The sequence below is a fragment of the Arachis stenosperma genome, chromosome 4 (genome assembly GCF_014773155.1).
Source record: "Arachis stenosperma cultivar V10309 chromosome 4, arast.V10309.gnm1.PFL2, whole genome shotgun sequence".
Taxonomy (NCBI): Eukaryota; Viridiplantae; Streptophyta; class Magnoliopsida; order Fabales; family Fabaceae; genus Arachis; species Arachis stenosperma.
This window is the reverse complement of record NC_080380.1, coordinates 94,347,717-94,419,805: the sequence shown is the minus strand read 5'-3', so window position 1 is coordinate 94,419,805 and position 72,089 is coordinate 94,347,717. Positions and strand designations below refer to the sequence as shown.

At 40.1% G+C, this 72,089-nt stretch overlaps 2 non-coding genes across 2 annotated transcripts; one reads left to right on the top strand and one right to left on the bottom strand.

Annotated features, from left to right (window-relative positions):
* Window positions 1-48,675: 48,675 nt before the first annotated feature.
* On the top strand, window positions 48,676-48,783 carry LOC130978157 (small nucleolar RNA R71). Its single transcript, XR_009085815.1, has one exon. It is a non-coding gene; the product is annotated as a small nucleolar RNA R71 (small nucleolar RNA).
* Window positions 48,784-61,534: 12,751 nt separating this feature from the next.
* On the bottom strand, window positions 61,535-61,642 carry LOC130977455 (small nucleolar RNA R71). Its single transcript, XR_009085145.1, has one exon. It is a non-coding gene; the product is annotated as a small nucleolar RNA R71 (small nucleolar RNA).
* Window positions 61,643-72,089: the final 10,447 nt, after the last annotated feature.

The following is a 72,089-nucleotide window of genomic DNA, read 5'->3' as shown; positions in this document are numbered from 1 at the left end:
AAGGCGTTATCTAAGGCAACGTGACAAGCAAAATTGGAGGCTAGAGATGAGCCCTGGAGGGAGCACGGGCACGTTGCCAACGTGCTAGCAAGGAAGCGTGCTTGGTGACAACGCCAGCCTCATGTCTCTGCTTTGGGAGGCTAGGCACGTTGCCAACTTGGGAGGATAGGTGTGTTTTTGGCAACAACTTGGCAGCTTGACCTTACCTTCTTTGAGGAAGCATAACTTGAGCTAGGAAAGTCCAATTGAGGTGATTCCAGTGGCATTGGAAAATAGACATCAAGAGCTTTCCAATTATGTATGATAGTCCATATTGAAGCAGAAGGTTGATACTCAAATTCTGGGCTACATTTAGCATGAAAGTAGAGCAAAGAAGAGGAAAAGCAAGTTGTTAGCAACAACTTGGGCTAGCAACGCCCAAGTCTGAAAGTTCACTCCCAGGAAAACACCATGCACGTTGCCAACGTGCATTAAGCCTAGAGTTATTGCCAATAACGCCCCTCAATGGGCCAGAATTGTTGCCAACTTGCTCTGCTTCCTCTATTCCTCACAAAGGCCAGCAACTTCTTCAATTGAACCAGAAATTCAACAAAGAGAAAGCCCACATAGCTAGCCCAATTGAAGATCTTTGAAGGAGTTTTAGGACTAATATAAATAGAGATTGAGTTTGTACTTTAGGGAGACTTTTTGACACTTAGAACTTTTTGATACTTTTAGCACTTTTACTTGAGAGTTCTCTAGTACTTCCGGGAGTATACCCGGAGAGCTAATTTTAGTTTTTCTTTTGGAACTTTTCTTCTTGAGTTTTAAGTTTAAAGCATTTTCATTATTCTTCTTCTTCTTTCTTTACACTTAGTTTAATTTTTGTTTATGGCAATTATGGTTGAAATTGGAGCTATGATTCACTAAACCCCACCTTCATTAGGGGGAAGAGCTCTGCTTGTTTGAATGCATTGATGAACTCCTCTTTTCCTCCTCAATTCTAGTGGTTAATCCAAAGAGGAAACTCTTGTTCTTCAAAGATTCAACCACCATCGAGAGAGGGGTTAATCTATGTGAATTGTGTGGTGAATTTGAGGAATGAGCCACATAATTCAGTTTAGAGTTCATCCTTTCATGATTTCCTTAATCAATACACCTTGGTTGGTATGTGAGATGTAACTTTCCTTGGTTGAGATTATGGGAATTGTGTGGCTGGATTAGAATTGAGCTTCATCTCTTCTCATGAACAACTAGATCACGAGAGTGGCAATTGATTATGTTGAGAGAAATTGAATCACCAAGAGATTGGGATTCAATTAACCACTTGCCATGGATCTATACCCATGATTGAGAAGGATTTGACTAACATCAATTCATGAAAACCTTCATCTCTGATCCCTAATGATCCTCTCTATCATTACTTCTTATTTCTTTTGCTTCTAGTTGTTTGATCACCCATAACCCAATTCCCTTTTACATTCTGTCAATTTATTATTCTTGTCATTTACATTTTTGTTCCTTTAATTCTTGCTATTTACTCTTATGTTCTTTAAATTTCTGCACCCTTTAATTCCTTGCCATTTATCTTTGATGTCATTTAAGTTTCTTGCAATTTAAGTTTCAGTTATTTACTTTCATTTTATTTCTATATTCCTGTTCTTAAACTCCTTGCCATTTAAATTCTTGCAATTATGTTCAAAAGTCACATTGCTCATAAAATCAAAATTATGTTCGCTTGACTAAACTTACCATTTAACTAAAGTTGCTTAATCTACCAATCCTCGTGGGATCGACCTCACTCCTAGTGAGTCTTATTACTTGATACGATCCGGTATACTTGCCGGTTGTACGTGAAATCTAATTTTTACGTATCAAGTTTTTGGCGCCGTTGCCGGGGATTGGAAAAGATTGACAATGATTAAGTGAAAGGTGGTTTAGAATAAGCATTTTTTTTAGTGTTTTTGTTAAGCCCACTAACTGTTTGATACTTTGTTTCACTAACCCCAATTCCACTCTAGTTTTAGAGTGTCTCACTTGTGATTTTAGTTTTGTTTGTGTATGTCAGGAACTAATAGACGTGATATTGAGGACGAGAGAACACTCCGAAGGATAAGGAGAGCAGAAAGAGGAAAGGGAATAGTTGGTGAAGAGGAGTCAGAGGGAGAAGATCAAGCCATGGAGGATGAGATGCAAAATCCTCCTGGAGGGGTCAACAACAATGATGGACCACCTAGAAGGGTGTTATCTTCATATACTATCCCTGATCCAAGACATTGTGGGAGCAGTATTGCTACACCAAATGTCCATGCTCATAACTTTGAGTTGAAACCTCAGCTTATCACTTTGGTACAGAACAACTGCTCTTATGGGGGGGACCTCTTGAAGACCCAAATCAACATCTATCTGTCTTTCTGAGGATATGCAATACAGTGAAGACAAATGGAGTGCATCCAGATGTCTACAAACTGCTACTATTTCCATTCTCTTTGAGGGACAAGGCCACTCAATGGCTAGAGTCATTCCCCAAGGAAAGCCTCAACAATTGGAATGATGTGATGGGCAGATTTCTAGCAAAGTTTTACCCACCTCAAAGAATCATCAAGTTGAAGACAGAGGTACAAACTTTCAGGCAAATGGAAGGGGAGTCATTGTATGAAGCCTGGGAAAGATATAAGGCACTCATGAGAAGATGTCCACCTGACATGTTTAGTGACTGGGTCAAACTTCAAAACTTCTATGAAGGTCTAAGCTTAGAAGCAAGGAAAGGACTAGACTACTCATCAGGAGGATCACTCAACATGATGAAAACTGCTGAGGAAGCTCAAGACCTCATTGAGATTGTGGCAAACAATCAGTATTATTACTCATCAGAGAGGCAACACAACCCGACTCCAAAGAAAGGTGTAATGGAGCTTGAAGGTGTTGACGCTATCTTGGCACAAAACAAGTTAATGCACCAACAAATCCAACAACAAATGGAGATGATAACAAAGAGAATGGATGGTTTCCAGCTAGCATCAGTGAACACAACAAATCAACCATCACTTGAATGGAGCCAAGGTGAAGGGACCACTGTTGAACAGCCACAAGAACAAGTTCAATACATGCAAAATACTTCAAATTCTCAGGACGAATTTCATGGTGATACATACAACTCCTCTTGGAAAAATCATCCCAATCTAAGGTGGGGTGAAAACCATTGGCAAAAGAATAACAACCACAATCACACCCGTAACACAAATAACCAAAATCACCATGCCAACAACACTAACCAATATAGAAAAACACAAAACACATATCAACCACCTCATAATAACTCACAAACTCACCAAAGCAACTTTCCTGCACCAACATCCAACGCACAGAATTACCACACTAATCCACCCAACAACTTTCAATAACAATCAACCCCCATCATATCCCCAATTGACCATCATGAGACTAGAATTTCAAGTCTTGAAGCAACCTTGCAAGCACTTGCTCAAACCACTCAAGCCTTAGCTAAGGGACAAAAGGAACATGAGGTCACCATGAAGAATATTGAGAGACAAGTGGGACAACTAGCCAAACAAGCCGAGCGACCAACCAATGTTCTCCCAAGTGATACAATACCCAACCCAAGAGAAGAATGTAAAGCTCTGCAGTTAAGGAGTGGCAAGGTAGTTGGTGAAAGTTCGAATAAAGAAGCAACAAAACCCAAAAAGCGAGACACAGTGGAGATACAAGTGGAAAGGCAGGATGAAGAAAAGGATTCAACATCTAACAAAGGCAAAGAGGTTGTCAAGCCACAAGGCAAACCACCCACTCAAGGAAGTAACCATGATAGCAAGGAGAGTGTGAATCCACAACAAGAAAACAAAAATGAAGGAGTAAAAGCCTATGTACCCAAGCTTCCATACCCAACTAGGGTACATAAAGGAGCAAAGGACCAACAATTCCCAAGGTTCTTAGAAATCTTCAAGAAACTTGAAATCAACATCCCATTGGCAGAAGCTCTGGAACAGATGCCATTATATGCAAAGTTTCTTAAGGAATTGATCACCAAGAAGAGAAGTTGGCAAGAAAAAGAAACGGTGGTTCTCAATCAAGAGTGTAGTGCCATCATTCAAAAAGGGCTACCTCCAAAACTCAAAGATCCTGGCAGCTTCCTCATACCCTGCACGATTGGGAGCATGGCCGTTGACAAATCACTTTGTGACCTGGGAGCAAGCATTAACCTAATGCCCCTTACCATGATGAAGAAAATGATGATTGAAGAGCTTAAACCCACAAGGATGTCACTCCAACTTGCTGACAGATCCATCAAAATACCAAATGGAGTAGTTGAGAACCTCTTGGTGAAGGTGGGAAACTTCATATTCCCAGCTAATTTTGTGGTCCTAGACATGGATGAAGAGGGAAACAATTCAGTCATTCTTGGTAGACCCTTTTTGGCTACAGCTAGAACAATCATTGATGTGGAAAAGGGAGAGATGATTTTCAGAGTGCATGATGAGCAAATGACCATAAATGTCTTCAAAGCAATGCAACACCCTGTTGAGAAAGAAAGTTGCATGAGGATTGATGTAGTGGATTCGTTGGTTGAAGAGGTACTTGATACAAACCATCAAGTGAAACAGGAGGAAGTCCAGAATGTTAAAGGACAAGAAGAGAACAAATTGGAAGCATCAGAGGAACCAAGTGAAGCTATGAAAGAAGAGGCACCACAACAAGAGTTGAAACCACTACCCCCTCATCTTAAATATGCATTCCTTGGTGAGAAGGACAGCTTCCCAGTGATCATCAATTCCACATTGAGTGCAGAGGAAGAAGAAAAGCTCCTTGTGGTTTTGAAAGCTCACAAAGAGGCGTTGGGATGGACCATTGATGACTTGAAAGGCATAAGCCCTGCCGTATGCATGCACAAGATACTTTTAGAGGAGAATTCCAAACCAGTGGTACAACCCCAAAGAAGATTGAATCCCACAATGAAGGAGGTTGTTCAAAAAGAAGTCCTGAAGTTGTGTAAAGCTGGGATCATCTACCCTATATCTGACAGCCCGTGGGTCAGTCCAGTGCAAGTAGTACCTAAGAAAGGGGGGATGACCGTCATTGTTAATGAGAAGAATGAGCTTATTCCAACACGAACAGTGACAGGGTGGAGAATGTGCATAGACTATAGGAGGCTGAATGATGCCACACGAAAAGATCACTTTCCTCTCCCTTTCATTGACCAGATGCTTGAAAGGTTGGCTGGCCATGCCTATTACTGTTTTCTTGATGGATATTCTGGGTATAACCAGATAGTAGTTGACCCCATGGATCAAGAGAAGACTTCCTTTACTTGTCCCTTTGGAGTCTTTGCATACAGGAGAATGCCATTTGGACTGTGTAATGCCCCAGCTACCTTTCAAAGATGCATGCTATCAATCTTCTCAGACATGGTAGAAAAATTTATTGAAGTATTTATGGATGATTTCTCTGTTTTTGGTGATTCTTTCAATACTTGCTTGCACCATCTTACCTTAGTTTTGAAAAGGTGCCAAGAAACCAATTTAGTCTTGAATTGGGAGAAATGCCATTTCATGGTACCCGAAGGCATTGTTCTTGGTCACAAAATCTCAAGAAAGGGTATAGAGGTTGACAAGGCAAAAGTAGAAATTATAGAAAAACTTCCTTTGCCAACTAATGTGAAAGCCGTTAGAAATTTCTTAGGGCATGCTGGATTCTATAGGAGAATTCATCAAAGATTTTTCCAAAATAGCAAAGCCACTAAGCAATTTGCTGGTGGTAGACAATCCTTTTATCTTTGATGATGAATGCAAACATGCTTTTGAAACTCTAAAGGCTAAGCTCACCACAGCACCAATCATCACACCCCCAAGTTGGGGACTACCTTTTGAACTCATGTGTGATGCAAGTAACCTTGCAATTGGTGCCGTGTTGGGGCAGAGGAAGGAAAAGAAGCTTCATGTTATCTACTATGCAAGTAAGGTATTGAATGAAGCTCAAAAAAACTACACCACAACAGAGAAAGAGCTACTAGCTGTGGTATATGCTTTTGATAAGTTTAGACAATATTTGATTGGATCTAAAGTCTTAGTGTATACTGACCATGCTGCTCTTAAGTATCTTATGTCAAAACAGGATGCCAAACCAAGGCTAATCAGATGGGTGCTACTCCTACAAGAGTTTGACATTGAGATAAAAGATAGAAAGGGCAATGAAAATCAAGTTGCTGACCACTTATCAAGGCTACCACAAGATACATGCCAAGACAACCTTCCATCAATAAATGAAGAATTTCCAGATGAGCACCTCTTGCAAATTCAACATGTCCCTTGGTTTGCAGACATGGCCAACTACAAGGCGGGAAGAATCATTCCACAAGAGTACACAAAACAACAAGTTAAGAAGCTGTTGCATGAGGCTAGGTTCTTCTTCTGGGATGAACCATTCTTGTTCAAAAGATGCCCAGATGGAATGATAAGAAGATGTGTGTCAGAGGGTGAGATGAAGAACATACTATGGCATTGTCACAACTCTAGTTATGGTGGTCATTTTGGAGCTGAAAGAACGGCTGCAAAAGTCCTTCAAAGTGGTTTCTACTGGCCCTCAATCTTCAAGGATGCTAGAGAGTTCGTGAGCCATTGCAATGAATGTCAAAGAACAGGGGGTTTGTCAAAGAAAAATGAGATGCCTCAGAAGTTCATTTTAGAAGTGGAACTCTTTGATCTGTGGGGAATAGATTTCATGGGACCTTTTCCTCCATCTTACACATTCAAATACATCTTGGTAGCAGTAGAGTATGTCTCCAAATGGGTAGAAGCAATAGCCACCACCACATGTGATACCAACGTGGTCTTGCAATTCCTCAAGAAGAACATCTTCACTAGATTTGGAGTGCCCAAAGGACTTATAAGTGTGGGAAGCCACTTCTGCAACAAGCAACTAAACTCTTTACTCCACAAATATGGTGTCACTCACAAAGTAGCTACCCCATATCACCCACAAACCAATGGGCAAGCTGAACTTGCTAACAGAGAGCTAAAAAGGATTTTGGAGAAAACTGTGGGAACAACAAGAAAGGATTGGGTTAGGAAGCTGGATGATGCACTTTGGGCATATAGGACAGCCTTCAAGACACCCATAGGAAAATCTCCATTTCAGCTGGTGTATGGAAAGGCATGCCACCTCCCTGTGGAGCTTGAACATAAGGCCTTTTGGGCCACCAAACTTCTGAATTTAGATGCTCAAGCAGCAGGAGAGAAGAGGTTGCTACAACTCAATGAACTTGAGGAGTTCAGATTGGAGGCATATGAAAATGCCAAAATATACAAAGAGAGAGCAAAGAGATGGCATGATAAGAGGATCTCTCAAAGAACATTCGAACCAGGCCAAAGGGTGTTGTTATTCAATTCAAGACTGAAGATTTTCCCTGGGAAGCTGAGGTCTAGATGGACTGGCCCATACACCATCATCAAAGTATCACCTCATGGCTATGTCGAATTACTAGATGAAGCCTCAAAACAAACCTTCACAGCTAATGGACATAGGGTGAAGCATTATTTTGGTGGCCCCTGGAGCATGGAAGAAAGTGTGCAACTCTTAGCATGAGCAAAGAAGCTGCAGTGTCAAGCTAAGGACAATAAACAAGCGCTTCATGGGAGGCAACCCATGCACAGGGAGTCTTTTATTCTCATACTTTAGTAATCAATAATGAGAGGTTGCATCATATACATCTAAGAGAAAAAAAATAGACTAGTACATAGTGTATGCAAGGCACTAAGTTTGGTGTGGCCAATCTTGAAGTAATGGCAAAAGTTTGTACTACAACACTTAGCCACAAACTAAGTTTGGTGTCCATACATACACGAAAATGCTAGACTATGAAAGTACAGTCATCTAATTTAGTTATATGAAAGCAACTATTATTAAAAAAAAAAAAAAAAAACCGAGAAAAGAGATTGAAATAGCATACAAGGTAGGTAAGATACTAAGTTTGGTGTGGCCATCTTTGGAGTTAACTCCATAGAACACTTAGTCACAAACTAAGTTTGGTGTCTTTAATTCATAAATTTTAATTTTGCTTAGTCAATTTTGCATAGGAATATCATCATAAGTTGTTAGCTAGTAATGTCACTTTAAGAATCTCAAGCTTTTGGAATTTTGTTGCAGGAAAGAAAAAAAGAAGTGATGGGGAATCTTGGAAGGAGGTCACGGATGCACAAGGAAGAGAAAGTCACATGAGTCTTGAACTTTGTGCATTGGAAAAAACAACTCAACATGCATTGGGCACAAGGAAGCATGCTCCCCATGCTATGACCGAACCCCTAGAACCATACATCTCACCACGGAAATTACTAGAACCATGCATCCTCACCAAAACTCACTTTAAATACTTCAACCATATTCATCAAACCTCACTTTTCCTCACTCATCCTTCTACTCCTCCATAACCCCATTTCATCACCCGAACTCACACTCAACCTCCAACTTATTCCGTGTTTCACAAATTCTAGCCTTGAACCTCATCTTTACCCAACAAAACTCTTGAAGCATTACATCTCTCCACATAACCGAAACACTCCACCCCCTTCACCATCATTTTCTATCTTCTCTAAGTCACCTTGCTCGTCATATACCTCTCCCTTTCACAATTATCTTCTTTATGCTTGAGGACAAGCATTCACCTAAGTTTGGTGTTGGGGAGATTCAACCCTTGCAAGTGAATCTCAATGGCCTCATCATCAAGGGATAGGAGAGAAGATGAAGGACAATACACCTTTGATCAAAGAAGATTCAAATCCAAACACAACGAGCGTATCTTTAGCTGGATGTCAAGCAAAGATGTTGTTCCGGAGTTACCCTTCAAGCTAAGAAAAGATGAATACCCTGAAATACAAAAAATAATCAGGAAAAGGGGATGGGAGCTTCTCTGTAACCAACCTCAAGAAGTGAGCATGCTTCTCATCCATGAGTTCTACACTAATGTGATAAGAGAATTGATGAGCGGATAATTTGTACGCTTTTTGGCATTGTTTTTAGTATGTTTTTAGTATCTTTTAGTTAGTTTTTAGTATATTTTTATTAGTTTTTAATTAAAATTCACTTTTCTGGACTTTACTATGAGTTTGTGTGTTTTTTTGTGATTTCAGGTATTTTCTGGCTGAAATTGAGGGTTCTGAGCAAAAATCTGATCCAGAGACCAAAAAGGACTGCAGATGCTGTTGGATTCTGACCTCCCTGCACTCGAAGTGGATTTTCTAGAGCTACAGGAGCCCAATTGGCGCGCTCTCAACGGCATTGGAAAGTAGACATCCTGAGCTTTCCAGCAATATATGATAGTCCATACTTTGCCCAAGATTTGATGGCCCAAACCGGCGCTCAAAATCACCTACAGAAATTCCAGCGTTAAACGCCGGAACTGGCATGAAACTTGGAGTTAAACGCCCAAACTGGCATGAAAGCTGGCGTTTAACTCCAGAAAAGGTCTCTACACGAAATTACTTCATTGCTCAACCCAAGCACACACCAAGTGGGCCCGGAAGTGGATTTTTCTGTCATTTACTCATTTCTGTAATACCTTAGGTTACTAGTTTACTATTAATAGGACCTTTTGACATTGTATCGGTACCTTATGACCTCATGACACTTTACACGTTTCTCATTGTATTTTCTACAGCATGAGTCTCTAAACCCCATGGTTGGGGGTGAGGAGCTCTGCTGTGTCTTGATGGATTAATGCAATTACTACTGTTTCTTATTCAATCATGCTTGCTTCCATTCTAAGATATCACTCGTTCTTAACCCGGATGAATGTGATGATCCGTGACAATCATCATCATTCTCAACTATGAACATGTGCCCGACAACCACCTCTATTCTATCGACAACCACCTCTATTCTATCTTAGATTGAGTAGATATCTCTTGGATTCCTTAGCCAGAATCTTCGTGGTATAAGCTAGAACTGATGGCGGCATTCAAGAGAATCCGGAAGGTCTAAACCTTGTCTGTGGTATTCTGAGTAGGATTCAATGACTGAATGACTGTGACGTGCTTCAAACTCCTGAAGGCGGGGCGTTAGTGACAGACGCAAAAGAATCACTGGATTCTATTCCGGCCTGATTGAGAACCGACAGATGGATAGCCGTGCCGTGACAGGGTGCGTTGAACATTTCCAATGAGAGGATGGGAGGTAGCCACTGACAACGGTGAAACCCTATATACAGCTTGCCATGGAAGGAGCCTTGCGTGTTTGATGAAGAAGACAGTAGGAAAGCAGAGATTCAGAAGATGGAGCATCTCCAAAACCCCAGCCTATTCTCCATTACTGCAAATCAAGTAACCATTTCATGTTCTTTTGCTTTTTACAATCAATCCTGATAATTTCTGATATCCTGACTAAGATTTACAAGATAACCATAGCTTGCTTCAAGCCGACAATCTCCGTGGGATCGACCCTTGCTCACGCAAGGTATTACTTGGACGACCCAGTGCACTTGCTGGTTAGTTGTGCGAGGTTGCAAAAGTGTGATTGCAATTTCGTGCACCAAGTTTTTGGCGCCGTTGCCGGGGATTGTTAGAGTTTGGACAACTGACGGCTTATCTTGTTGCTTAGATTAGGACTGTTTTATTTTTGTTGGTTTAGAGTCTTTTAGTTGAGTCTAGTTTCATATTTTAAGTTTGGTGTCTTTTGCATGCTTTTGTTTTTCTTTTGATTTTCGAATTTTGCATGTTCTTAATCCCTTTTTGATTCATAAAAATTCTAAGTTTGGTGTCCTCTTTGTGTTTTTCCCTTAATAATTTTCGAAAACTGTGTGTTTGATTTTCTAAAAATTTTAAGTTTGGTGTCTTTTTGTATTTTTCTCTTTCCTCTTTTTAAAAAAATCAAATCTTTTTCATAAAAATTTTTCAATCATATCTTCTTAATTGCTGTTTTCAAAATCTTTTTCTTTACTAATTGATTCAGTTCTCAATTTGCTTTGATCTTATTTTATTTTTAATTTTCGAATTTTATTTTATTTTCCTTTTGTTTTATTTTATTTTATTTTAATTTCCTTTTTTTTCGGTTATTTCAAAAAAAAAAATAAACAAAATTTATCTCCTTGCAATTATTATCATTTCCCTTTTGTCCATAATGGACTCAAGTGGAATCAATCAGTCCAAAAGGACTCTGGGGTCATATGCTAACCCCATTACAGCTGCATATGGGAGTAGCATCTGCACACCTCCCATCAAGGCAAGCAGCTTTGAGCTAAACCCTCAACTCATTATCATAGTGCAGCAAAATTGCCAGTATTCCGGTCTTCCACAGGAAGAACCTACTGAGTTTCTGGCACAGTTCTTACAAATTGCTGACACAGTACATGATAAAGAGGTAGATCAGGATGTCTACAGACTATTACTATTTCCATTTGCTGTAAAGGATCAAGCTAAAAGGTGGTTGAATAACCAACCTACAGCAAGCATAAAGACATGGAAACAGTTGTCAGACAAATTCCTGAATCATTTTTACCCTCCAAAGAGGATGACACAGCTAAGGCTGGACATCCAAGGCTTTAAACAAAAGGATAATGAATCCCTTTACAATGCCTGGGAGAGGTATAGAGGTATGCTAAGGAAATGTCCCTCTGAAATGTTTTCAGAGTGGGTACAGTTAGACATTTTCTACTATGGGCTTACAGAAAAAGCTCAGATATCTTTAGACCACTCAGCTGGTGGATCTATACATATGAGGAAGATAATTGAAGAAGCTCAAGAGCTTATAGACACTGTTGCTAGAAACCAATATTTGTATTCTAGCAATGAGTTCTCTCCAGAAGAGGAAGTCATGACGGTAGTCACTGACTCTAATCCTCAAGAACAGATAATTGAGCTTAATCAACAACTACTCCTGATGACAGAATAGTTAGCAGAATTTAAAGAGATGCTCTATGAAACTAAAGTTGCTAATAAGAGCATAGAACTACAGTTGAATCAAGCAAAACAGCAAATATCCAAACAGATAACAGAGGAGTGTCAAGCAGTTCAATTAAGGAGTGGGAAGACCTTGAATAACACTGCTCAAAAGAGCAAAAAGCCAAACAAGGAACAAATGACAGAGGACAACCAAACCACTGTTCAAAATCCCTCTGAGGACAGTAAGAGCCCAGAGAGGAATTTTATTGGCGTTCAAACGCCAGAAAGGGAAGGAAAGCTGGCGTTAAACGCCCATTCCTTGCCCAGTTCTGGCGTTCAAACGCCAGAAAAGGGGGAAAAGCTGGCGTTTAACGCCCAATTTCCACCCATTCCTGGCGTTCAAACACTAAGGGAAGATCAGACACCTGAGAGTGCTGACAGTAATCCCTCTAAAAAGGCTTCTTCAACCACTTCTGTAAGGAATAAACCTGCAGCATCTAAGGTTGAAGAATATCAAGCCAAGATGCCTTATCCTCAAAAACTCCGCAAAGCGGAACAGGATAAACAATTTGCCCGCTTTGCAGACTATTTAAGGACTCTTGAAATAAAGATTCCTTTTGCAGAGGCACTTGAGCAAATACCTTCTTATGCTAAATTCATGAAGGAGATCTTAAGTCATAAGAAGGATTGGAGAGAAACTGAAAAAGTGTTTCTCACTGAAGAATGCAGTGCAGTCATTCTAAAAAGCTTACCAGAAAAGCTTCAAGATCCTGGAAGCTTTCTGATACCATGCACATTAGAAGGCACTTGCACCAAGACAGCTTTATGTGATCTTGGAGCAAGCATCAATTTAATACCTGCATCCACTATCAGAAAGCTTGGGTTGATTGGAGAAGTCAAACCAACCAGGATATGCCACCAACTTGCTGATGGCTCCATTAAACACCCATCAGGCATAATAGAGGACATGATTGTCAAGGTTGGGCCATTTGCCTTTCCAACTGACTTTGTGGTGCTGGAAATGGAGGAGCACAAGAGTGCAACTCTCATTCTAGGAAGACCTTTCCTAGCAACTGGACGAACTCTCATTGATGTACAAAAGGGGGAAGTAACCTTGAGAGTCAATGAGGATGAGTTCAAGTTGAATGCTGTAAAAGCTATGCAGCATCCAGACACACCAGAGGACTGCATGGGCGCTGACATTATTGACTCTCTGGTAGAAGAGATCAATATGACTGAAAGCCTAGAATCAGAGCTTGAGGACATCTTCAAAGATGCTCAACCTGATCAGGAAGAATCAGAGGAGGCAAAGGAATTTTCGAAAATTCCTCAGGAAGAGGATAAGCCTCCTAAGCCTGAACTCAAACCACTACCATCATCCCTAAAATATGCATTTCTGGGAGAGGGTGACACTTTTCCAGTGATTATAAGCTCTGCTTTAAACTCACAGGAAGAGGAAGCACTGATTAAAGTGCTAAAGACACACAAGACAGCTCTTGGGTGGTCCATAAGTGATCTTAAGGGCATTAGCCTAGCTAGATGCATGCATAAGATCCTATTGGAGGATAATGCCAAACCAGTGGTCCAACCACAGAGGAGGCTAAATCCTGCCATGAAGGAGGTGGTGCAGAAAGAGGTCACTAAATTACTAGAGGCTGGGATTATTTATCCTATTTCTGATAGCCCCTGGGTGAGCCCTGTCCAAGTTGTTCCCAAAAAGGGAGGCATGACAGTTGTTCATAATGAAAAAAATGAACTGGTTCCTACAAGAACAGTCACAGGGTGGCGCATGTGTATTGACTACAGAAGACTCAATACAGCCACCAGAAAGGATCATTTTCCTTTACCATTCATAGACCAAATGCTAGAAAGACTAGCTGGTCATGATTACTACTGCTTTTTGGATGGCTACTCAGGCTACAACCAAATTGCAGTAGATCCTCAGGACCAAGAAAAGACAGCATTCACTTGCCCTTCTGGCGTGTTTGCCTACAGAAGGATGCCTTTTGGTCTGTGCAATGCACCTGCAACCTTTCAAAGGTGCATGCTCTCTATCTTCTCAGATATGGTAGAGAAATTTCTGGAAGTCTTCATGGATGACTTTTCAGTATATGGAGACTCATTTAGCTCCTGTCTTAACCACCTATCACTTGTCCTGAAAAGATGCCAAGAGACTAACCTGGTTTTAAACTGGGAGAAATGTCACTTTATGGTGACTGAAGGAATTGTCCTTGGGCACAAAATTTCAAGCAGGGGAATAGAGGTGGATAAGGCAAAGGTAGAGGTAATTGAAAAATTACCACCACCTGCCAATGTTAAGGCAATCAGAAGCTTTCTGGGGCATGCAGGATTTTATAGAAGGTTTATAAAGGATTTTTCGAAAATTGCAAAGCCTTTGAGTAACCTGTTAGCTGTTGACACACCATTCGTGTTTGACACACAGTGTCTGCAGGCATTTGAGACCCTGAAAGCTAAGCTGGTCACAGCACCAGTCATCTCTGCACCAGATTGGGCATTACCATTTGAATTAATGTGTGATGCCAGTGATCATGCCATTGGTGCAGTGTTGGGACAGAGGCATAACAAACTTCTGCATGTCATTTATTATGCTAGCCGTGTTCTAAATGATGCACAGAAGAATTACACAACCACAGAAAAAGAATTACTTGCAGTGGTCTATGCCATTGACAAGTTTAGATCCTACCTAGTGGGATCAAAGGTGATTGTGTACACTGACCATGCTGCTCTTAAATACTTACTCACAAAGCAGGATTCAAAACCCAGGCTTGTCAGATGGGTGTTGCTTCTGCAAGAGTTTGATATAGAAATAAGAGACAGAAAAGGGACAGAGAACCAAGTGGCTGATCATCTGTCCCGAATAGAACCAGTAGGTGGGACGTCCCTCCCTTCTACTGAGATCTCTGAGACTTTCCCAGATGAGCAACTCTTTGCCATTCAGGAAGCTCCATGGTTTGCAGATATTGCAAACTATAAAGCTGTGAGGTTCATACCCAAGGAGTACAGCAGAGTGCAAAGAAAGAAATTAATTTCAGATGCCAAGTACTACCTCTGGGATGAACCATATCTCTTTAAGAGATGTGCTGACGGAGTGATCCGCAGATGTGTACCCAGAGAAGAAGCACGAAGGATCCTATGGCACTGCCATGGATCACAGTATGAAGGACATTTTAGAAGTGAGCGAACAGCCACTAAAGTTCTCCAGTGCGGCTTCTACTGGCCTATTCTCTATAAAGATTCCCGAGAGTTTGTGCGTAACTGTGACAGTTGCCAAAGAGCTGGTAACCTGCCTCACGGATATGCCATGCCTCAACAAGGGATATTAGAGATAGAATTATTTGATGTATGGGGAATTGATTTCATGGGACCATTCCCACCATCATACTCAAACACTTACATTCTGGTGGCAGTGGACTATGTATCTAAGTGGGTAGAAGCAATTGCTACACCCACTAATGATACCAAGACTGTACTGAAATTCCTCCAGAAAAACATTTTCAGCAGGTTTGGCATCCCCAGAGTGCTAATCAGTGATGGGGGCTCTCATTTCTGTAACAAACAGCTATACTCTGCTATGGTTAGATATGGAATTAGCCATAAAGTGGCAACTGCATATCATCCACAGACAAATGGGCAAGTTGAAGTCTCTAACAGAGAACTAAAGAGAATCCTAGAACGGACTGTGATAGCCCGAAGAAAGGATTGGGCAAAGAGCTTGGATGATGCTCTGTGGGCATACAGAACAGCATTCAAGACTCCTATAGGAACCTCTCCATACCAACTGGTGTATGGGAAGGCCTGTCATTTGCCTGTGGAACTGGAACATAAAGCCTACTGGGCAACCAGATTCCTAAACATGGATGCACAGTTAGCTGGTGAAAAAAGATTGCTCCAGCTAAATGAGCTAGAGGAGTTCAGACTCAATGCCTTTGAAAATGCAAAAATTTATAAGGAAAAGGCAAAGAAATGGCATGACAAGAAGTTGTCAACCAGAGTCTTTGAGCCAGGACAAAAAGTTCTGCTCTTCAACTCTAGGCTCAAACTGTTTCCAGGAAAACTCAAATCCCGGTGGAGGGGTCCGTATGTGATTACAGGAGTCTCACCATATGGATATGTTGAGCTTCAGGATACTGATTCTGACAGAAAGTTCATTGTAAATGGACAGAGAATCAAGCACTATCTTGAAGGAAATTTTGAGCAAGAACGCTCAAAACTGAGACTTGAGTGATTTTCAGTGAAAGTCCAGCTAAAGACAGTAAAGAAGCGCTTGCTGGGAGGCAACCCAGTCATTAGAAGGTTGTATGAATTGTTCTTACAGAGGTAAGTATCAAAAAATGAAGGAATTCACAGAGTTACAGAAGGATTCAGCTCAAAAAGCAGAGAAAATGAGCTTACTGGCGAAAAAACGCCAGTAAGGGGCATTTTGGGCGTTAAACGCCAGAATGGGCACCATTCTGGGCGTTTAATGCCAGTAATGGTACCATTTTGGGCGTTAAACGCCAGAATGGGCACCATTCTGGGCGTTTAACGCCAGGTGTGCAGCATCCTGGGCGTTTTGAAAAAACGCCCAGTGACAAAGGATTTCTGGCGTTTAACGCCAGCCAGGGCACCTGGCTGGGCGTTAAACGCCCAAATTGGGCAACAAATGGGCGTTAAACGCCAGAATGGGTGCCATTCTGGGCGTTTAACGCCAGCAAGGTGGGGGGACCACAATTTTGTTTTCTAATCAAATTTTTTCAAACTTTCCTTTTCTCACCCATACTTTTCTACAAAATCACACTTCAATCATTCATCATTCACTTTCAAATCTTCAAAAATTAAAACCATTTTTCAAATCTATTTCAAATCAATTACAAACATTGTTCAAAAATTTCACCCTTTTCTCAATTCCCTTTCATATCTTCTCAAATCTTCTTTCAAATTCCTTTTTTTTTCGAAAACTCCCCTCCCCACCTTATAAATGCACGTTTGTTTCCCCTCTTCCAACCACACCATTCGAATTTCCTCTTCCTCCCCCTCTCTTCTCTCTTTTCTTTTGCTTGAGGACAAGCAAACCTCTAAGTTTGGTGTGCTTTTCCGTGATCACTAAGCCAAGATTCATCAATATCATGGCTCCTAAGGGAAAACAAACCAATTTAAGAGGCAAGAAAGAGAATAATCCAAAGAATCTTTGGAATCAAGAGAAGTTCTTAACTAAAGAACATGAAGACCATTATCACAAAATAATGGGTCTGAGGTCAGTGATCCCGGAAGTTAAATTTGATCTGAAAGAAGATGAATATCCGGGGATCCAAGAGCAAATTCGAAACAGAGGATGGGAAGTTCTAACCAATCCTGAGACAAAGGTTGGAAGGAACATGGTTCAGGAATTCTACTCAAATCTGTGGCTGACAGATAAGCAGAGAATGACTGGAACTGCTTACCATACCTACAGAACTATGGTCAGAGGGAAAGTTATGTACTTCCATCTGGACAAAATAAGAGAAATCTTCAAACTACCTCAACTGCAAGATGATCCTGATTCCTTCAATAGGAGGATGGTGAGAGTAGATAAGGGGTTGGATCAAGTTCTAGAAGACATATGTCTCCCTGGGACTAAGTGGATAACCAATTCAAAGGGTGTCCCAAACCAACTCAAGAGGGGAGACCTCAAGCCAATTGCAAGAGGTTGGCTAGACTTCATTGGGCGCTCCATATTGCCCACTAGCAACCGTTCTGAGGTCACCATCAAGAGGGCAGTGATGATTCATTGCATTATGCTTGGAAAAGAAGTGGAGGTTCATCATGTGATTGCTTGTGAGATTTACACAATTGCAAATAAAAATTCCACTGAAGCCAAACTGGCTTACCCAAGCTTGATTTCCTTGCTCTGTAAAGAGGCTGGGGTGAAGATGGGGGTAGATGAATTCATACCCATTGAACACCCAATCACCAAGAAGTCAATGGAAGGACAAGTGCAAGACAACTCTATCAAAAGGAGGGCGCATGAGTTCCTCCCTGAATTTCCTGAAATTGGCTACTGGGCCAGCCTGGAAGCATCTATCACCAAGTTGCAAGAGACTATGGAGCAACTTAAGGAAGAACAGCAGAATCAAAACTGCATGCTCTGCAAATTGCTGAAGGAACAAGAGAAACAGGGGCGTGAAATCCAAGAGATGAAGCGCCAAAAGCTCTCCTCTCAAGCTGAGGGAGCATCCACTTCTCAAAATCAAGGTTGTTGAGTCCTAACTCTGTGAAAACCTCTATCATTAGGAGCCTAATTTTTTCGTTTTTCTTGTTTTGTTTTCTATTTTTAATTTTTCTTATTCTCATCTTATATCTAGATTTGAGTCTTGTTCTTAGTTTATAATTAATAAAATTTATGCCTTAAAGTTATGAATGTCCTATGAATCCATCACCTCTCTTAAATGAAAAATGCTTTAATCACAAAAGAACAAGAAGTACAGGATTTCGAAATTTATCTCTGAAACTAGTTGAATTAGCTTGATGTGGTGACAATACTTTTTGTTTTCTGAATGAATGCTTGAACAGTGCATATGTCTCTTGAATTTGTTGTTTTAAGAATGTTAAAATTGTTGGCTCTTGAAAGAATGATGGAAAAGGAGAACTGTTATTGAGGATCTGAAAAATCATCAAAATGATTCTTGAAGCAAGAAAAAGCAGTGAATACAAAAAAAAAATTTCGAAAAAAAAAAGAAAAGAGAAAAGGAAAGAAATAAAGTTGTGAACCAAAGCAAAAAGAGTGTGCTTAAGAACCCTGGACACCTCTAATTGGGGACTTTAGCAAAGCTGAGTCACAATCTAAAAAGGTTCACCCAATTATGTGTCTGTGGCATGTATGTATCCGGTGGTAATACTGGAAGACAGAGTGCTTTGGGCCACAGCCAAGACTCATACACTAGCTATGTTCAAGAATCAATATACTTAACTAGGAGAATCAATAACAATATCTGAGTTCTGAGTTCTTATAGATGCCAATCATTCTGAACTTCAAAGGATAGAGTGAGATGCCAAAACTGTTCGGAGGCAAAAAGCTACTAGTCCGCTCATCTAATTGGAGCTATGTTTCTTTGATATTTTGGAGTCTATAGTATATCTCTTCTTTTTATCCTATTTGATTTTCAGTTGCTTGGGGACAAGCAACAATTTAAGTTTGGTGTTGTGATGAGCGGATAATTTGTACGCTTTTTGGCATTATTTTTAGTATGTTTTTAGTATCTTTTAGTTAGTTTTTAGTATATTTTTATTAGTTTTTAATTAAAATTCACTTTTCTGGACTTTACTATGAGTTTGTGTGTTTTTCTGTGATTTTAGGTATTTTCTGGCTGAAATTGAGGGTTCTAAGCAAAAATCTGATCCAGAGACCAAAAAGGACTGTAGATGCTGTTGGATTCTGACCTCCCTGCACTCGAAGTGGATTTTCTGGAGCTACAGAAGCCCAATTGGCGCGCTCTCAACGGCATTAGAAAGTAGACATTCTGGGCTTTCCAGCAATATATGATAGTCCATACTTTGCCCAAGATTTGATGGCCCAAACCGGCGCTCAAAGTCACCTACAGAAATTCCAGCGTTAAACGCCGGAACTGGCATGAAACTTGGAGTTAAACGCCCAAACTGGCATGAAAGCTGGCGTTTAACTCCAGAAAAGGTCTCTACACGAAATTACTTCATTGCTCAACCCAAGCACACACCAAGTGGGCCCGGATGTGGATTTTTCTGTCATTTACTCATTTCTGTAATACCTTAGGTTACTAGTTTACTATTAATAGGACCTTTTGACATTGTATCGGTACCTTATGACCTCATGACACTTTACACGTTTCTCATTGTATTTTCTACAGCATGAGTCTCTAAACCCCATGGTTGGGGGTGAGGAGCTCTGCTGTGTCTTGATGGATTAATGCAATTACTACTGTTTCTTATTCAATCATGCTTGCTTCCATTCTAAGATATCACTCGTTCTTAACCCGGATGAATGTGATGATCCGTGACAATCATCATCATTCTCAACTATGAACATGTGCCCGACAACCACCTCTGTTCTATCTTAGATTGAGTAGATATCTCTTGGATTCCTTAGCCAGAATCTTCGTGGTATAAGCTAGAACTGATGGCGGCATTCAAGAGAATCCGGAAGGTCTAAACCTTGTCTGTGGTATTCTGAGTAGGATTCAATGACTGAATGACTGTGACGTGCTTCAAACTCCTGAAGGCGGGGCGTTAGTGACAGATGCAAAAGAATCACTGGATTCTATTCCGGCCTGATTGAGAACCGACAGATGGATAGCCGTGCCGTGACAGGGTGCGTTGAACATTTCCAATGAGAGGATGGGAGGTAGCCACTGACAACGGTGAAACCCTACATACAGCTTGCCATGGAAGGAGCCTTGCGTGTTTGATGAAGAAGACAGTAGGAAAGCAGAGATTCAGAAGATGGAGCATCTCCAAAACCCCAGCCTATTCTCCATTACTGCAAATCAAGTAACCATTTCATGTTCTTTTGCTTTTTACAATCAATCCTGATAATTTCTGATATCCTGACTAAGATTTACAAGATAACCATAGCTTGCTTCAAGCCGACAATCTCCGTGGGATCGACCCTTGCTCACGCAAGGTATTACTTGGACGACCCAGTGCACTTGCTGGTTAGTTGTGCGAGGTTGCAAAAGTGTGATTGCAATTTCGTGCACCAAGAATATGATGATGAAGAACCATACATGAGTTATGTAAGAGGTGTGACTGCTGATTTTAGCCCGGACACCATCAACAGGGTGCTAAAGGTCAAGCCAAAACAGTTCAAACGAGCTAGCTATAAAGAAAGGGTTGAAAATGACCCAAGATATATGGATGTGGTAAGTGACTTATGCAGAGTAGGCACGGATTGGGTGTTGGATTCACATGGACAACCACTCAAACTTCGGAGAGGTGATCTCATACCTCAAGCAAAAGGATGGCATGACATAGTGAGGAGATCATTGATCTCCACTTCAAATAATTCTGAGGTAACGGTGAATAGAGCAATAATGATCCATTGTATAATGAAAGGAGGGGAAATCAATGTTGGAGACATTATAGCCAAGAACATCATTGACATAGCTCAAAAGGTCAAACAGGACAGCTGGCTAGGATATCCTAGTACTATTCTGCGCCTATGTGAAGAAGCTGGAGTGCCTCTGGAAGAATTTGAAGAAACTGATGTGGTCTCTGTTGGAAAACCTCTTACCCGAGAAAGGTTGGAATTTATCACCACAACCCAATTGGAAAGGCAACCTTTAGCAAGAAGGAAGAAAAGGAAAGAAGCAAGACAAGAGGAGGAGCCTCAAGAAATGGAAGAACCTCATACCTTGAACATGAATCAACTCCAAGCCGCTTTGGAAGGAATCTCTGGGCAATATTCACAAATTCAAAGAAGCCAAGAGGAACAAGCTCAGCAACAAAGGGACCTTTGGCAGTTGATGGACCAACAAAGAGGGGTTCAAGTTCAATGGATGAACCAACAAAATGAATACCAGACACACATGATGGAACTACAACAAGAACAATATGCCAAGATGCATGAAGCCATCAACAATTCAACTGTTGAACACAAAAAAGCCATGGAGAAAGTAATACAAGAACAAGCTCAACTAAGGAAAGAGCAAGCTCAACAAAGGGAACTTCTCCATAGGTTGGATGCTAGACATGATACATTTCACAAAGAGTTCAATGAAAGCAGAATGTTCAGGGAAGCCAGGCATAAGGACAGACTTGACTATGATATATGCACCCAAGAAAAACTCAGTTACCTCTGTGGAGCACCCCCATTACTCAACCCACAAATTAAAACCTTTAATGAAGCTCGCAAGATATTTGAAGAGCAGGAACTTGCAAGGGTGAGATTTAATGCTCAGAGGCTAAAGGAGACAATGATAAGCTCAGGAGTTTGGCAAAGAGAAGAGGGGGATTCAATAACAAAACAACAAGGAGAGCTAAGAAGGAAAAAGAAAGAAGATCCAAAGGGGGATTCAACAACAAAACAACAAGGAGAGTTGAGGAAGAAAAAGAAAGAAGATCCAAAGGGCAAAGGAAAGCAAGGAGAATCAAGTAAAGAAAAAGGGACATGAAGACTAAAGGAGGTGAAGTTCCTTTGTTTTTCTTTATATTTTATTGAATAAAGAAGATGTATGTCTGAAATATGGTATACCTTCTAGGATGCATTTACTTTTTGAAGCATTGTCTTTTATGTTGCCCATTCCATGCATCACCACTCACAGATTCGGAATGGTTGCTTGTCTTAAGTACTTTTACTTGTCAATGGAATAAAAGATGTAGTTTGAGCAAGAACAGAGAGAATTCTAGTTTAAAAAGAATCATGTTGTCCCATGAGAAAAGTGCTAGTATATACATTTATTGTGAAAGAATCAAGGCTCAATAAGTTCAAAAGAATGCTTGCTTATACAAGACTAGTTCGGTTAAGGGTCACAAAGACTTTATCAGTAATAGCACAAATAACCTTGACAATAAAGAAAACAGAAGACAAAGAATGAAAGGCTAGGCATCAATGACAAAATTTGGATATGTGTCTGTGGTGATTGATGTTAGGAGACATACTTGGGCTAGTAAATCCGAGGGGTGCTTCATCACCCGATAACTTGAGTTAACTAACTCGGGATTATCGATTGAAAACTCACAATCAAGAGTAGCTCTATAACAGAACATTTAGCAACCCAAAGAGGTGCTGGACACCACTATCCAAATAAAATTTCAATGTTATATGCCTGTGATTGAATGTGTTAAGGAGAGAGGCTTGAGTTAGTAAATCTTTAAGAGTGTCTCAACACTTAACAACTTGAACCAACTGGTTTGGGATTGTTGATTGAAAGCTTATGCTAAAGAGCCGCCTTAAGACAAGATTTCGAGCTCATTTGAAATAAAAAAAGGAATATAAAAAAAAAGAAAGAAAAGCATCAAGTAAAGAATGGTTCAAGGGTCATGTGCTACGGTATAGAGAAAAAAGTCTAGTGAAGTTAACCAATTTAGTATTGAAGCAAGCATTTTAATTGAGAAAGTTGAATAGCCGTGTTCAATTACAATAAATTGATGATCACACAAGTGAGGATGACATGCTCAATGAAAAATTACTCTCTGGTAGAACATTCAAGTCTCACATCTTGGATTCTTGTGACAAAGTTTTTATATTTTGCTTGAGGACAAGCAACACTTTAAGTTTGGTGTTGTGATGCAATTGCATATTTGCTATATTAGCTAGTTAGTTTAGTTGGTTTTAGCTTAATTTCACTCATTTTCTCTAAATAAACAAGTCCTTTTATGAGTTTTGTCTTCATGCATGAGAATACCAAGGAACATGTTGATTCTAGCCAAATTCATGCAAATGATTTAAGGAATACATACATGAATGAGTATGAATGAATCTCATGAAATTTATTGCATGAATTGGTAAGACTTTGAAGCTATTTCCCTTGTTGATGATAGGTGATGAAACAAGAAAGCATGGAAGCAAGAATGATGCAAGCTGGGCAAGAAGAAGAAAATGTTGGCGTTGCCAACTTGGAGAAAGGGTGCGTGTTTGAAGGCAACGCCAGGCAGCCCTGGAGAAGCACATTTGGGCGTTGCCAACTTGAAGAAAGGGTGCGTGTTTGAAGGCAACGCCAGGCATCCCTGGAGAAGCACATTTGGGCGTTGCCAACTTGAAGAAAGGGTGCGTGTTTGAAGGCAACGCCAAGGCAGCCCTAGAGAGCAAATGTTGGCGTTGCCAACTTGGAAAAAGGAGTGAGTGTTTGATGGCAACGCAGGCAAGCAAAGAGCTGAGCCAAGGAGAGCTCGAGGGCGTTGCCGACGTGGGAATGAAGAAGCGTTATTCAAGGCAACGCACACAAGCAAGGCTTGGCCCAGGAGGAGATTAAGCTGGCGTTGCCAACGCCAGGAACAAGGGAAGTGTTCCTTGACAACGCACACAAGCAAACTTGGCCCAAGAGGAGGAGAAGCTGGCGTTGCCAACGCCAAGAACCATAGGCGTTATTCAAAGCAACGCCAAGCAATCTTGGGGAGCTAGTTTAGAGCCTCGAGCACGTTGCCGGCCTAGAGATGAGGGGCGTGTTTGAGGACAACGCAGGCAAACAACGTTGAATGGAAAACTTGGCCCAGGAAAAGGAGATGCACGTTGCCAACGCCAAGTTATGAAGGCATGTTCCTTGGCAACGTAGCAAGCAACTTTGGCACCAAAAGGGAGCTCGAGCACGTTGTTGAGCTAGGAACCATGGGCGTGTTCCTTGGCAACGCATGCAAGCTAGGAGTATGGGCACACGAGAGCGTTGCTAACTTGGAAATGAACTGGCGTGTTCTTCAACAACGCCAGGGACAAAATCTTGGGCCAGCAACTAGAAGCACGTTGCCAACGCCACTTTCATTGGCGTGTTCCTTGGCAACGCCAGGAAGGAATGCTTGGCTAGGCACCAAACCACGTTGCCAACGCCAGGAAGCATAGGCGTGTTCAAGGACAACGCCAAGCAACAAGCATAGAGCCTTGAGGAAGGCTCGAGCACGTTGCCAATGCCAGCTTCCAAAGGCGTGTTTGAGGGCAACGCAGCAAACAAAATTTGGCAAGGAAGCTCACTTGAAGAAGCACTCGAGCACGTTGCCAACGCCAGCCTCCAAAGGCGTTATCTAAGGCAACGTGACAAGCAAAATTGGAGGCTAGAGATGAGCCCTGGAGGGAGCACGGGCACGTTGCCAACGTGCTAGCAAGGAGGCGTGCTTGGTGACAACGCCAGCCTCATGTCTCTGCTTTGGGAGGCTAGGCACGTTGCCAACTTGGGAGGATAGGTGCGTTTTTGGCAACAACTTGGCAGCTTGACCTTACCTTCTTTGAGGAAGCATAACTTGAGCTAGGAAAGTCCAATTGAGGTGATTCCAGTGGCATTGGAAAATAGACATCAAGAGCTTTCCAATGATGTATGATAGTCCATATTGAAGCAGAAGGTTGACACTCAAATTCTGGGCTACATTTAGCATGAAAGTAGAGCAAAGAAGAGGAAAAGCAAGTTGTTAGCAACAACTTGGGCTAGCAACGCCCAAGTCTGAAAGTTCACTCCCAGGAAAACACCATGCACGTTGCCAACGTGCATTAAGCCTAGAGTTATTGCCAATAACGCCCCTCAATGGGCCAGAATTGTTGCCAACTTGCTCTGCTTCCTCTATTCCTCACAAAGGCCAGCAACTTCTTCAATTGAACCAGAAATTCAACAAAGAGAAAGCCCACATAGCTAGCCCAATTGAAGATCTTTGAAGGAGTTTTAGGACTAATATAAATAGAGATTGAGTTTGTACTTTAGGGAGACTTTTTGACACTTAGAACTTTTTGATACTTTTAGCACTTTTACTTGAGAGTTCTCTAGTACTTCCGGGAGTATACCCGGAGAGCTAATTTTAGTTTTCTTTTGGAACTTTTCTTCTTGAGTTTTAAGTTTAAAGCATTTTCATTATTCTTCTTCTTCTTTCTTTACACTTAGTTTAATTTTTGTTTATGGCAATTATGGTTGAAATTGGAGCTATGATTCACTAAACCCCACCTTCATTAGGGGGAAGAGCTCTGCTTGTTTGAATGCATTGATGAACTCCTCTTTTCCTCCTCAATTCTAGTGGTTAATCCAAAGAGGAAACTCTTGTTCTTCAAAGATTCAACCACCATCGAGAGAGGGGTTAATCTATGTGAATTGTGTGGTGAATTTGAGGAATGAGCCACATAATTCAGTTTAGAGTTCATCCTTTCATGATTTCCTTAATCAATACACCTTGGTTGGTATGTGAGATGTAACTTTCCTTGGTTGAGATTATGGGAATTGTGTGGCTGGATTAGAATTGAGCTTTATCTCTTCTCATGAACAACTAGATCACGAGAGTGGCAATTGATTATGTTGAGAGAAATTGAATCACCAAGAGATTGGGATTCAATTAACCACTTGCCATGGATCTATACCCATGATTGAGAAGGATTTGACTAACATCAATTCATGAAAACCTGCATCTCTGATCCCTAATGATCCTCTCTATCATTACTTCTTATTTCTTTTGCTTCTAGTTGTTTGATCACCCATAACCCAATTCCCTTTTACATTCTGTCAATTTATTATTCTTGTCATTTACATTTTTGTTCCTTTAATTCTTGCTTTTTACTCTTATGTTCTTTAAATTTCTGCACCCTTTAATTCCTTGCCATTTATCTTTGATGTCATTTAAGTTTCTTGCAATTTAAGTTTCAGTTATTTACTTTCATTTTATTTCTATATTCCTGTTCTTAAACTCCTTGCCATTTAAATTCCTGCAATTATGTTCAAAAGTCACATTGCTCATAAAATCAAAATTATGTTCGCTTGACTAAACTTACCATTTAACTAAAGTTGCTTAATCTACCAATCCTCGTGGGATCGACCTCACTCCTAGTGAGTCTTATTACTTGATACGATCCGGTATACTTGCTGGTTGTACGTGAAATCTAATTTTTACGTACCATTGGGCCATCAAATCTCGGGCAAAGTATGGACTATTATACATTGTTGGAAAGCCCAGGATGTCTGCTTTTCAACGCAGTTAAGAGCGTGCCAATTGAGCTTCTGTAGCTCCAGAAAATCCACTTTGAGTGCAGGGAGGTCAAAATCCAACAGCATCTGCAGTCCTTTTCAGCCTCTGAATCATATTCTTGCTCAGGTCTCTCAATTTCAGCCAGAAAATACCTGAAATCACAGAAAAGCACACAAACTCATAGTAAAGTCCAGAAAAGTGAATTTTAACTAAAAAATAATAAAAGTATAATAAAAACTAACTAAAACATACTAAAAACAATGCCAAAAAGCGTATAAATTATCCGCTCATCAGATTTGAAAAAGATTTGTGTTTATGAATTAAAATACATTTTGTAAATTTGAAAAAGGGATTTTAGAAATTAGGATTAAAATTTTTGGAATTGAAGGATCAGAGTTTGTAACATGTTTATGCAAGAAATCATGGATTGAAACATAAAAATTGGAAAAAAATTGAGTTGAAAACGAACTCACCTCCTTCCCACAATCTTGGCGTTAAACGCCCAACCACTGCATGTTCTGGGCGTTTAACGCCCAATTGTAGCTTCTCCTGGGCATTCAACGCCCAACTGTTGCTTCTAGCTGGCGTTGAACGCCAGAAACTCCTTTGTCATTGGGCGTTTTACTGAATGCCCAGGACGCTGTAAATCTGGCGTTAAATGCCCAGAAGGTGCTTCTTTCTGGTGTTCAACGCCCAGAAGATGCTTCTTTCTGACGTTTAACGCCCAGATGACTTTCTCTACTGGCATTAAACACCCAGTAGATGCTTCTTTTGGGCGTTCAACGCCCAAAACAGCTCTTACTGGCTTTTTCGCACCAGTGAACTTCTTTTTGCTGTTTTATCCTTTAAATCCTTTTGTCACTCTGTGAACTCAAGCAATTGCTATTTTACCTTGAAGATAATTGACATAGACCTATAAAAATCAATTAATTAATAAATAAGCTTTGTAAATGGCTGGGTTGCCTCCCAGCAAGCGCTTATTTATTGTCTTTAGCTGGACTATTACTGAGCTTTACTCAAGTCTTAGTTTTGAGCATTCTTGCTCAAAATTGCTTTCAAGATAATGTTTGACTCTTTGTCCATTAACAATGAACTTTTTGTTAGAATCATTATCCTGAAGCTCCACGTATCCATATGGTGACACACTTGTAATCACATATGGACCTCTCCACCGGGATTTCAATTTCCCGGGGAATAATCTGAGCCTAGAATTAAATAGCAGAACTTTCTGCCCTGGCTCAAAGACTCTGGATGATAGTTTCTTATCATGCCATCTTTTTTCTTTCTCTTTGTAAATTTTTGCATTTTCGAAAACATTGAGTCTGAATTCCTCTAGCTCATTAAGCTGGAGCAGTCATTTTTCTCTAGCTAATTTGGCATCAAGGTTTAGGAATCTGGTTGCCCAATAGGCCTTATGTTCCAATTCCACTGGCAAGTGACAGGCTTTTCCATACACAAGCTGGTATGGAGAGGTCCCTATAGGAGTCTTGAATGCTGTTTTATATGCCCACAAAGCATCATCCAAGCTTCTTGCCCAATCCCTTCTACGGTTAATCACAGTCCATTCTAGGATTCTTTTAAGTTCTCTATTAGAGACCTCAGCTTGCCCATTTATTTGTGGATGATATGGAGTAGCCACCCTGTGGCTGACTCCATAACGAACCAAAGCAGAGTAAAGCTGTTTATTGCAGAAATGAGTGCCCCCATCACTGATTAGTGCTCTAGGGATACCAAATCTGCTGAAAATATGTTTCTAGAGGAATTTTAGCACTGTCTTAGTATCATTAGTGGGTGTTGCAATAGCTTCCACCCATTTGATACATAATCTACTACCACCAGAATATAAGTGTTTGAGTATGATGGTGGGAAAGGTCCCATGAAGTCAATACCCCATACATCAAACAACTCAATCTCCAAGATCCCTTGTTGAGGCATGGCATAACTATGAGGTAGATTGCCAGATCATTGGCAACTGTCACAATTAAGTACAAATACTCGGGAGTCTTTATAGAGAGTAGGCCAGTAGAAGCCACATTGGAGGACTCTTATGGCTGTTCGCTCACTTCCAAAATGTCCTCCATACTATGATCCATGGCAGTGCCAGAGGATCTTCTGTGCTTCTTCTTTAGGCACATATCTACGGATTACTCCATCTGCACATCTCTTGAAGAGATATGGTTCATCCCAAAGATAGTACTTTGCATCCGTGATCAATTTCTTTGATTGCTACCTACTGTACTCTTTGGGTATGAATCTCACTGCCTTATAGTTTGTAATGTCTGCGAACCATGGCACTTCCTGGATGGCAAAGAGGTGCTCATCCGGAAAGTTTTCAGAAATCTCAGTAAGAGGGAGGGATGCCGCTTCTACTGGTTCTATTCGGGACAGGTGATCTGCTACTTGGTTCTCTGTCCATTTTCTGTCTCTTATTTCTATATCAAACTCCTGTAGAAGCAACACCCATCTGATGAGTCTGGGTTTTGAATCCTACTTTGTGAGTAGATATTTAAGAACAGCATGGTCAGTGTACACAATCACTTTTGATCCTACTAAATAAGATCTGAACTTGTCAATGGCGTAAACCACTGCAAGTAACTCTTTTTCTGCGATTATGTAGTCCTTCTGTGCGTCATTTAAAACACGACTGGCATAGTAAATGACATGCAGAAGCTTGTCATGCCTTTGTCCCAACACTGCACCAATGGCATGGTCACTGGCATCACACATCAGTTCAAATGGTAATGTCCAGTCTGGTGCAGGGATGACTGGTGCTGTGACCAGCTTAGCTTTCAGAGTCTCAAATGCCTGGAAACACTCCTTATCAAAGATAAATGGTGTGTCAGCAGCTAGCAGATTGCTCAGAGGCTTGGCGATTTTTGAAAAATCTTTTATAAACCTCCTATAGAATCCTGCATGCCCTAGAAAGCTTCTGATTTCCTTAAAATTGGCAGGTGGTGGTAATTTTTCAATTACCTCTTCCTTAGCTTGATCCACCTCTATTCCCTTGTTCGAAATTTTGTGCCCAAGGACAATTCCTTCAGTCACCATAAAGTGTCATTTCTCCCAGTTTAAAACCAGGTTAGTCTCTTGGCACCTTTTTAGAACAAGTGCTAGATAGTCAAGACATGAGCTGAATGAGTCTCCAAATACTGAAAAGTCATCCATGAAGACTTCTAGGAATTTCTCCACCATATCAGAGAAAATAGAGAGCATGCACCTTTGAAAGGTTGCAGGTGCATTGCACAGACCAAATGGCATCCTTCTGTGTGCAAATACTCCGGATAGACATGTGAATGCTGTTTTCTCTTGATCTTGGGGATCTACTGCAATTTGATTATAACCTGAATATCCATCCAGGAAGTAGTAGTATTCATGACCTGCTAGTCTTTCTAGCATCTAGTCTATGAATGGTAAAGGAAAATGATCCTTTCTAGTTGCTGTATTGAGCCTTCTATAATCAATACACATACGCCACCCTATAACTGTTCTTGTAGGAACCAGTTCATTTTTTCATTATGAACCACTGTCATGCCACCCTTCTTAGGGATGACCTGGACAGGGCTTACCTAGGGGCTATCAGAAATATGATAAATAATCCCAGCCTCTAGTAATTTAGTGACCTCCTTCTGCACCACCTCCTTCATGGCTGGATTCAGCCGCCTTTGTGGTTGAACCACTGGCTTAGCGTCACCCTCCAATAGGATCTTGTGTATGCATCTGGCTGGGCTAATGCCCTTAACATCACTGATGGACCACCCAAGAGCTGTCTTGTGTGTCCTTAGCACTTGAACTAGTGCTTCCTCTTCCTGTGGCTCTAAGGTAGAGCTTATGATGACAGGAAAGGTATCACCTTCTCCCAGAAATGCATATTTCAGGGATGGTGGTAATGGTTTGAGCTCGGGTTTGGGAGGTTTCTCCTCTTCCTGAGGGATTTTCAAAGGTTCTATTATTCTCTCTGGTTCCTCTAAATCAGGCTGAGCATCTTTAAAGATATCTTCTAGCTCTGATTCGAGACTCTCAGTTATATTGACCTCTTTTACCAGAGAGTCAATAATATCAATGCTCATGCAGTCATTTTGGGTGTCTGGATGCTGCATAGCTTTGACAACATTCAACTTAAACTCGTCCTCATTGACTCTCAGGGTTACTTCCCCTTTTTGGACGTCAATGAAGGTTCGTCCAATTGCTAGGAAAGGTCTTCCTAGAATGAGAGTTGCACTCTTGTGCTCCTCCATTTCCAGCACCACAAAGTCAGTGGGAAAGGCAAATGGGCCAACCTTGACAATTATGTCTTCAATCACGCCTGATGGGTATTTAATGGAGCCATAGCAAGTTGGAGACATATCCGGGTTGGTTTGACTTCTTCAGTCAAACCAAGCTTTCTGATAGTAGATGCAGGTATTAGGTTGATACTTGCCCCAAGATCACATAAAGCTTGTTTGGTACAAGTACCCTCTAATGTGCATGGTATCGTAAAGCTTCCGGGATCTTTAAGCTTCTCAGGTAAGCTTTTCAGAATGACTGCACTGCATTCTTCAGTGAGGTAAACTTTTTCAGTTTCCCTCCAATCCTTCTTATGACTTAAGATCTCTTTCATGAACTTAGCATAAGTGGGTGTTTGCTCAAGTGCCTCGGCAAATGGAATCTTTATTTCAAGAGTCCTAAGATAGTCTGCAAAGCGGGCAAATTGCTTATCCTGTTCCGCTTGGCGGAGTTTTTGAGGATAAGGCATTTTGGCTTTGTATTCCTCAACCTTAGTTGCTGTAGGTTTATTACCTAGAGATGTGGGTTGAGAAGCCTTTTTAAAGGGGTTGCTACCAGCACTTGTATGTGTCTGATCTCCCACTGGCATTTGAATGCCAAGGGTGGAAGCTGGAGTGGCATTAGACGCCAACTCCTTACCTGTTTCTGGCATCTGAACGCCAGAACTATGCTTCCTTTGGGCATTCAACGCCAATTCCTTGCCTATTTCTGGCGTTGAACACCAGGACTGAGCATGGGTTGGGCATTCAACGCCAGCTTTCCACCCCTTTTCTGGCGTTTGAGCACCATAATTATTCCTCTCTGGGCTCTGACTGTCCTCAGAAGGATTTTGGATAGAAGTTTGTTCATTTCTTGGCTTCCTGCTGTCTTGAAGTGAGGTATTTAATGTTTTCCCACTTCTTAATTGAACTGCTTGGCACTCTTCTGTTATTTGTTTTGATAATTGCTATTCTGTTTGCTTCAACTGGACTTCCATATTCATATTAGCATTCTTGTTTCTTGCAATATCTCCTTAAATTCGGCTAACTATTTTGTTAGAAAGTCTAATGGCTGATTGAATTCAGTAGCTTGATCTGTAGGATTGAGTTTAGCAGTTACTGTTTTAGCCTCTTCGTTGATGGAAGGCTCACTACTTAGGTACAGATGCTGATTTCTGACAACTGTATCAATGAGCTCTTGGGCTTCTTCAATTGTCTTTCTCATGTGTATAGATCCACCAGATGAGTGGTCTAGAGAAATCTGAGCTTTCTCTGTAAGCCCATAATAGAAGATGTCTAACTGCACCCACTCTGAAAACATTTCAGAGGGGCATTTTCTTACCATCTCTCTGTATCTCACCCAAGCATCATAAAGGGATTCATTATCTCCTTGTTTGAAGCCTTGGATGCTCAGGCTTAACTGTGTCATTGATGAGCAGATAATTTATACGCTTTTTTGGCATTGTTTTTAGTATGTTTTTAGTATGTTTTAATTAGCTTTTATTATATTTTTATTAGTTTTTAGTTAAAATTCACTTTTCTAGACTTTACTATGAGTTTGTGTGTTTTTCTGTGATTTCAGGTATTTTCTGGCTGAAATTGAGGGTCCTGAGCAAAAATCTGATTCAGAGGCTGAAAAGGACTGCAGATGCTGTTGGATTCTGACCTCCCTGCACTCGAAGTGGATTTTCTGGAGCTACAGAAGCTCAATTGGCGCGCTCTTAACGGTGTTGGAAATTAGACATCCTGGGCTTTCCAGCAATGTATAATAGTCCATACTTTGCCCGAGATTTGATGGCCCAAACCGGCGTTGCAAATCAGCTTCAGAATTCCCAGCGTTTAACGCTGGAACTGGCATAAAAATTGGAGTTAAACACCCAAACTGGCACAAAAGCTGGCGTTTAACTCCAAGAAGAGTCTCTACACGAAAATGCTTCAATGCTCAGTCCAAGCACACACCAAGTGGGCCCGGAAGTGGATTTTTCTGTCATTTACTCATTTCTGTAAACCCTAGGTTACTAGTTCACTATTAATAGGATCTTTTGACATTGTATCTCTACCTCATGACACTTTACACGTTTCCCATTGTATCTTCTACAGCATGAGTCTCTAAACCCCATGGTTGGGGGTGAGGAGCTCTGCTGTGTCTTGATGGATTAATGCAATTACTACTGTTTTTCATTCAATCACGCTTGCTTCTATTCTAAGATATCACTTGTTCCTAAACTTGATGAATGTGATGATCCGTGACACTCATCATCATTCTCACATATGAACGTGTGCCTGACAACGATGAAACCCTACATACAGCTTGCCATGGAAGGAGTCTTGCGTGCTTGAAGAAGAAGACAGTAGGAAAGCAGAGATCCAGAAGATAGAGCATCTCCAAAACCTCAACCTGTTCTCCATCACTGCAAAACAAGTACTGATTTCATGTTCTTTTACTTTTTACAATCAACCCTGATAATTATTGATATCCTGACTAAGAGTTACAAGATAACCATAGCTTGCTTCAAGCCGACAATCTCCGTGGGATCGACCCTTACTCGCGTAAGGTATTACTTTGACGACCCAGTGCACTTGCTGGTTAGTTGTGCGAAATTGCAAAAGTGTGATTGCAATTTCGTGCACCAAGTTTTTGGCGCCGTTGCCGGGGATTGTTCGAGTTTGGACAACTAACGGTTTATTTTGTTGCTTAGATTAGGACTGTTTTATTTTGTTGGTTTAGAGTCTTTTATTTGAGTATAATTTCATATTTTAAGTTTGGTGTCAACTGCATGCTTTTGTTTTTCTTTTAATTTTTCGAAATTACTTGTTCTTGGTCCCTTTTTGATCTTTTAAAAATTCTAAGTTTGGTGTCTTCTTTGTGTTTTTCTTTAGGTTTTCGAAAATTCATGTTTGATTTTCTGAAAAATTTTAAGTTTGGTGTCTCTTTGTTGTTTTTATCTTTCCTCTTTTCAAAAAAATATATATACATATATATCTTGATTACTATTCACATCAATTCCCTTTTCTCCATCATGGACATAAGTGGGAATGAACAGTCCAAAAGGACTCTGGGGTCATATGCTAACCCCATTACAATTGCATATGGGAATAGCATTTGTATACCTCCCATTAAAGCAAGCAGCTTTGAGCTAAATCCTCAACTCATTATCATGGTGCAGCAAAATTGCCAGTATTCTGGTCTTCCACAGGAAGAACCAACTGAGTTTCTGGCACAATTCTTACAAATTGCTGACACAGTACGTGATAAAAAGGTGGATCAAGATGTCTACAGACTATTACTATTTCCATTTGCTGTAAAAGATCAAGCTAAGAGGTGGTTGAATAACCAACCTACAGCAAGCATAAAGACATGGAAACAGTTATCAGACAAATTCCTGAATCAATTTTACCCTCCAAAAAGGATGACACAGCTAAGGCTGGACATCCAAGGCTTTAAACAAGATGATAATGAATCCCTTTATAATGCCTGGGAGAGGTATAGAGGTATGCTAAGAAAATGCCCCTCTGAAATGTTTTCAGAGTGGGTACAGTTAAACATCTTCTACTATGGGCTTACAGAAAAAGCTCAGATGTCTCTAGACCACTCAGCTGGTGGATCTATACATATGAGGAAGACGATTGAAGAGACTCAAGAGCTTATAGATACTGTTGCTAGAAATCAACATTTGTACTCTAGCAATGAGTTCTCTACAAAAGAAGAAGTTATGGCAGTAGCCACTGATCCTAATCCTCAAGAACAGATGATTGAGCTTAATCAGCAGTTACACCTGATGGCAAAACAGTTAGCAAAATTTAAAGAGATGCTCCAAGAGACTAAAATTGCTAACAAGAACATAGAATCACAGTTGAATCAGGCAAAACAGCAGCTATCTAAACAGATAACAGAAGAATGCCAAGCAGTTCAACTGAGGAGTGGGAAGACATTGAATAACACTGCTCAAAGTAGCAAAAAGCCAACAAAGGAACAATTGACAGAGGATAGCCAAACCACTATCCGAAATCCCTCTGAGGACAGTAAGAGCCCAGAGAGGAATACTTTTGGCGTTCAAACGCCAGAAAAGGGGGAAAAGTTGGCGTTAAACGCCCAATTTCTACCCAATCTTGGCGTTCAAACGCCAATAGGGAATCAGATACCTGGGAGTGCTGATAGTAACCCCTCTAAAAAGGCTTCTCCAACCACTTCTGTAAGGAATAAACCTGCAGCAACCAAGGTTGAAGAATACAAAGCCAAGATGCCTTATCCTCAGAAACTCCGCCAAGCGGAGCAGGATAAGCAATTTGCCCGCTTTGCGGACTACCTAAGGACTCTTGAAATAAAGATTCCATTTGCAGAGGCACTTGAGCAAATACCTTCTTATGCTAAGTTCATGAAAGAGATCTTAAGTCATAAGAAGGATTGGAGAGAAACTGAAAAAGTATTTCTCATTGAAGAATGCAGTGCAGTCATTCTGAAAAGCTTACCCGAAAAGCTTCAAGATCCAGGAAGCTTTACGATACCATGCACATTAGAAGGAGCTTGCACCAAGACAGCCCTGTGTGACCTTGGAGCAAGCATCAATCTAATACCTGCATCCATTATCAGAAAGCTTGGGTTGACTGAAGAAGTCAAACCAACCCGGATATGCCTCCAACTTGCTGATGGCTCCATTAAATATCCATCAGGCATAATTGAGGACATGATTGTCAAGGTTGGGCCATTTGCCTTTCCAACTGACTTTGTAGTGCTGGAAATGGAGGAGCACAAGAATGCAACTCTCATTCTAGGAAGACCTTTCCTAGCAACTGGAGGAACTCTCATTGATGTACAAAAAGGGGAAGTAACCCTGAGAGTCAATGAGGATGAGTTCAAGTTGAATGCTGTAAAAGCTATGCAGCATCCAGACACACCAAATGACTGCATGGGCACTGACATTATTGACTCTTTGGTGGAAGAGATCAATATGACTGAAAGTCTAGAATCAGAGCTTGAGGACATCTTCAAGGATGCTCAGCCTGATCAGGAAGAACCAGAGGAAACAAAAGAATTTTTGAAAATTCCTCAGGAGGATGATAAGCCTCCCAAACCTGAACTCAAACCACTACCACCATCTCTGAAGTATGCATTTCTGGGAGAGGGTGACACCTTTCCAGTGATTATAAGCTCTGCTTTAAATCCACAGGAAGAGGAAGCACTGATTCAAGTGCTAAGGACACACAAGACAGCTCTTGGGTGGTCCATAAGTGATCTTAAGGGCATTAGCCCAGCAAGATGCATGCACAAGATCCTATTGGAGGATAATGCCAAACCAGTGGTCCAACCACAAAGGCGGCTAAATCCAGCCATGAAGGAGGTGGTGCAGAAAGAGGTCACTAAATTACTAGAGGCTGGGATTATTTATCCTATTTCTGATAGCCCCTGGGTGAGCCCTGTCCAAGTTGTCCCCAAGAAGGGAGGCATGACAGTAGTTCATAATGAAAAAAATGAACTGGTTCCTACAAGAACAGTCACAGGGTGGCGCATGTGTATTGACTACAGAAGGCTCAATACAGCCACCAGAAAGGATCATTTTCCTTTACCATTCATAGACCAAATGCTAGAAAGACTAGCTGGTCATGATTATTACTGCTTTTTGGATGGCTATTCAGGCTACAACCAAATTGCAGTAGATCCTCAGGACCAAGAGAAAACAGCATTCACTTGCCCTTCTGGCGTGTTTGCCTACAGGAGGATGCCTTTTGGTCTGTGTAATGCTCCTGCAACCTTTCAGAGATGCATGCTATCCATCTTCTCTGATATGGTGGAGAAATTCCTAGAAGTCTTCATGGATGACTTCTCAGTATATGGAGACTCATTCAGCTCCTGTCTTAACCACCTAGCACTTGTCCTGAAAAGGTGCCAAGAGACTAACCTGGTTTTAAACTGGGAGAAATGTCACTTTATGGTGACTGAAGGAATTGTCCTTGGGCACAAAATTTCAAGCAGGGAAATAGAGGTGGATAAGGCAAAGGTAGAGGTAATTGAAAAATTACCACCACCTGCCAATGTTAAGGCAATCAGAAGCTTTCTGGGGCATGCAGGATTCTACAGAAGGTTTATAAAGGATTTTTCGAAAATTGCAAAACCTCTGAGCAACCTGCTAGCTGCTGACACACCATTCGTGTTTGACACACAATGATTGCAGGCATTTGAGACCTTGAAAGCCAAGCTGGTCACAGCACCAGTCATCTCTGCACCAGACTGGACATTGCCATTCGAATTAATGTGTGATGCCAGTGACCATGCCATTGGTGCAGTGTTGGGACAGAGGCATAACAAGCTTCTGCACATCATTTATTATGCCAGCTGTGTTCTAAATGACACACAGAAGAATTACACAACCACAGAAAAAGAGTTACTTGCAGTGGTCTATGCCATTGACAAATTTAGATCCTATTTAGTAGGATCAAAGGTGATTGTGTACACTGACCATGCTGCTCTTAAATACTTACTCACAAACAGGATTCAAAACCCAGGCTCATAAGATGGGTGTTGCTTCTGCAAGAGTTTGACATAGAAATAAGAGACAGAAAAGGGACAGAGAACCAAATAGCTGATCATCTGTCCCGAATAGAACCAGTAGCTGGGGCGTCCCTCCCTTCTACTGAGATCTCTGAGACCTTCCCAGATGAGCAACTCTTTGCCATTCAGGAAGCTCCATGGTTTGTAGATATTGTAAATTACAAAGCTGTGAGGTTCATACCCCAGGAGTACAGCAGAGTGCAAAGAAAGAAATTAATTTCAGATGCCAAGTACTACCTATGGGATGAGCCATATCTCTTTAAGAGATGTGCAGACGGAATAATCCGCAGATGTGTACCCAGAGAGGAAGCACAAAGAATCCTGTGGCATTGCCATGGATCACAATATGGAGGACACTTTGGAGGTGAGCGAACAGCAACCAAGGTCCTCCAATGCGGATTCTACTGGCCTACTCTCTATAAAGATGCCCGAGAGTTTGTGCGTAACTGTGACAGTTGCCAAAGAGCTGGTAACTTGCCTCATGGTTACGCCATGCCTCAGCAAGGGATCTTAGAGATTGAATTGTTTGATGTATGGGGAATTGACTTCATGGGCCCCTTCCCACCATCATACTCAAACACTTATATTCTAGTGGCAGTAGACTATGTATCTAAATGGGTGGAAGCAATTGCCACACCCAATAATGATACCAAGACTATGCTGAAATTCCTCCAGAAACACATCTTCAGCAGGTTTGGTGTTCCCAGAGTACTGATCAGTGATGGGGGCACTCATTTCTGCAATAAACAACTGTACTCTGCTATGGTTAGATATGGAATTAGCCACAAAGTAGCAACTCCGTATCACCCACAGACAAATGGGCAAGCTGAGGTCTCTAACAGAGAGCTCAAAAGAATCCTGGAATGGACTGTTATTGCCCGTAGAAAGGATTGGGAAAAGAGCTTGGATGATGCTCTGTGGGCATACAGAACATCATACAAGACTCCTATAGGAACCTCTCCATACCAACTGGTGTATGGGAAGGCCTGTCATCTGCCCGTGGAACTGGAACATAAAGCCTACTGGGCAACCAGATTCCTAAACATGGATGCTAAGTTAGCTGGTGAAAAAAGATTGCTCCAGCTAAATGAGCTAGAGGAGTTCAGACTCAATGCCTTTGAAAATACAGAAATTTATAAGGAAAAGGCAAAGAAGTGGCATGACAAGAAGTTGTCATCCAGAGTCTTTGAGCCAGGACAAAAAGTCCTGCTCTTCAACTCTAGGCTCAGATTGTTCCCAGGAAAACTTAAATCCCGCTGCAGGGGTCCGTATGTGATTACAGGAGTATCACCATATGGATATGTTGAGCTTCAGGATAATGATTCTGACAAGAAATTCATTGTTAATGGACAGAGGATCAAGCATTATCTTGAAAGCAATTTTGAGCAAGAATGCTCAAAACTGGGACTTGAGTGATTCTCAGTGAAGGTCCAGCTAAAGACAATAAAGAAGCGCTTGCTGGAAGGCAACCCAGTGATTAGCAGGGTATCTGTTCTGTTTAATAAGGTTTGATACATATTCTTAAAGGGCAATTATCAAAATTGAAGGAATTCACAGAGTTACAGAAGGATTCAGTGCAAAAAGCAGAGAAAAAGAGCTTGCTGGCGAAAAAACGCCAGTAAGGGGTACTTTGGGCGTTACCATTCTGGGCGTTTAACGCCAGGTGTGTAGCATCCTGGGCGTTTAGCAAAACACCCAGTGATAAAGGGATTTCTGGCGTTTAACGCCAGCCAGGATACCTGGCTGGGCGTTAAACGCCCAAATTGGCCAACAAATGGGTGTTAAACGCCAGAATGGATACCATTCTGGGCGTTTAACGCCAGAAAGGCAGGGGGAGGAGATTTTGTTTCCCTCTTCAAATCTTTTCAAACATTCTTGTTTTAATCCATATTTTTCTGCATAAACACATTACAAACTTTCATCATTCACCTCCCAATTTCAAAAATTAGAATCTTCTTCAAATCTATTTCAAATCCTTTCCTAGGCTCTTTCAAAAACTCAATTATCTCCTCAAATTTTTTCCATATCTTCTCAAATCTCTCTTAAATTTTCGAAAATCTCTCCTCCTCTCCTATTTATACATGTTCGGCCACCCTCTTTCCCCACACCATTTGAATTTGCTCTCCTCCTCTCTCCCCTCTTTGCCTTCTTTTGCTTGAGGACAAGCAAATCTCTAAGTTTGGTGTGCTTTTCGTGATCACTAGGCCAAGATTTACCAAGATCATGGCTCCTAGAGGAAAACAAACCAGTTCAAGAGGCAAGAAAGAGAATAATCCAAAGGATGTCTGGAGTCAAGAGAAGTTCTTAACCAAAGAACATGCAGACCATTACCACAAAATAATGGGTCTGAGGTCAGTGTTCCCGGAAGTCAAATTCAATCTGAAAGAAGATGAATATCTGGAGATCCAAGAGCAAATTCGAAACAGAGGATGGGAAGTTCTAACCAACCCTGAGACAAAGGTTGGAAGGAACATGGTTCAGGAATTCTACTCAAATTTGTGGCTAACAGATAAGCAGAGAATGACTGGAACTGCTTTCCATACCTACAGAACCATGGTCAGAGGGAGAATTATTTACTTCCATCTGGACAAAATAAGAGAGGTCTTCAAATTGCCTCAACTGCAAGATGATCCTGAATCCTTTAATAGGAGGATGGTGAGAGCAGATAAAGGGTTGGATCAAGTTCTAGAGGACATATCCCTCCCTATAACTAAGTGGATAACCAATTCAAAAGGTGTCCCAAACCAACTCAAGAGGGGAGACCTCAAACCAATTGCAAGAGGTTGGCTAGACTTTATTGGGCGTTCCATATTGCCCACTAGCAACCGTTCTGAGGTCATTATTAAGAGAGCAGTGATGATTCATTGCTTTATGTTGGGAAAAAAAGTGGAGGTTCATCATCTGATTGCTTGTGAGATATACACAATTGCAAACAAGAATTCCACTGAAGCCAAACTGGCGTACCCAAGCTTGATCTCCTTGCTCTGCAAAGAGGCTGGGGTGAAGATGGGAGTAGATGAATTCATCCCAATTGAACATCCAATCACCAAAAAGTCAATGGAAGGACAAATGCAAGACAACTCTATCAAAAAGAGGGCGCAGGAGTTCCTCTTTGAATTTCCTGAAATTGACTACTGGGCCAGCCTAGAAGCATCTATCACCAAGTTGCAAGAAACTATGGAGCAACTTAAGGAAGAACAGCAGAATCAGAACTGCATGCTCTACAAATTGCTGAAGGAACAAGAGAAGCAGGGGCGTGAATTTCAAGAGATGAAACGCCAAAAGTTCTCCCCTCAAGTTGAGGGAGCAACCACTTCTCAAAATCAAGGTTGTTGAGTCCTAACTCTGTGATAACCTCTATCATTAGGAGCCTATTTAAATTTTTTGTTTTCTATTACTATTAGTCTTATCTTATATCTATTTTTGAGTCTTGTTCTTAATTCATGATTAATAAAATTTAAAGTTCATATCTTAAAGCTATGAATGTCCTATGAATCTATCACCTCTCTTAAATGAAAAATGCTTTAATCACAAAAGAACAAGAAATACAGGATTTCGAGTTCATCTTTGAAACTAGTTAAATTAGTTTGATGTGGTGACAATACTTTTTGTTTTCTGAATGAATGCTTGAACAGTGCATATGTCTTTTGAATTTGTTGTTTTAAGAATGTTAAAATTGTTGGCTCTTGAAAGAATGATGGAAAAGGAGAAATAAATAAAGTTGTGATCCAAGGCAAAAAGAGTGTGCTTAAGAACCCTGGACACCTCTAATTGGGGACTCTATCAAAGCTGAGTCACAATCTGAAAAGGTTCACCCAAGTATGTGTCTGTGGCATGTATGTATCCGGTGGTAATACTGGAAGACAGAGTGCTTTGGGCCACAGCCAAGACTCATAAAATAGCTATGTTCAAGAATCATCATACTTAACTAGGAGAATCAATAACACTATCTGAGTTCTGAGTTCTTATGGATGCCAATCATTCTGAACTTCAAAGGATAAAGCGAGATGCCAAAACTGTTCGGAAGCAAAAAGCTACTAGTCCCGCTCATCTAATTGGAGCTAAGTTTCTTTGATATTTTGGAGTCTATAGTATATTCTCTTCTTTTTATTCTATTTTGATTTTCAGTTGCTTGGGGACAAGCAACAATTTAAGTTTGGTGTTGTGATGAGCGGATAATTTATACGCTTTTTTGGCATTGTTTTTAGTATGTTTTTAGTATGTTTTAATTAGTTTTTATTATATTTTTATTAGTTTTTAGTTAAAATTCACTTTTCTGGACTTTACTATGAGTTTGTGTGTTTTTCTGTGATTTCAGGTATTTTCTGGCTGAAATTGAGGGTCCTGAGCAAAAATCTGATTCAGAGGCTGAAAAGGACTGCAGATGCTGTTGGATTCTGACCTCCCTACACTCGAAGTGAATTTTCTAGAGCTACAGAAGCCCAATTGGCGCACTCTCAACGGCGTTGGAAAGTAAACATCCTGGGCTTTCCAGAAATGTATAATAGTCCATACTTTGCCCGAGATTTGATGGCCCAAACCGGCGTTGCAAATCAGCTTCAAAATTCCCGGCGTTTAACGCTGGAATTGGCATAAAAATTGGAGTTAAACGCCCTGGCACAAAAGCTGGCGTTTAACTCCAAGAAGAGTCTCTACACGAAAATGCTTCAATGCTCAGCCCAAGCACACACCAAGTGGGCCCGGAAGTGGATTTTTCTGTCATTTACTCATTTCTGTAAACCCTAGGTTACTAGTTCACTATTAATAGGATCTTTTGACATTGTATCTCTACCTCAGGACACTTTACACGTTTATCATTGTATCTTCTACAGCATGAGTCTCTAAACCCCATGGTTGGGGGTGAGGAGCTCTGCTGTGTCTTGATGTATTAATGCAATTACTACTATTTTTCATTCAATCACGCTTCCTTCTATTCTATGATATCACTTGTTCCTAAACTTGATGAATGTGATGATCCGTGACACTCATCATCATTCTCACCTAAGAACGTGTGCCTGACAACCACCTCCGTTCTACCTTAGATTGAGTAGATATCTCTTGGATTCCTTAATCAGATTCTTCGTGGTATAAGCTAGAATTGATGGCGGCATTCAAGAGAATCCCGAAGGTCTAAACCTTGTGGTAGCACGAAATTGCAATCACACTTTTGCAACCCCGCACAACTAACCAGCAAGTGCACTGGGTCGTCCAAGTAATACCTTGCGTGAGCAAGGGTCGATCCCACGGAGATTGTCGGCTTGAAGCAAGCTATGGTTATCTTGTAAATCTTAGTCAGGCAGACTCAAATTGATATGATGATGAACGAAAATAACATAAAAGATAAAGATAGAGATACTTATGTAATTCATTGGTAGGAACTTCAGATAAGCGCATGAAGATGCCTTCCCTTCCGTCTCTCTGCTTTCCTACTGTCTTCATCCAATCCTTCTTACTCCTTTCCACGGCAAGCTTATGCAAGGGTTTCACCGTTGTCAGTGGCTACCTCCCATCCTCTCATTGGAAATGTTCAACGCACCCTGTCACGGCACGGCTATCCATCTGTCGGTTCTCAATCAGGCCGGAATAGAATCCAGTGATTCTTTTGCGTCTGTCACTAACGCCCCGCCCTCAGGAGTTTGAAGCACGTCACAGTCATTCAGTCATTGAATCCTACTCAGAATACCACAGACAAGGTTAGACCTTCCGGATTCTCTTGAATGCCGCCATCTGTTCTCGCCTATACCACAAAGACTCTGATCCCACGGAATGGCTGGCTCGTTTGTCAGGCGAGCACTCGGTTGTCAGGCGATCAACCATGCATCGTGTTATCAGGAATCCAAGAGATATTCACTAGAGCTTTGATTGCTTGTAGAACAAGAGTGGTTGTCAGTCACTTTGTTCATGAGTGAGAGTGGTGATGATCCGTGACAATCATCACCTTCATTAAGTTGAAGAACAAGTGATATCTTGGACAAAGAATAAGCGGAATTGAATAGAAGAACAATAGTAATTGCATTAATACTCGAGGTACAGCAGAGCTCCACACCTTAATCTATGGTGTGTAGAAACTCCACCGTTGAAAATACATAAGCATAAGGTCTAGGCATGGCCGAATGGCCAGCCTCCCAATGATCTAAGATAGCATAAAACGAAGATAGCTACCAAAGTCTACAGATACAATAGTAAAAGGTCCTACTTATAGATAACTAGTAGCCTAGGGTGTACAGAGATGAGTAAATGACATAAAAATCCACTTCCGGGCCCACTTGGTGTGTGCTTGGGCTGAGCAATGAAGCATTTTCGTGTAGAGACTCTCCTTGGAGTTAAACGCCAGCTTTTATGCCAGTTTGGGCGTTTAACTCCCATTTAGGTGCCAGTTCCGGCGTTTAACGCTGGAATTTCTTGAGGTGACTTTGAACGCCGGTTTGGGCCATCAAATCTTGGGCAAAGTATGAACTATCATATATTGCTGGAAAGCCCAGGATGTCTACTTTCCAACGCCGTTGAGAGCGCGCCAATTGGGCTTCTGTAGCTCCAGAAAATCCACTTCGAGTGCAGGGAGGTCAGAATCCAACAGCATCTGCAGTCCTTTTGAGTCTCAGGATCAGATTTTTGCTCAGATCCCTCAATTTCAGCCAGAAAATACCTGAAATCACAGAAAAACACACAAAACTCATAGTAAAGTCTAGAAAAGTGAATTTTAATTAAAAACTAATAAAAATATACTAAAAACTAACTAAAAGATACTAAAAACATACTAAAAACAATGCCAAAAAGCGTACAAATTATCCGCTCATCACAACACCAAACTTAAATTGTTGCTTGTCCCCAAGCAACTGAAAATCAAATAAGATAAAAAGAAGAGAATATGCAATGAACTCCAAAAATATCTATGAAGATCAGCATTAATTAGATGAGCGGGGCTTTTAGCTTTTTGCCTCTGAATAGTTTTGGCATCTCACTCTATCCTTTGAAATTCAGAATGATTGGCTTCTTTAGGAACTCAGAATCCAGATAGTGTTATTGATTCTCCTAGTTAATTACGATGATTCTTGAACACAGCTACTTTATGAGTCTTGGCTGTGGCCCAAAGCACTCTGTCTTCCAGTATTACCACCGGATACATACATGCCACAGACACATAATTGGGTGAACCTTTTCAGATTGTGACTCAGCTTTGCTAAAGTCCCCAATTAGAGGTGTCCAGGGTTCTTAAGCACACTCTTATTGCCTTGGATCACAACTTTATTCTTTCTTTTCCCTTTTCTTTTTTTTCTTTTCTTTCTTTCTATTTTTTTTTTCGTTTTTCTCCTTCTTTTTTTTTTTGTATTCACTGCTTTTTCTTGCTTCAAGAATCATTTTTATGATTTTTCAGATCCTCAGTAACATGTCTCCTTTTTCATCATTCTTTCAAGAGCCAACAAGTTTAACATTCATGAACCACAAATTCAAAAGACATATGCACTGTTTAAGCATACATTCAGAGAACAGAAGTAATGCCACCACATCAAAATAATTAAACTATTATAAAATTCAGAATTCATGCAATTCTTTCCTTTTCAATTAAGCACGTTTTTATTCAAGAAAGGTGATGGATTCATAGGACATTCATAACTTTAAGGCATAGACACTAAGACACTAATGATCATAAGACACAAACATAGACAAACATAAGCACTAAAATTCGAAAAACAGAAGAATAAAGAACAAGGAAATTAAAGAACGGGTCCACCTTAGTGATGGCGGCTCTTTCTTCCCCTTGAAGATCCTATGGAGTGCTTGAGCTCCTCAATGTCTCTTCCTTGTCTTTGTTGCTCCTCTCTCATGATTCTTTGATCTTCTCTGATTTCATGGAGGAGAATGGAGTGTTCTTGGTGCTCCACCCTTAGTTGTCCCATGTTGGAATGTAGTTCTCCTAGGGAGGTGTTTACTTGCTCCCAATAGTCTTGTGGAGGAAAGTGCATCCCTTGAGGCATCTCAGGGATCTCTTGATGAGAGGGGTCTCTTGTGTGCTCCATCCGTTTCTTGGTGATGGGCTTGTCCTCATCAATGGGGGTATCTCCTTCTATGTCAACTCCACTGAATAACAGAGGTGACAAATGAGATGAGGAAAGGCTAGCCTTGCCAAGGTGGAAGGCTTGTCCGCCACTTTATAGAGTTCTTGGGCTATAACCTCATGAACTTCCACTTCTTCTCCAATCATGATGCTATGAATCATGATGGCTCGGTCTAGAGTAACTTCGGACCGGTTGCTAGTGGGAATGATTGAGCGTTGAATGAACTCTAACCATCCTCTAGCCATGGGCTTGAGGTCATGCCTTCTCAATTGAACCGGCTTGCCTCTTGAATCTCTCTTCCATTGTGCGCCCTCTTCACATATAACTGTGAGGACTTGGTCCAAACTTTGATCAAAGTTGACCCTTCTTGTGTAAGGATGTTCATCTCCTTGCATCATAGGCAAGTTGAACGCCAACCTTACACTTTCCGGACTAAAATCCAAGTATTTCCCCCGAACCATAGTAAGATAATTCTTTGGATCCGGGTTCATACTTTGATCATGGTTCTTTGTGATCCATGCATTGGCATAGAACTCTTGAACCATCAAGATTCCGACTTGTTGAATGGGGTTGGTAAGTACTTCCCAACCTCTTCTTCGGATCTCATGGCGGATCTCCGGATATTCACCCTTTTTGAGTGAAAAGGGGACCTCGGGGATCACCTTCTTCAAGGCCACAACTTCATAGAAGTGGTCTTGATGCACCCTTGAGATGAATCTATCCATCTCCCATGACTCGGAGGTGGAAGCTTTTGCCTTCCCTTTCCTCTTTCTAGAGGTTTCTCCGGCCTTGGATGCCATAAATGGTTATGGAAAACGAAAAAGCAACGCTTTTACCACACCAAACTTAAAAGGTTTGCTCGTCCTCGAGCAAAAGAAGAAAGAAGAGAGTAGAAGAAGAAGAAATGAGGGAGAAGGGAGATGGTGGTTGATTCGGCCAAAGAGGGGGAGAAGTGGTGTTTAGGTTGTGTGAAAATGAAGAAGTGAAGGAGGGTATTTATAGGAGAGAGGGGAGATGGAGTTCGGCCATGTATGGGTGGGTTTGGGAGGGAAAGTGGTTTGAATTTGAAGGGTGAGGTTGGTGGGGATTTATAAAGGATGGATGTGAGTGGTGAAGAGAAAGATGGGATTTGATAGGTGAGGGGTTTTTGGGGAAGAGGTATTGAGGTGATTGGTGAATGGGGGAAGAAGAGAGAGGGTGGTAGTAGGGTAGGTGGGGATCCTGTGGGGTCCACAGATCCTGTGGTGTCAAGGAAAAGTCATCCCTGCACCAAAAGTTGCTCAAAATCACGTTTTGAGCTATTTCTGGCGTTAAACGCCGGGCTGATGCCCATTCCTGGCGTTTAACGCCAGGTTCTTGCCCTTTTCTGGCGTTTAACGCCAGTCTGGTGCCCCTTTCTGGCGTTAAACGCCCAGAATGGTGCCAGACTGGGCGTTAAACGCCCAACTGCTAGGCTTACTGGCGTTTGAACGCCAGTAACATCTTCCTCCAGGGTGTGCTATTTTTCTTCCTGTTTTTCATTTTGTTTTTGCTTTTTTCATTAATTTTGTGACTTCTTATGATCATCAACCTACAAAGAAACATAAAATAACAAAAGAAGATAGTCAAAATATAACATTGGGTTGCCTCCCAACAAGCGCTTCTTTAATGTCAGTAGCTTGACAGATGGCTCTCATGGAGCCTTACAAATGATCAGAGCAATGTGGGAACCTCCCAACACCAAACTTAGAGTTTGAATGTGGGGGTTCAACACCAAACTTAGAGTTTGGTTGTGGCCTCCCAACACCAAACTTAGAGTTTGACTTTGGGGGCTCTATTTGTCTCTGATTTGAGGGAAGCTCTTCAAGCTTCATCTCCATGGTGACAGAGGGATATCCTTGAGCCTTAAACACAAAGGATTCTTCATTCACTTGAATGATTAGTTCACCTCTATCAACATCAATCACAGCCTTTGCTGTGGATAGGAAGGGTCTGCCAAGGATGATGGATTCATCCATGCACTTCCCAATCTCTAGGACTATGAAATCAGTAGGGATGTAATGGTCTTCAACTTTTACCAAAACACTCTCTACAAGTCCATGAGCTTGTTTTCTTGAGTTGTCTGCCATCTCCAATGAGATTCTTGCAGCTTGTACCTCAAAGATCCCTAGCTTCTCCATTACAGAGAGAGGCATGAGGTTCACACTTGACCCTAAGTCACACAGGGCCTTCTTGAAGGTCATGGTGCCTATGGTACAAGGTATTGAAAACTTCCCAGGATCTTGTCTCTTTTGAGGTAATTTCTGCCTAGACAAGTCATTCAGTTCTTTGGTGAGCAAGGGAGGTTCATCTTCCCAAGTCTCATTTCCAAATAACTTGTTATTTAACTTCATGATTGCTCCAAGATATTTAGCAACTTGCTCTTCAGTGACATACTCATCCTCTTCAGAGGAAGAATACTCATCAGAGCTTATGAATGGCAGAAGTAAGTCCAGTGGAATCTCTATGGTCTCATTTTGAGCCTCAGATTCCCATGGTTCCTCATTGGGGAACTCAGAGGAGGTTGGTGCACGCCCATTGAGGTCTTCCTCAGTGGCGTCCACCTCTTCTCTTTCCTCTCCATATTCGGCCATGGTTATGGCTTTGCACTCTCCTTTTGGATTTTCTTCTGTATTACTTGGGAGAGTACTAGGAGGGAGTTCAGTAATTTCCTTGCTCAGCTGTCCCACTTGTCCTTCCAAATTTCTGATGGAGGACCTTGTTTCATTCATGAAACTTTGAGTGGTTTTGATTAGATCAGAGACCATTGTTGCTAAGTCAGAGGTATTCTGCTTAGAACTCTCTGTCTGTTGCTGAGAAGATGATGAAAAAGGCTTGTTATTGCCAAGCCTGTTTCTTCCACCATTATTGTTATTGAAACCTTGTTGAGGTCTCTCTTGATTTTTCCATGAGAAATTTGGGTGATTTCTCCATGAAGAATTATAGGTGTTTCCATAGGGTTCTCCTAGGTAATTCACCTCTTCCATTGAAGGGTTCTCAGGATCATAAGCTTCTTCCTCAGATGAATCTTCCTTAGTACTGCCAGGTGCATTTTGCATTCCAGACAGACTTTGAGAAATCAAATTGACTTGTTGAGTCAATATCTTGTTCTGAGCCAGTATGGCATTCAGAGTGTCAATCTCAAGAACTCCTTTCTTCTGACTAGTCCCATTATTCACAGGATTTCTTTCAGAAGTGTACATGAATTGGTTATTTGCAACCATTTCAATTAGCTCTTGAGCTTCTGCAGGCGTCTTCTTCAAATGAAGAGATCCTCCAGCAGAGCTATCCAAAGACATTTTGGATAGTTCAGAGAGACCATCATAGAAGATACATATGATGCTCCATTCAGAAAGCATGTCTGAGGGACATCTTCTGATTAATTGTTTGTATCTTTCCCAAGCTTCATAGAGGGATTCTCCATCCTTCTGTCTGAAGGTTTGGACTTCCACTCTAAGCTTACTCCATTTTTGAGGTGGAAAGAACTTTGCCAAGAAGGCATTGACTAGCTTTTCCCAAGAGTCCAGGCTATCTTTAGGTTGTGAGTCCAACCATATTCTAGCTCTGTCTCTTACAGCAAAAGGGAATAGCATCAGTCTGTAGACCTCAGGGTCAACCCCATTAGTCTTGACTGTGTCACAGATTTGCAAGAACTCAGCTAAAAACTGATGAGGATCTTCCATTGGAAGTCCATGGAATTTGCAATTCTGTTGCATTAGAGAAACTAATTGAGGCTTAAGCTCAAAGTTGTTTGCTCCAATGGCAGGGATAGAGATGCTTCTCCCATAGAAGTTGGGAGTAGGTGCAGTAAAGTCACCCAGCACCTTCCTTGCATTGTTGGCATTGTTGTTGTTTTCGGCTGCCATGTGTTCTTCTTCTTTGAAGAATTCGGTCAGGTCCTCTAAAGAGAGTTGTGCTTTGGCTTCTCTTAGCTTTCGTTTCAAGGTTCTCTCAGGTTCAGGGTCAGCTTCAACAAGAATGCCTTTGTCTCTGCTCCTGCTCATATGAAAGAGAAGAGAAAAAGAAAATGTGGAATCCTCTATGTCACAGTATAGAGATTCCTTGAGGTGTCAGAGGAAAAGAAAAGTAGAAGAAAAGAAGGTAGAAGAATTCGAACTTGATTAGATAGAGTTCCAATTGTGCATTAAGAAGGAGTAGTACTCCATAAATAGAAGGATGTGGGAAGGAGGGAAGAGAATTTTCGAAAATTCAATTAAAAAGATTTTGAAAACATTTTGAAAAACACTTAATTGATTTTCGAAAATAAAAGTGAGAAAGAAATCAAGTGATTTTTGAGAAAGATTTTGAAATCAGAAATTAAAAAGATTTGATTGAAAACTATTTTGAAAAAGAGGTTAAGAAGATATGATTAGTTTTAAAAAGATGTAATTGAGAAGATATGATTTGAAAACAATTTGAAAAGATTTGATTTTGAAAATTAGTGACTTGCCTAACAAGAAAAGATATGATTCAAACATTAAACCTTTCTCAACAGAAAAGGCAACAAATTTGAGATGTTCAATCAAATCATTAATTGTTAGTAAGTATCTTTGAAAAAAGAAAGAAATTGATTTTGAAAACATTTGATTGAAAAGATATGATTTGAAAAAGATTTGATTTTGAAAAACTTTGAAAACTTGAAAAAAAAAAATTGATTTGAAAACAAAATCTTCCCCCTAGCACCATCCTGGCGTTAAACGCCCAGAATGGTATACATTCTGGCGTTTAACGCCCAAAATGCACCCTTTTTGGGCGTTAAACGCCCAACCAGGTACCCTGGCTGGCGTTTAAACGCCAGTCTGTCTTCTTCACTGGGTATTTTGAATGCCCAGCTTTTTCTGTATAATTCCTCTGCAGTATGTTCTGAATCTTCAATTCTCTGTATCATTGACTTGAAAAGACACCAATTAAAATTATTTTTGGGTTTTTTAATAATCAAAATGCAACAAGAATGAAATAACAATGCATGCAAGACACCAAACTTAGCAGTTTGTATACTACTGACACCAATGAGAATGCATATGAGACACACAAAACACTCAAGTCAATTGAATTTAAAGATTAGAACACGAAAATCATCAAGAATTACTTGAAGACCATTAAGACACATGAATTAATGCATGCAATTGACACCAAACTTAAGATGAGACACTAAACTTAAGCAAGAAACATCAAATATTTTTGGTTTTTATGATTTTGTAAATTTTTTTTTTGTGTTTTTCGAAAATTAAGTGGAAAAAGATATCAAAATTCTTAATGAGAATTCCAGGAATCAGTGCAATGCTAGTCTAAGACTCCGGTCCAGGAATTAGACATGGCTTCACAGCCAGCCAAGCTTTCAAAGAAAGCTTCGGTCCAAAACACTAGACATGGCCAAAGGCCAGCCAAGCCTTAGCAGATCACTGCTCCAAAAGCAAGATTGATGAAAATCAACAAGCTCTTGTGATGATAAGTTGAAACCTCGGTCCAATGAAATTAGACATGGCTTCTCAGCCAGCCAGATTTCAACAAATCATCATGAAACTCTAGGATTCACCTTCAAGAATTTCGAAAAAAAATACCTAATCTAAGCAACAAGATGAACCGTCAGTTGTCCATACACAAACAATCCCCGGCAACGGCGCCAAAAACTTGGTAGCACGAAATTGCAATCACACTTTTGCAACCCCGCACAACTAACCAGCAAGTGCACTGGGTCGTCCAAGTAATACCTTGCGTGAGCAAGGGTCGATCCCACGGAGATTGTCGGCTTGAAGCAAGCTATGGTTATCTTGTAAATCTTAGTCAGGCAGACTCAAATGGATATGATGATGAACGAAAATAACATAAAAGATAAAGATAGAGATACTTATGTAATTCATTGGTAGGAACTTCAGATAAGCGCATGAAGATGCCTTCCCTTCCGTCTCTCTGCTTTCCTACTGTCTTCATCCAATCCTTCTTACTCCTTTCCATGGCAAGCTTATGCAAGGGTTTCACCGTTGTCAGTGGCTACCTCCCATCCTCTCATTGGAAATGTTCAACGCACCCTGTCACGGCACGGCTATCCATCTGTCGGTTCTCAATCAGGCCGGAATAGAATCCAGTGATTCTTTTGCGTCTGTCACTAACGCCCCGCCCTCAGGAGTTTGAAGCACGTCACAGTCATTCAGTCATTGAATCCTACTCAGAATACCACAGACAAGGTTAGACCTTCCGAATTCTCTTGAATGCCGCCATCTGTTCTCGCCTATACCATGAAGACTCTGATCCCACGGAATGGCTGGCTCGTTTGTCAGGCGAGCACTCGGTTGTCAGGCGATCAACCATGCATCGTGTTATCAGGAATCCAAGAGATATTCACTAGAGCTTTGATTGCTTGTAGAACAAGAGTGGTTGTCAGTCACTTTGTTCATGAGTGAGAGTGGTGATGATCCGTGACAATCATCACCTTCATCAAGTTGAAGAACAAGTGATATCTTGGACAAAGAACAAGCGGAATTGAATAGAAAAACAATAGTAATTGCATTAATACTCGAGGTACAGCAGAGCTCCACACCTTAATCTATGGTGTGTAGAAACTCCACCGTTGAAAATACATAAGCATAAGGTCTAGGCATGGCCGAATGGCCAGCCTCCCAATGATCTAAGATAGCATAAAACGAAGATAGCTACCAAAGTCTACAGATACAATAGTAAAAGGTCCTACTTATAGATAACTAGTAGCCTAGGGTGTACAGAGATGAGTAAATGACATAAAAATCCACTTCCGGGCCCACTTGGTGTGTGCTTGGGCTGAGCAATGAAGCATTTTCGTGTAGAGACTCTCCTTGGAGTTAAACGCCAGCTTTTATGCCAGTTTGGGCGTTTAACTCCCATTTAGGTGCCAGTTCCGGCGTTTAACGCTGGAATTTCTTGAGGTGACTTTGAACGCCGGTTTGGGCCATCAAATCTTGGGCAAAGTATGGACTATCATATATTGCTGGAAAGCCCAGGATGTCTACTTTCCAACGCCGTTAAGAGCGCGCCAATTGGGCTTCTGTAGCTCCAGAAAATCCACTTCGAGTGCAGGGAGGTCAGAATCCAACAGCATCTGCAGTCCTTTTGAGTCTCTGGATCAGATTTTTGCTCAGATCCCTCAATTTCAGCCAGAAAATACCTGAAATCACAGAAAAACACACAAACTCATAGTAAAGTCCAGAAAAGTGAATTTTAATTAAAAACTAATAAAAATATACTAAAAACTAACTAAAAGATACTAAAAACATACTAAAAACAATGCCAAAAAGCGTACAAATTATCCGCTCATCACCTTGTCTGTGGTATTCTGAGTAGGATTCAAGGATTGAATGACTGTGACGAGCTTCAAACTCCTGAAGGCTGGGCGTTAGTGACAGACGCAAAAGAATCACTGGATTCTATTCCGACCAGATTGAGAACCGACAGATGATTAGTGACGATTGGATTTTTGACGGTTTAGAATTTCTCAAATAAAATCTCGTCGAAGTATAGTTTCTAAACCAAGCAATAATCCTTTCATACAAAAAGTTGTTTGTCACTAAAACAAACCCCTAAATTTATAAACCGAAGTATTCAAACCTCGGGTCGTTCTCCCTAGGAATTACAATAAAGTGTCTTGTTATTGGTTTGAGTTGTTTTGGGGTTTTGATAAGAGGCATGAAAGTAAATGGCGATGAAAGTAAACTAATAACTATAAAAGGCTCTTGGCAAGGTATGAAAATTAGAAGTCCTATCCTAGTTATCCTCCTCAATTGTGATGAGAATTGTTCATTGCTACCACTTAGTTAACCCTTACTAAATAAAGGAAAGTCAAGTAGATGAATTGACTTAAGCCACAAGTCCTAGCCAACTCCCAAGGAAAGACTAGCTTGAGTGCACTCCAAACCAATTAGCAATCTCTCCAATTATCAATCAACAAAGGAATTAGATAACTCAAGTGTCACTAATTACTCTACCTAGGCCAAGAGGAACAAATCTACACTAAATCTAAGAGGCATTTCAACAAACACATAGAGTGCAATACAAGTAAACAACATAAATTGCAAGAATTAAAGAGAGATCTAACTATAAAGGCAAGAGATCAATAATAGAAAAGCAAAGAAGAACAATTATTTTGAATTACCTCTTATTGAATTGAAAGAAAATGGAAGGAACAAAAGTAGATCTACAACAAAATGCAAGAACAATATAAAGGAAATTACAACAAAAGAATAGAAGAAGATGAATCTAACAACAAGGAATTGAAAGGTAGAAGTAGAAGAAAGCAAAGATTAAAACCTAGATCTAAGAACTAATCCTAATCCTAATCCTAATTCTAGAGAGAAGTGAGAGCTTCTCTCTCTAGAAACTAACTTCTAGAACTAAACTAAAACTAATTGGTAACTAACATGTGGTAAAGTCAGTTGATTCCCCTTCAATCCTTGGCTTAAATAGCATCAGAAATGAGTTGGATTGGGCCCACAAGGCTCCTAAAACCGCTGGGGACGATTTCATTAAAGTGGGCCACGGACAAAATCGGCGCGTGCGCGCCCCTGAACGCGAAGCAACATATGGAAAAATTTATATCATTTCGAAGCCCCGGATGTTAGCTTTCTAACCCAACTAGAACCGCATCATTTGGACCTCTGTAGCTCAAGTTATGGTCATTTAAGTGCGAAGAGGTCGGCTTGACAGCTTTCCGGTTCTTTCATTTCTTCATGAGTTCTCCAACTTTTCATGCTTCTTTCTTCATTCCCTTGATCCAATCTTTGCCTTCTAAATCTGAAATCACTTAGCAAACATATCAAGGCATCTAATGGAATCAAGGAGAATTAAATTTAGATATTTTAAGACCTAAAAAGTATGTTTTCACTCTTAAGCACAATTAAAGGAGAAGTTATAAAACCATGCTATTTCAATGGATAAATGTGGGTAAAAGGTTATAAAATCCCCTAAAATCAATACAAGATAAACCGTCAAAATGGGGTTTATCAACTAGCCGTGCTGTGATAGAGCGCGTTGAACATTTTCACTGAGAGGATGGGACGTAGCCATTGACAACGGTGAAACCCTACATACAGCTTGCCATGGAAGGAGTCTTGCGTGCTTGAAGAAGAAGACAGTAGGAAAGCAGAGATCCAGAAGATAGAGCATCTCCAAAACCTCAACCTGTTCTCCATCACTGCAAAACAAGTACTGACTTCATGTACTTTTACTTTTTACAATCAACCCTGATAATTATTGATATCCTGACTAAGAGTTACAAGATAACCATAGCTTGCTTCAAGCCGACAATCTCCGTGGGATCGACCCTTACTCGCGTAAGGTATTACTTGGACGACCCAGTGCACTTGCTGGTTAGTTGTGCGGAATTGCAAAAGTGTGATTGCAATTTCGTGCACCAGTCATCCGTTTTGAAGGAAAATAGTGATTCAGGAATTTTTCTGACATCTGTTTCCATGTCTTTATGTTGTCCTTAGGTTGGTTATTTAACCACCTCTTAGCTTGGTCTTTTACAGCAAATGGAAACAGTAACAATCTGTAGACATCCTGATCTATTTCCTTATCATGTACTATGTCAGCAATTTGTAAAAACTCTGCCAGAAACTCTGTAGGTTCTTCCTGTGGAAGACCAAAATACTGGCAACTTTGCTACACCATGATAATGAGCTGAAGGTTCAACTCAAAGCTACTGACTCTGATGGAGGGTATACAGATACTACTCTCGTATGAAGCAATAGTGGGGTTAGCATATGACCCCAGAGTCCTTCTGGACTATTCATTTTCACTTAGGTCCATGATGGAGAAAGGGAGATGATGTGGATTTATTTTATTTATTTTATTACAAATTTTTTTTTCGAAATAATAAAATAGAATAAAATAAAAACCAAAATAAAAGACGAAAAATAAAAATAAAATAAAAAAATAAAATAAAAAATAAAAAATAAAAAATTTGAAAATATTTTATGAAGATTTTCAAAAAAGTGAGGAGAGAGAAAGTGGTTAGGATATTTTTGAAAGAGATATGATTTGAAAAATTTTGACCAAGTCAACCCAAGTAATTCAAAAATTATGAGAAATTAAAGGAAAAAATATTTTTTTGATTTTTGAATTTTTTTTATGAAAGAGAAAAGCACACAAAAGACACAAGACTTAAAATTTTTAGATCTAATGCTCCTTGTTTTCGAAAAATTTTGGAGGGAAAACACCAAGGAACACCAAACTTAAAAATTTTAAGCTCAAAACACAAAGAAGGCTCAAGAACACTTTGAAGATTCACAAGAACACCAAGAACAAAAGAAAGAACACCAAACTTAAAATTTTTAGAAAACCAATTTAAAATTTTCGAAAACTAAAGAGAAATTAACAAGAAAACACCAAACTTAAAGTTTGGTACAAGATTTAGTCAAAGAAAAATTATTTTTGAAAAGTTTTAAAAAGAGGATACCCAATCACCAAAAACATAAACCAACGCTCTAGCCAATTGAGCTATAAATGTAACGTGTTTTAAAGAGGTATTTTTAATAAATAAAAATAATTTTTTTTGAAAATTAATATTTTGAAAGATCACAAGAAAAATAAGAAAAGACACAAAACAAGACACCAAAGATCAAACAAGAAAAATTGACAAGAACAATTTGAAGATCACTGAAGAACAAAGAACATGCAATTCGAAAATTGAAAGACAAAGAAAAGCATGCAATTGACACCAAACTTAAAACATGACACTAAACTCACAGAAAAACTAAAAATAAAAAATATAATATTTTCAAAAATTTTTGAAAAGAAAATAAAAGACTCTGACCCAAAAGATAAAATTTTCCTAATCTAAGCAACAAAATTCACCGTCAGTTGTTCAAACTCAAACAATCCCCGGCAACGGCGCCAAAAACTTGGTGCACGAAATTGTAAATCAAACTTTTCACAACTCGTACCACTAACCAGCAAGTGCACTGGGTCGTCCAAGTAATACCTTACGTGAGTAAGGGTCGAATCCCACGGAGATTGTTGGCTTGAAGCAAGCTATGTGTATCTTATAACTCTTAGTCAGGATATAATATCAATAATAATTCTTAGTTTTAATTGTAAAAAGTAAAAAAGCATGAAATAAATACTTATTATGCAGTAATGGAGAATATGTTGGAGTTTTGTAGATGCTTTGTCTTCTGAATTCCTGTAACATAATGCTTCCTCACTTTCAAACATGCAAGGCTCCTTCCATGGCAAGCTGTATGTAGGGCATCACCGTTGTCAATGGCTACTTTCCATCCTCTCAGTGAAAATGGTCCAAATGCTTTGTCACAACACGGCTAATCATCTGTCGATTCTCGATCATGTCGGAATAGGATCCATTGATCCTTTTACGTTTGTCACTACGCCTAACACTCGCAAGTTTGAAGCTCGTCACAGTCATCCAATCCTTGAATCCTACTCAAAATACCACAGATAAGGTTTAGACCTTCCGGATTCTCAAGGATGCTGCCAATGGATTCTAGCTTATACCACGAAGATTTCGATTAAGGAGTCTAAGAGATACTCATTCAATATAATGTAGAATGGAGGTGGTTGTCAGGCACACGTTCATGGATTGAGAATGGTGATGAGTGTCACGGATCATCACCTTCTTCATGTTGAAGCGCAAATGAACATCTTAGATAGGAACAAGCGTGTTTGAATGGAAAACAGAAATATTTGTATTAATTCATCGAGACGCTGCAGAGCTCCTCACCCCCAACAATGGAGTTTAGAGACTCATGCCGTCAAAAGGTACAAAGTTCAGATCTAAGAATGTCATCAGATACAAAATAAGTCTCTAAAAGTTGTTTAAATACTAAACTAGTAACCTAGGTTTACAAAGAATGGGTAAACTAAGATGGATAGTGCAGAAATCCACTTCTGGGGCCCACTTGGTGTGTGTTGGGGCTGAGACTTAAGCTTCTCACGTGCCTGGGCTGTTTCTGGAGTTGAACGCCAGGTTGTAACCTGTTTCTGGCGCTGAACGCCAGAATGCAACATGGAACTGGCGTTAAACGCCAGTTTATGTCATTTATCTTCACGCAAAGTATGGACTATTATATATTGCTGGAAAGCCCTGGATGTCTACTTTCTAACCAAATTGAGATCACGCCAATTGGACTCTTGTAGCTCCAAAAAATTCATTCCGAGTGCAGGGAGGTCAGAATCCAACAACATCAGCAGTCCTTTTTCAGCCTAAATCAGATTTTTGCTCAGCTCCCTCAATTTCAGCCAGAAAATACCTGAAATCACAGAAAATCACAAAAACTCATAGTAAAGTCCAGAAATATGAATTTTGCCTAAAAACTAATAAAAATATATGATGAGCGGATAATTTGTATACTTTTTGGCATTATTTTTAGTATGTTTTTGGTATGATCTAGTTAGTTTTTATGTATATTTTTATTAGTTTTTAGTTAAAATTCACTTTTCTGGACTTTACTATGAGTTTGTGTGTTTTTCTGTGATTTCAGGTATTTTCTGGCTGAAATTGAGGGACCTGAGCAAAAATCTGATTCAGAGACCAAAAAGGACTGCAGATGCTGTTGGATTCTGACCTCCCTGCACTCGAAGTGGATTTTCTGGAGCTGCAGAAGCCCAATTGGCGCGTTCTCAACGGCGTTGGAAAGTAGACATCCTGGGCTTTCCAGCAATATATGATAGTCCATACTTTGCCCAAGATTTGATGGCCCAAACCGGCGTTCAAAGTCACCTCAAGAAATCCCAGCGTTAAACGCTGGAACTGGCACCCAAATGGGAGTTAAACGCCCAAACTGGCACCAAAGCTGGCGTTTAACTCCAAGAAGAGTCTCTACACGAAATTTCTTCATTGCTCAGCCCAAGCACACACCAAGTGGGCCCGAAAGTGGATTTTTATGTCATTTACTCATTTCTGTACACCTTAGGTTACTAGTTTTCTATAAGTAGGACCTTTTACTATTGTATTAGAAATCTTCGGATCTTTGGAACCTTTTTCTTTAGATCTTTTGATCACTTTGGGAGGCTGGCCATTCGGCCATGCCTAGACCTTGTTCTTATGTATTTTCAACGGTGGAGTTTCTACACACCATAGATTAAGGTGTGGAGCTCTGCTGTACCTCGAGTATTAATGCAATTACTATTGTTCTTCTATTCAATTCTGCTTGTTCTTTGTCCAAGATATCACTTGTTCTTCAACCTGATGAAGGTGATGATTGACGCCCATCACCATTCTCACCCATGAACAAGGTGACTGACAACCACTCTTGTTCTACAAGCATCTGAGGCTTAGTGAATATCTCTTGGATTCCTGATTGCACGATGCATGGTTGATCGCCTGACAACCGAGTGCTCGCCTGACAAACGAGCCAACCATTCCGTGAGATCAGAGTCTTCGTGGTATAGGCGAGAACTGATGGCAGCATTCAAGAGAATCCGGAAGGTCTAACCTTGTCTGTGGTATTCTGAGTAGGATTCAATGACTGAATGACTGTGACGTGGATATTATTCCGGCCTGACCGAGAACCGACAGTTGAATTCCGCTATGCTGTGACAGAGCATATGCAATCGCTTTCACTGAGAGGATGGGAGGTAGCCATTGACAACGGTGAAACCCTACACGAGCTTGCCATGGAAAGGAGTAGGAAGGATTGGATGAAGACAGTAGGAAAGCAGATAGACGGAAGGGAAGGCATCTTCATGCGCTTATCTGAAGTTCCTACCAATGAATTACATAAGTATCACTATCTTTATCTTTTATGTTATTTTCGTTCATCACCATCATACATCTGAGTTTACCTGACTAAGATTTACAAGATGACCATAGCTTGCTGCAATGCTAACAATCTCCGTGGGATCGACCCTTACTCACGTAAGGTATTACTTGGACGACCCAGTGCACTTGCTGGTTAGTTGTGCGAAGTTGTGTAATGCCATGGTATTGAGCTACCACGTTTGTGGAGCCATTACCGGGGATTATGAGAGTTGTGAAAAAGTATTGTTCACAATTTCGCGCACCAAGTTTTTGGCACCGTTGCCGGGGATTGTTCAAGTTTTGAGCAAGCTTTTGGTAACAATGCCTGGGATTGTTCTAGTTTGGACAACTGACGGTTCATCTTGTTGCTTAGATTAGGTATTTTTTTTTTCGAAATTCTTGAAGATGAATTCTAGAGTTTCATGATGATTTGTTGAAATCTGGCTGGCTGAGAAGCCATGTCTAATCTGATTGGACCGAGGTTTCAACTTATCACCACAAGAGCTTGTTGATTTTCATCAATTTTGCTTTTGGAGCAGTGATCTGCTAAGGCTTGGCTGACCTTTGGTCATGTCTAGTGTTTTGGACCGAAGCTTTCTTTGAAAGCTTGGCTGGCTGTGAAGCCATGTCTAATTCCTGGACCGGAGTCTTAGACTAGCATTGCACTGATTCCTGGAATTCTCATTAAGAATTTTGATATCTTTTTCCACTTAATTTTCGAAAAAAGAAAACACAAAAAAAAAATTTACAAAATCATAAAAACCAAAAATATTTGATGTTTCTTGCTTAAGTCTAGTGTCTCATCTTAAGTTTGGTGTCAATTGCATGCATTCATTCATGTGTCTTAAGGATCTTCAAGTACTTCTTGATAATTTCTTACTCTGATCTTTGAATTCTTTTGGCTTGAGTGTCTATGTGTCTCATATAGTGTCAGTAGTATACAAACTGCTAAGTTTGGTGTCTTGCATGCATTGTTATTTCATTCGTATTGCATTTTGATTATTAAAAATCCAAAAATATTTTTAATTTATGTCTTTTCAAGTCAATGATACAAAGAATTGAAGATTCAGAACATACTGCAGAGGAATTATACAGAAAAAGCTGAGCATTCAAAAATGCCCAGTGAAGAAGACAGACTGGCGTTTAAACGCCAGCCAGGGTACCTGGTTGGGCGTTTAACGCCCAAAAAGGGTGCATTTTAGGCGTTAAACGCCAGAATGTATACCATTCTGGGCGTTTAACGCCAGGATGATGCTAGGGGGAAGATTTTGTTTTCAAAATTAATTTTTTTTCAAGTTTTCAAAGTTTTTCAAAATCAAATCTTTTTCAAATCATATCTTTTCAATCAAATGTTTTCAAAATAAATTTCTTTCCTTTTTCAAAGATACTTACTAACAATTAATGATTTGATTGAACATCTCAAATTTGTTACCTTTTCTGTTGAGAAAGGTTTTATGTTTGAATCATATCTTTTCTTGTTAGGCAAGTCATTTATTTTCAAGTCATATCTTTTAAAATTGTTTTCAAATCATATCTTCTCAATCACATCTTTTTAAAACCATAACTTTTCAATCATATCTTTTTAATCACATCTTCTTCAAAATAGTTTTCAATCAAATCTTTTTAATTTCTAATTTCAAAATCCTTTTCAAAACTCACTTGATTTCTTTTCCACTTTCATTTTCGAAATTCAATTAGTGTTTTTCAAAAATGTTTTCAAAATATTCTAATTAATTTTCGAAAAGACTACTTCCCTCCTTCTCACATCCTTCTATTTATGGAGTACTACTCCTTCTTAATGCACAACTCGAACTCTATCTAATCAAGTTCGAATTCTTCTACTTCTTTTCTTCTATTTTTTTTTCTTCTCCTCTGACACTTCAAGGAATCTCTATACTGTGACATAGAGGATTCCACATTTTTCTTTTTCTCTTCTCTTTCTTATGAGCAGGAGCAGAGACAAAGGCATTCTTGTTGAAGCTGACCCTGAACCTGAGAGAACCTTGAAGTGAAAGCTAAGGGAAGCCAAGGCACAACTCTCTTTAGAGGACCTGACCGAATTCTTCAAGGAAGAAGAACACATGGCAGCCGAAAACAACAACAATGCCAACAATGCAAGGAAGGTGCTGGGTGACTTCACGGCACCTACTCCTGATTTCTATGGGAGAAGCATCTCTATCCCTGCCATTGGAGCAAACAACTTTGAGCTTAAGCCTCAATTAGTTTCTCTAATGCAACAGAATTGCAAGTTCCATGGACTTCCAATGGAAGATCCTCATCAGTTCTTAGCTGAATTCTTGCAAATCTGTGACACAGTCAAGACTAATGGGGTTGACCCTGAGGTCTAGAGACTGATGCTATTCCCTTTTGCTGTAAGAGACAGAGCTAGAATATGGTTGGATTCTCAACCTAAGGAAAGCCTGGACTCTTGGGAAAAGCTAGTCAATGCCTTCTTGGCAAAGTTCTTTCCACCTCAAAGATGGAGTAAGCTTAGAGTGGAAGTCCAAACCTTCAGACAGAAGGATGGAGAATCCCTCTATGAAGCTTGGGAAAGATACAAACAATTAATCAGAAAGTGTCCTTCTGACATGCTTTCTGAATGGAGCATCATAGGTATTTTCTATGATGGTCTCTCTGAATTATCCAAGATGTCTTTGGATAGCTCTGCTGGAGGATCTCTTCATCTGAAGAAGACGCCTACAGAGGCTCAGGAACTAATTGAAATGGTTGCAAATAACCAATTCATGTACACTTCTGAAAGGAATCCTGTGAACAATGGGACTAGTCAGAAGAAAGGAGTTCTTGAGATTGACACTCTGAATGCCATACTGGCTCAGAACAAGATATTGACTCAACAAGTCAATTTGATCTCTCAAAGTCTATCTGGAATGCAAAATGCACCCGGCAGTACTAAGGAAGCTTCATCTGAGGAAGAAGCTTATGATCCTGAGAATCCTTCAATGGAAGAGGTGAATTACCTAGGAAAACCCTATGGAAACACCTACAATTCTTCATGGAGAAATCACCCAAATTTCTCATGGAAGAATCAAGAGAGACCTCAACAAGGTTTCAATAATAATGGTGGAAGAAACAGGCTTGGCAATAACAAGCCTTTTCCATCATCTTCTCAGCAACAGACAGAGAGTTCTAAGCAGAGTACTTCTGACTTAGCAACAATGGTCTCTGATCTAATAAAAACCACTCAAAGTTTCATGACTGAAACAAGGTCCTCCATTAGGAATTTGGAAGGACAAGTGGGTCAGCTGAGCAAGAAAGTTACTGAACTCCCTCCTAGCACTCTCCCAAGTAATACAGAAGAAAATCCAAAAGGAGAGTGCAAAGCCATAAACATGGCCGAATATGGAGAGGAAAGAGAGGAGGTGGACGCCACTGAGAAAGACCTCAATGGGCGTGCACCAACCTCCTCTGAGTTCCCCAATGAGGAACCATGGGAATCTGAGGCTCAAAATGAGACCATAGAGATTCCATTGGACTTACTTCTGCCTTTCATGAGCTCTGATGAGTATTCTTCCTCTGAAGAGGATGAGTATGCCACTGAAGCGCAAGTTGCTAAATATCTTGGAGCAATCATGAAGCTAAATGACAAGTTATTCGGAAATGAGACTTGGGAAGATGAATCTCCCTTGCTCACCAAAGAACTGGATGACTTGTCTAGGCAGAAACTGCCCCAAAAGAGGCAGGATCCTGGGAAGTTTTCTATACCTTGTACCATAGGCACCATGACCTTCAAGAAGGCCTTGTGTGACTTAGGGTCAAGTGTAAGCCTCATGCCCCTCTCTGTAATGGAGAAATTAGGGATCTTTGAGGTGCAAGCTGCAAAAATCTCACTAGAGATGGCAGACAACTCAAGAAAACAAGCTTATGGACTTGTAGAGAATGTTTTGGTTAAGATTGAGGACCATTACATCCCTACTGATTTCATAGTCCTAGAGACTGGGAAGTGCATGGATGAATCCATCATCCTTGGCAGACCCTTCCTAGCCACAGCAAAGGCTGTGATTGATGTTGATAGAGGAGAGTTGATCATTCAAGTGAATGAAGAATCCTTGGTGTTTAAGGCCCAAGGACATCCCTCTGTCATCATGGAGAGGAAGCATGAAGAGCTTCTCTCAAAACAGAGCCAAGCAGAGCCCCCACAGTCAAACTCTAAGTTTGGTGTTGGGAGGCCACAACCAAACTCTAAGTTTGGTGTTGAACCCCCACATTCAAACTCTAAGTTTGGTGTTGGGAGGTTCCAACACGGTTCTGAGTATTTCTGAGGCTCCATGAGAGTCCTCTGTCAAGCTAGTGACATTAAAGAAGCGCTTGTTGGGAGGCAACCCAATGTTTTATAGTTAACTATTTTCTTTTGTTATTTTATCTTTTTTGTAGGTTGATGATCATAAGAAGTCACAAAAACAATGAAAAAAGCAAAAACAGAATGAAAAACAGGAAGAAAAACAGCACACCCTGGAGGAAGAAGCTGCTGGCGTTTAAACGCCAGTAAGCCTAGCAGTTGGGCGTTTAACGCCCAGTCTGGCACCATTCTGGGCGTTTAACGCCAGAAAGGGGTACCAGACTGGCGTTAAACGCCAGAAAAGGGCTAGAACCTGGCGTTAAACGCCAGGAATGGGCACCAGCCCGGCGTTTAACGCCAGAAATGGCTCAAAACGTGAATTTTGATGCCATTTGGTGTAGGGATGACTTTTCCTTGACACCACAGGATCTGTGGACCCCACAGGACCCCCACCCACCCCACCATCACTCTCTCTTCTTCCCCATTCACCAATCACCTCAACACCTCTTCCCCAAAAACCCTTCACCTATCAAATCCCATCTTTCTCTTCACCACTCACATCCATCCTTCATAAAACCCCACCAACCTCACCCTTCAAATTCAAACCACTTTCCCTCCCAAACCCACCCATAATGGCCGAACTATTACCCCCCCTCTCTACTATATAAACCCTTCTTCAAACCTTCATTTTCACACAACCTAACCACCACTTCTCCCCCTCTTTGGCCGAACACACCACCATCTCCCTCTTCTTCATTTCTTCTTCTTCTACTCTCTTCTTTCTTCTTTTGCTCGAGGACGAGCAAACATTTTAAGTTTGGTGTGGTAAAAGCGTTGCTTTTTCATTTTTCCATAACCATTATGGCATCCAAGGCCGGAGAAACCTCTAGAAAGAGGAAAGGGAAGGCAAAAGCCTCCACCTCCGAGTCATGGGAGATGGATAGATTCCTCTCAAGGGATGCACTTTCCTCCACAAAACTATTGGGAGCAACTAAACACCTCCCTAGGAGAACTAAGTTCCAACATGGGACAACTAAGGGTGGAGCACCAAGAACACTCCATCATCCTCCATGAAATTAGAGAAGATCAAAGAATCATGAGAGAGGAGCAACAAAGACAAGGAAGAGACATTGAGGAGCTCAAGCACTCCATAGGACCTTCAAGAGGGAGGAAGAGCCGCCATCACTAAGGTGGACCCGTTCCTTGATTTCCTTGTTCTTTATTCTTCTGTTTTTCGAATTTTATGCTTATGTTTATCCATGTTTGTGTCTTGTGATCATTAGTGTCTTAGTGTCTATGCCTTAAAGTTATGAATGTCCTATGAATCCATCACCTTTCTTAAATAAAAATATGCTTAATTGAAAAGGAAAGAATTGCATGAATTCTGAATTTTATAATAGTTTAATTATTTTGATGTGGTGGCAATACTCTTGTTCTCTGAATGTATTATTCAACAGTGCATATGTATCTTGAATTTGTGGTTCATGAAGGTTGGCTCTTGAAAGAATGATGAAAAAGGAGACATGTTACTGAGGATCTGAAAAATCATAAAAATGATTCTTGAAGCAAGAAAAAGCAGTAAATACAAAAAAAAAATTTCGAAAAAAAAAGAAGAAGAAAGAAAAAGAAATAAGAGTTGTGATCCAAGGCAAATAAGAGTGTGCTTAAGAACCCTGGACACCTCTAATTGGGGACTTTAGCAAAGCTGAGTCACAATCTGAAAAGGTTCACCCAATTATGTGTCTGTGGCATGTATGTATCCGGTGGTAATACTGGAAAACAGAGTGCTTTGGGCCACAGCCAAGACTCAATAAATAGCTATGTTCAAGAATCATCATAGTTTACTAGGAGAATCATTAACACTATCTGGATTCTAAGTTCCTAAAGAAGCCAATCATTCTGAATTACAAGGGATAGAGTGAGATGCCAAAACTATTCAGAGACAAGAAGTTAAAAGCCCCGCTCATCTAATTAATACTGATCTTCATAGATGTTTTTGGAGTTCATTGCATATTCTCTTCTTTTTATCTTATTTGATTTTCAGTTGCTTGGGGACAAGCAACAATTTAAGTTTGGTGTTGTGATGAGCGGATAATTTGTATACTTTTTGGCATTGTTTTTAGTATGTTTTTGGTATGATCTAGTTAGTTTTTATGTATATTTTTATTAATTTTTAGTTAAAATTCACTTTTCTGGACTTTACTATGAGTTTGTGTGTTTTTCTGTGATTTCAGGTATTTTCTGGCTGAAATTGAGGGACCTGAGCAAAAATCTGATTCAGAGACCAAAAAGGACTGCAGATGCTGTTGGATTCTGACCTCCCTGCACTCGAAGTGGATTTTCTGGCGCTACAGAAACCCAATTGGCGCTCTCTCAACGGCGTTGGAACGTAGACATCCTGGGCTTTCCAGCAATATATGATAGTCCATACTTTGCCCAAGATTTGATGGCCCAAACCGGCGTTCAAAGTCACCTTAAGAAATCCCAGCGTTAAACGCTGGAACTGGCACCCAAATGGGAGTTAAACGCCCAAACTGGCACCAAAGCTGGCGTTTAACTCCAAGAAGAGTCTCTACACGAAATTTCTTCATTGCTCAGCCCAAGCACACACCAAGTGGGCCCGGAAGTGGATTTTTATGTCATTTACTCATTTCTGTACACTTTAGGTTACTAGTTTTCTATAAGTAGGACCTTTTACTATTGTATTAGAAATCTTCGGATCTTTGGAACCTTTTTCTTTAGATCTTTTGATCACTTTGGGAGGCTGGCCATTCGGCCATGCCTAGACCTTGTTCTTATGTATTTTCAACGGTGGAGTTTCTACACACCATAGATTAAGGTGTGGAGCTCTGCTGTACCTCGAGTATTAATGCAATTACTATTGTTCTTCTATTCAATTCCGCTTGTTCTTTGTCCAAGATATCACTTGTTCTTCAACCTGATGAAGGTGATGATTGACGCCCATCACCATTCTCACCCATGAACAAGGTGACTGACAACCACTCTTGTTCTACAAGCATCTGAGGCTTAGTGAATATCTCTTGGATTCCTGATTGCACGATGCATGGTTGATCGCCTGACAACCGAGTGCTCGCCTGACAAACGAGCCAACCATTCCGTGAGATCAGAGTCTTCGTGGTATAGGCGAGAACTGATGGCAGCATTCAAGAGAATCCGGAAGGTCTAACCTTGTCTGTGGTATTCTGAGTAGGATTCAATGACTGAATGACTGTGACGTGCTTCAAACTCCTAGCAGGCGGGGCGTTAGTGACAGACGCAAAAGTATCGATGGATATTATTCCGGCCTGACCGAGAACCGACAGCTGAATTCCGCTATGCTGTGACAGAGCATATGCAATCGCTTTCACTGAGAGGATGGGAGGTAGCCATTGACAACGGTGAAACCCTACACGAGCTTGCCATGGAAAGGAGTAGGAAGGATTGGATGAAGACAGTAGGAAAGCAGATAGACGGAAGGGAATGCATCTTCATGCGCTTATCTGAAGTTCCTACCAATGAATTACATAAGTATCACTATCTTTATCTTTTATGTTATTTTCGTTCATCACCATCATACATCTGAGTTTACCTGACTAAGATTTACAAGATGACCATAGCTTGCTTCAATGCTAACAATCTCCGTGGGATCGACCCTTACTCACGTAAGGTATTACTTGGACGACCCAGTGCACTTGCTGGTTAGTTGTGCGAAGTTGTATAATGCCATGGTATTGAGCTACCACGTTTGTGGAGCCATTACCGGGGATTATGAGAGTTGTGAAAAGTATTGTTCACAATTTCGCGCACCAATATACTAAAAACTAACTAAAACACACTAAAATCTATATGAAATTACCCCCAAAAAACGTATAAAATATCCGCTCATCAGCCATTAGTCTTAATTTTCATATTCTATTGTACCAAGTGAAATAGAATCACCCTTCGACACTAATATAGAATACCAACATCAATCATTCATTCCACATCCATTTTCTCATTCTTTATGCTAAAAAATAACATAATGCTTTTGCAGTATTTTTTTTATTAAATTTAGAATTTAAATTAATCATTCAAAGACATATGATATCACTACTACATAATTGACTTCTACTAATATTTAAAAAATGTTACCTATATATATTAGTAACATTTTAACAAATATTAAATATACCCTATGTTGCTAAAGAGTTCTACTAACATTTTTCTAAAGATTTAATAACATTTAGTAAAAATGTTAGATAAATCTTCTATAGTAATATTATGAGAAATGTTATAATAGACTTTCCTTGGTAACACTTAAAGAAATGTTACAATAGATATACTTTGTAACACTTAGAAAAATGTTACTATCGATAACTTTTTGTAACACTTAAAGAATGTTACAATAGATATTTTATGTAATACTTAAAAAATGTTACCATAGATATTTTTTGTAACACTTAAAAAAATATTACCATAAGTATTTTTTGTAACACTTAAAAAATATTACAAAAGATCTTTAGTAACATTTTTTTAGTTATATTATACTATTTTTTATTTTATTACTACAACATGGAAATATTTCATTAAATTCATAAATTCACAAAATAAAATTTTTATAACCTCTTTCATTAATCAATAATCATCGTACAAATTTGCTTCATGATGCAAATAAAATGAGAAAAAAATAATTATAACACTTAAACTCTATGAACATTCCATATAAAAAACTAGTGTAAGTATAGCTACAACAACAAAATATAGCTACAACAACCTTGAGTTGCTAGTCACTGAACTCATTCCACAAAAAAATATAGCTACAGCAACAATGATCAAGTAGATAATCCCTCTAATACTATGACCATATCTGTTCTTGAATGCCACATAAAATATTTGAGCAATGGCATATCCACTAGCATCATTGTCTTTACTTAACATGTAAGGGATGTTAGTAATTGCAAAGGTAATTCCTAATATGTAGTAGAATCCAAGAACAATAGATATTCCCATAGCATTGATAATTCCTTTTGGTCCATTTTTATCAGCTTCCTTGGTTTCTTTTGTCTGAAAATTAAGCTAAATCCTTCAATAACTTGACTAAAATTATGTTACAAAGGAAAAGTAGAAATGAAGAGAAAAGATGTACCATATGAGCTGATGCATCATATCCAGATAGAGAATATTGAGCCATAAAAAGTCCCACCAGAAATATGAAGGGCTGCTATGGATTCCAGCACCATTATCAGTATTGAAATGAGTGAAAACAAACTTAACACTAGCCCTTTGGGTTGCAAAAATCGAAATCAGAATCATAAGCACAAAAACACCTGAAAACTTTGCCTCCAATCAGACTCTCAAAATGCTTTAATTTTCCCATGTGAAATGAACTTAGAAAAGATAAACATAAATAAAAAAGGATAAGTTTTCATACCTATTGCATTCTAAATAGAAGCAAATTGTCCAAAGAATGATAGCACTGAAGAGAGAACTTTTGCATGGTCTAGAATTCAAAATAAATTCCCGTTGCAAGTATAGCTTCTAAACCAACAAAAGTCCTTTCTTACAAACGTTTTGGTTGTCACAAGTAACAAACTCCTTTAAAATTGATAACCGAGTATTTAAACCTCGGGTCGTCTTCTCAAGGAATTGCAGGGAGGTATGTTCTTATTATTGGTTATGAGTCTTGTAAATTGGGGGTTTTGAAAGTAAGGAAGAAGTATGTTAATTGACAAGTAAAATAAATAAATGACTATAAAATAAACTCTTGGCAAGATATGAGAAATTGGAAGTCCTATCCTAGTTATCCTTATCGATGGTGATGAGAATTGAGTTTTAATCCCACTTAGTTAACCTTTACTAAGGCAAAAGAAAGTCAAGTGGACTAATTAGTTTGATCCTCAGGTCCCAGCCAATTCCTAAGAAAGGCCTAGAGTTATTGGAATTCAATTCAATTAGCAAAAATAACAATTATCAATCACGATGAGTTTGATAACTCAAGAGTCTCCAATTAATCAATTAAAGCCAAGAATGTAAAAAGCTAGATAAAAATCATAGGTCTGAAAATACCTCAAATTATATTATTTAAGAAAATCCTAACATGAATGGTGCATAAGCCAAAGAGGCAACATAAGTAATATAAGCATCAAAGTATCTGAAAGTAAAAGAGAAATACAAAGTAAAAGGAATATTGAACCTGATATGAAGATGAGATAAATCCTAATCCTAATAGAAATTCTAATCCTAAATCATAAGAGAGAGGAGAGAACCTCTCTCTCTCTCTAAAACTACATCTCAAACCTAAAATTGTGAGTAATGATTCAATCTGAAGTGATCCCCTTGAGTCTTTGCATGTTCCCTGACTTTAATCTGTGTTTTTGGGCTGAAAACTGGGTTAAAATACGGCCCAAAATCTCTGCCAGCGACTTTTGTAATTCTGCAGATCGCACACGTCATGCGGCCGCGTCGTCCACGCGTTCGCGTCACTCAGCGTCTCTCGTACCACGCGTGCGAATCGTCCACACATTCGCGTCGTTCGTGCAGCTTCCAATCCGCGCGGTCGCGTCAGGTACACGAACGCATCACTCTGATTTCTTCCATTTCGTGCAGTCGCGTGAGCCATGCAACCGCGTGACTTCTCGCTGGTCATCTCTTCAATTCCTTGTGTTCCCTCCATTTTTGCACGCTTCCTCTTCATGCTCTAAGTCATTCCTGCCCTATAAAACCTGAAACACTTAACACACAGATCAAGGCATCAAATGGTAATAAGAGAAGATTAAGATTCGCTAAATTAAGACCAAAGAAGCATGTTTTCAATCATATAACTAAACTAGGAAGGAATTGTAAAATCATGCAAATCATATGAATAAGTGGGTGAAAAGCTTGATAAAACCACTCAATTAAATACAATATGAACCATAAAATAGTGGTTTATCAACCTCCCCACACTTAAACATTAGCATGTCCTCATGCTAAGCTTAAGGAGACAAAATAAATGAGTAGGGAAAAGCAGGACTCATGCAATGCAATTTATGAATGTGAATGCAACTATATGCTAAAATGATTCTACCTACTTGGTGAAAAAGTAAATAAATCTTTCAAGAACAAATATGAATTGGATTTCACTGATTCAAATCACAAAATACAATACAAATAACTTGCAAGAAGAAAATAGCTCATGAAAGCAGGGAACATAGAATTGAGCACTGAACCCTTACTGGTAGTGTATATCATTCTAACTCTCAAGTGTCTAGGGTCAATTCTCTCAATTCTCTACTAATCTTGCTTTCTGTAGCTTACTTTTCATCTAACAATCAACAAAAAATTTAATGCACCAATACACAAATCAAGAGGTCTTTTAAAGGTTGTAATGGGGTTAGGGTCAAGGTAGGATTGTATTTGGCCAAGTGGAGTAAAATCTGAATCCTTAATTAACATAAACTTTCCACCTAACTTCGGACAATCCATGTAATATAAAATCAATAACTACCCATTAACTGTGTTTACTACATATTTATGCATTCCAAGTTTTGAGTACATGATGCCAGGGTATCTAGGTCAGTTTCACTGACCTTTTTTTACTATTTTAGGGTAGTTTCATGCATTTTCTTAGTGAATAAGACAAGTTTTGGATAAAAATACACTCACACCTTGATTCAAGCAACGAGTGTGAACTTTGCATGATTTCATGAGAATTTTGCTAGAATTTCATGATAAATTGATGATGCATAATCTCATGACTTTGGCTAGAGCTTTGATGCACTTTAATTGCTTGATTTCAAGGCAAAGGAAGCAAGGAAGAACCACGTTAGTATTCACGTTAACCTAGTTAACGTGAACACTAACGTGGAATGGTAAAAAGCTTACAACGTTAATGAGAAAAGTGATCACCAATAACACCTGCGAAGCCATCCATAGTTCACGTTACTTGCCACGTTAACTAAGTTAACGTGGTAGTTAACGTAGAAACAAAAAGGGAACTCCAACGTTAAGAGAAAACGTGAACACCAATAACGTTTTCCTCCAACGTTAGTGGTAAAAGTGAACACCACTAACGTTGGAGAACTTGGCAATGATCCACGTTAAGAGTCACGTTAACCTAGTTAACGTGAACTCTAACGTGGAAGAGGAAAACAAAAGCCAACGTTAGTGACACTCACTTTTGTCACTAACGTTGGACCAACTAGCATTGCCTACGTTAACTTTCACGTTAAGACCATTTAACGTGAAAGTTAACGTGGAGTTGAGATCAAAGAGCCAACGTTAGTGACACTCACTTTTGTCACGAACGTTGGAAGATGGCATCATTACTACGTTAAGAGCCATGTTAACTTAGTTAACGTGAGTTCTAACGTAGAGAATTTGGGCATTTGGAGCGTTAGTGACAAAGGTGAGTGTCACTAACGCTCTCGAAGGTGAGACACACCCACGTTAAGAGTCACGTTAGCTACACTAACGTGAACTCTAATGTAGGAACAAAAGGCACCAAGCAACGTTAATGGAAAAAGTGATTCCCAATAACGTTCGCGAAGGGGTATAAGCCAACATTATTGGGAAAAGTGAGTCCTAATAACGTTGGCCAAAAATTGAGAAGGCAACGTTAGTGGTCACGTTAAGACCACTAACGTTGGAGTTAATGTGGGTACATAAGGGTGGAACGTTAGTGGAAAAAGTGAATGCCATTAACGTCCTCGAACCCACAATGGCACTCAACGTTAATCTCACTAAATACCCAAGCCTAATTCATATTTCTCTGTAAGCTGAGCCCA